This window comes from Sciurus carolinensis, chromosome 2, assembly GCF_902686445.1.
Source record: "Sciurus carolinensis chromosome 2, mSciCar1.2, whole genome shotgun sequence".
Taxonomy (NCBI): Eukaryota; Metazoa; Chordata; class Mammalia; order Rodentia; family Sciuridae; genus Sciurus; species Sciurus carolinensis.
In genome coordinates this window covers 123,401,091-123,471,894 of record NC_062214.1, presented here as the reverse complement: position 1 = coordinate 123,471,894, position 70,804 = coordinate 123,401,091, and the positions used below count along the sequence as shown (strand labels likewise).

Sequence of the window (70,804 nt, the reverse complement as noted above, 5' to 3'; positions counted from 1 at the left end):
CTTTCTAGTGAGTTTTTTATTTGGTTTATTGTTTCCTTCATTTCAAAGGTTTCTGTTTGTTTTTTCCAGAATCTCTATGCCTTTGTTGACATGATCTTTTGCTTCCTGCAGTTGCTCTTTTAACTGTTTATTGGAATGATAATTCATTTCCTGCATTTGCTCTCTTATCTCATCCTTTGCTTTGAGAATCATTTTAATTAAGTATGTTCTGAACTCCTTTTCTGACATTTCTTCTACCATGCTGTCGTTGGATTCCATTAATATAGAACCTTGATTTGTTTGGAACACTTTCTTCCCTTGTTTTTTAATGTTGTTCACATATCTTCCCCTCTAGCAGTACAGATCTGAGGTATCACAGTTTCCCCCCTGTAGGCTTATAGTGACCCTACAGGTTTCCAAAACCTCTTCTATAAGGGGGAGATCAATAATAGCAGAACCCAGTACATACAATATGCAGCCCTAAACCAAATAGCCCCTATGAAGATGTTAACAATATTGTCATAATAAATAGAGAGGATGAGTTCAATTATTATCTACAGTATAACAAATAGACTTGAAATGAGGTCTACTGTTTCTAATGGTGAACAAAGGACTTGGGGAGGGGTATAAGATGTAACTGTTAATGGGATAAGAAAAGCGTATATAGAAGTACAAGATCATAGGAAAAGTGAAAATGGAATCAAAAGAAGTTGGTCGTTAGCATGAGAAAAGGGAGAAAGATTCTGAGGGCACAGGTAAACAAAAGGAAAGTAGAGAGAGTGGGAGAAAAATAAAGAAATAAAAACCTTAAAATTTTCAAGAAGGAGGAAAAAACCTACACTATAACAGTCATATACTATTCAAACCACCCAGCCTTCAGTAGCCTGATGCATGAAAGGTACCTGACAATGAGCTTCCATTCTCCAGCAGGCATCTCAAGATGGGATTGGCTCCACATAAAGACGGCTGCTTCTACTTCCAGGATAATCCAAGATGGGTGCATTGTCTTCTAAACGTGTTGGCAAATGGGTAGCTGCAGTGCGGGCATGGGTGCCGAGTCCATGTGGGTTGCGGTTGGTCAGGCCAGGGGTCCTGTAGGTCCTGGCTTTTGTCCCAAAATGGTGGCAAGCTGGTATAACCAAACCTGCAGCTACTGTGACTGAGCTTCCAGGCAACAGCAGGCAGCTGGTGATCTGCTGGTGGTCTGCAAGTGGTCTGCAGGCTACCAACAGACAATCGACAGGTGGACCTCAGGCAGTAGGTGATGGGTAGGTGAAAGGCAGGCGATGGGCAGACAAACGGGCAAATGGCAGATGATAGGCGGCAGTCAGTGAGCTATCTGCACTCAAAAAGTAGTCAATAGTCTGGCAGACTGTGGGTGATTGTGGTGGGCAAATGGGGTAAACAACAAGGATCGATGAGTAGCAAAGACTGCCTCACAGAGAAACAAATTTTCCTCTGCTTGAAACTCTAGTTAAGGAGCAACAAGGAACACAGCCTCCCTCTAGTCTTCCATCTTGAATCTTGCCCATTGTTTTACTTTCTCTGGGATCTATTGTTTCCCAGAGTTTCAATATCTGCTGTGCCTCCACTTAGGAATAATTTGTGATGGGGGAAGGTCAAAGTTCAGGGCCCAGCATTCAGTATTTGCCTCTTTCTTTTAAGATGCCTTGGGGTTGGGAAGGGGTAAATGTTTGCTTTTGATGGAGATGCTGGGGATGAACCTGGGAAGGGATGAAAGTTTGCTTTTTCCTCTCAGGGCCCATTGTTATTGGGAAAGGGTGCACTGGGAGAGGTTTAATGTTTGGCCAATTTCCCCTCCCTCCTCCTGAGCCACACTGCCCCTCCATTTTTCCTGGGGAGCTGTCTTGTAGGAATATTATTTTTCATAATCCTTCAACTGGGAAAGGATTTATTTGGGAAGGATCAATGCTTTGGCTTTGTTTCTAGGGATTGTTCCATCACTGGGAAAGAATGCACTGGGAAAGGATCAGTGCTATCAATATATTGCTTTGCTTTCACTTCCTTCTCCCAGGTCTCACTATTTTTGGGTTTGTCATTTTCCATATCTACTAAACATAAACATAACATAATAATAATTAAAATAAACATAGTGTTTATTTTAATATTGATGAGCCTTAAAAACAATGAGTGAAAAAAAGCAAGAAAAGGAATGATTTCTACCTTATGATACTCTTTGTATAAATGTATTTGTGTGCTGGGATTAAACCCTGGGCCTCATACATCCTAGGCAAGTGCTGTACCGTTGAGCTACATTCCCAGTACAAAAATTTACTTTTAAAATGCACACTGAAGCACTTTATTTGGTTTATGAGACTGTTAAACATGAAGTAAAATCATAAAAACAGGACTGGATACATTCCAAATGTATGATTTCATGTACGAAGATTAAGAGGCAAGAAAATGGAGCGAAGAGTAGAATGGACTCAAATATTTTTATATCTTATTCATTTAAAAAATATGTAGCAAATGAAAATCTTAATATTTCTTTATTTGGAATGCTATCTAGGGCTTTGCATTTCTCAGCATTAATTTTTGAAAAAATAATCAATCACATTAAAAATAGAATGAACCCAGGCTGTAAGAAATTTAGTGAGACCCTGTCTCAAAATAAAATATAAAAAGGGCTGAGAATGTGGATCAGTGTTAAAGTGCCCCTGGGTTCAATCCCTAGTACAATAAACAAAAACAAGAAATTATAGTGTGAGCAATTGAGTTGTTTGATTCTGGAAAGTTCAATCTTTTACCAGGTTATTTTCTTCAAGAATCTCTAGAAAGTTCCAGGTAATGCTGATATAGGACATAAATCCATGTTGATTACTGCTCAGATCAATACATGCCATCTGATCCTTCCTTAAAATGATTCTTCTTTCCTATACTGGTTAACTTGGGCACAGATCCTTCCCTTCATTCCCTCATGGGCTTTATTTGGAGACTGGGACACTATAAAATGTGTATTCAAGACAGCTTAAAGTTGAATACTACTGAAATCTACTGTGTTAGGGGACATAAATCCCTCTGTAGGTTTCCCCTACTGGGTATCCAGCTTCTTTGGTGCCATGTTGCCCTGGCCTGATAATCTCTTCACAATGGGTGACCTTTTCCCAATTTGCATTGTCTTGGTTGCTACTCAAACACTGATTACTTTACAAAGTGTTGGAGGCCAGGTATGAACTATGGGTTTGTTTGAGCCATCACAAGGCAGGGGGGTTACTTTTCTGAGGACTCCTGGTGTGAATCCACCAGTTGCAGATTGCTCAGATTAAAGTTGACACCTTACCTTAGCTCACAACCCTAGGTTCAAACAGCCCCTGGAGGTGGGCATAACCTCCCTAGCTGGCAGCTTGTTCCCATATTTATCCTTTTATCCTCAAGAAGCCTGATACACTGAAACTTTTTGATGTATTTCCCCCTAAATAAAGAATTCGGGTGTTTTTCCTTATTCAGTTCCAGTTCCTATCAGGACTGGAAGACCCACCAGGCCCCTACTTCGAAAACTATTTTCTGCCTATTGTCTTTTGTTCCTTAATGATTGATTACCTTCAGAGTTTTTATTTTCCCAGCCAGTTCACACCTCCAAGCAGCAATCTGCTCTGCAGAGGTGCTGGTAACACCTACAACAAAGCATTTCTAACATACTTGGTTCACTATATAACTTGGAGGTTGATGAGGAACTGAAGGTCCATTTATGAATGTGACCTAGGACCTTAATTCTTAATCCTAGACAAATTTCTAACAGCAATACTTCAGTTTCCAAATTCAGATTCAATTCTCAAACCCAGTGTTTCTGTGGTATTTTGGTATTTAGGCAAGCCTAGGAAGATTTTTATATTTTGGTGCCTTTTTCCCTTGATCTGTGCTTTCTTTTTGCCCAGTTCAGAAGATAATAGGGGGCTTGATTCTTTGGTGGATTACTACCCTGCTACAATGCATACTTTATATTTAAAATATAGCCTGATTATATGTAAAAACAAATAAAAAAGATAAAATTTGCAGAAAAATCTATATGCAAATCAGCACCTCACTCTGAGAGATCAGCACCACCTCCAAATAAGCATAGACAATGACTTCAAGGGAAATCTGTGAAGCCATGAGCAGTTTGAGAGTTTCTTACTCTCAAGTCCCAAAGACACAGGGACAAGGGAAGAGGCCTCAAGGAGGCTTCAAAGGTGACCTGGGACATAAGACCAAAATTGTTCTTCTTTGAATCCTGGCAGGCAGTGATTTGAAAGGATATAAAAACACCTTCACACTCATCAGAATGAAGCAGGAAGTGGATTTATTGTTGTGAATACAGTTTTACAAAGTTTGGCAGAAGTCCCAAGGTTAAAAATCTGGAGGCCTGGATGCTTCTTTGCCCTCTTCCCTATTTGCCGTTTCTCAAAACAGACAGAACTCCAAAGCAGTAAAGAAACCTATTTTTTTGTTTTTTTGTTTCAACTCTGGTCTGGTATCCTAGATACTCAAATTCTTCCAATACCTTCCTTCTCTTCCATGGGAACAAGAAAATCAACAAAATAAAAGAAAAAGCAGAAGAGGAAAAGTGCTCCAAACCTTAGATGAGCTTATCCAAGTGTACAGGAACCAACCGATAGGGAGGGTCACTCTTCTGAGGAGGGTCACAGGCAACAATGAAGAATCTGTACTGGGCAGTATCACTGTAGCGGCAGTGAGGATACTTCCCGGTAGTGAGTCTGCAGTTGGTCATGTTGACAGGCTTTGCACTCTGGTGGCAGTTGTTCCGACCATTCTTGCAGATGATGTTTGGCAAATTGCAGGCAACAGCTACATCCCGAAAAGAGTCATGCAGGAAGGTGTTTTCAGGTTTACAGTGCTGAGTATAATTGTTGACACCACCCATTGCCCTGTTGCATTGGAGAAGACTTGGCTGTATGTGCTGGATTTCAAACCAGTGAGCCTTGGTGAGCCTCTTAGGTAAAGCACAAAGTGGGCACACTGTGCTCCATAGTCCCAGCAGCATTAGGAGGAGAGGAAAGCAGCTCAGATTTGGTACCATCTTTTCTGTGTAGGAAAAGCAGAGATCACGGTAACAGGAGAAGCAATAAGAGCATAGTTATTAGTAACTATTAATCATAATTATTTAGATTTTTGTTTTGTCTTTTAAGATTTCATAGCTTTTTTTTAAAAAAACTTCTCTCTCACATAGAATCTCACAATTCTATGAAGACTCTGAAAACCAGAGAGGTAAGCAAACCTTTCCTTAGATTGCTTTTCCCACTCTTTTTGACTTGTACTCATGTATTCAATGACTAGCATATCAGACATGTTTTTTTACATCTTTCCTTCTGAGATGTTTACCCTTCATCTATAACCACTACCTCCCAGCCATGTTTACTGCCATATTCACCCCAACCCTGAGGTTCCTCCTCTTACCAGGTGTTTGTGCTGCAGTTCCTGATGAAAACAGAGGCAGTGGTTAATCCCAGGTTCAGAGGGTTGTGTCTGCTTCTCTTCTTTCAGGACTGCCAGAGTTGCATTTGTGGGACAGAGGAAGAAATGCTCTGTCTGGTGAAAAGAGAAACCTAAGACTTCTGTGCAATGAAGATGAGACTAGAGACTTTCACATCTGCCTTTAAAATAGTGTCATTATCACTGTTTATAGAGGAAGAGCAAACCCGTTTTAAGAAACAAGATGATTCAAACTAGGTTTGAGGAACTGATCACTTCCTGATGCAGGTTTAGTGCTTCCTTCTTGATTGGAGGCTTCAGTTTTTTGGAGCTCTTTGATTTCAGTCTCTTAAGAGAAAATATACCATCTAAATCTGATATAATTGCTGCCACATACTTGGTAACATTGTGAATTCCAACAACAGATGTGAATAAATTAGTTCTTAATGCATATGTTTACTGAGTCAGATGCCAGACCTCTCAGATTCAGGGATTCATGATCTAATAAAAGAGACAGGTATATAGTCAAGTACAGTACAAGTCGATACTTGCAAGCATTTTCAGTGTGATGAAGGACATTACAGGGGGTGTGGGGAGATTAGTGGAGGACAAGGCATCTGAATTGAATTTTGAGGAATAATTAGAAGTTAGGCAAAGAGGGTAGCAAGGGAGAAGACCGATACAAACAAACCCATAAGCTTGAAGGAGAAGGACAAATTGAGGTTATTTATCTTTAAATCTGTCCTTTTCTTTCCACCGGTGCTATATAATGCCTGTAAGTGCAAAAGGATGGGATACAGACCTCAAAAGATTCAGAGAAGCCTTTATTCATTCGTGAACTCAGGCACCATAGGTCTCATTTTCTGGATGAGAAAATAGCTGTTAGTAACAGAGGGGATTTTGGTTTTACAGGGTAGGACTGATTTGCCATGGGGGAATGTTAAGGTTTAGGGTCCAGCATTTAGTATTGGCCCCTTTTCCCCAGGACCCATTGTTATCAGGAAAGGATCTGCTGGGAGGTTAATCCTTGGCTAGTTTCCCCTCCCTCCTCCTGAGCCACGCTTTTCTCCATTTTTCTTCGGGGCTATCTTTCAGGCGTATTATTTTCAATAACCTTTCAATGCCTTTATTCTGAAGCTCATTGTCTCATGAAAGGCTTGAATAAACTTCCCACATGGACTGATTGTATTGTCGTATGCCTGTAATACCAGCAACTCAGGAGCTAAGGCAGGATTGCAAATTCAAGACCAGCCTGGGCAATTTAGAGAGACTGCCTCAAAATAAAAAAATTTCAAAGCAGGACTGGGGAAGTAAGTCAGTGGTAAAGTGCCTGTTATGGTTTAAATTAGGTGTCCCCCAAAAACTCATGTGTAAAACACTGCAAGAATGTTTAGAGGTGAAATGATTGATGTTGGAGACCAATCTCCTGAAGTCACTGAGAGCGCACCCTGAAGAGTCTGCATGCGGAGTTCCTGTTTATTAGCCAAAGCCAAGGCGACTAGAATGGTGAATGTGGCAGGACAGCAATAACTCCTCATGCTAGGCTAATTCTTGTGGGCACGATGACCCAGATGAAGGAGAAAAATAAGGCACCAACTGAACTATTGCTACGTAATTTAGGTGTATGTTTCCTGGCATTTTATGAGCATATATCCTGTTTTGTCACCAGGAAAAATGTTTTCTTAGTACTAGCCAACAAGTTAGTTGTTTTCCATATGTGATGCCATAGTTAAGATTTAACCTCACACTGCCCTATAAAAGTTGGGCTGTGCAAGAACAAAGCTGTCTGCAGTTTTGATGGCTCTCCAGCTTCCCCCAATAAACAAATTGTCAGTTTTAGGACTCAGCGTCTTCATGCATAATTGTGGGACCACTTGCCCAACAGTAGTTTGTTCGCAGCAGATTGGGTTATGAGAATCTTAACCTAATCAGTGTATTAATCCTCTGATAGGGATTAACTGAGTGGTGATTGTAGGCAGGCAGGGTGTGACTGGAGGAGGTGGGTCATAGGGGCATACCTTTGGTGGCATATATTTAGTGAACTGAGCTTAGTGTCTCTTTGTTTCCCAGTGCCATGTTTCCAGCTGCTTTCCTCAATCACACACTTCTGCCATGATGTTCTTTTGCCTCATCTCATGCCTGGAGGTATGAAGTCAGCCATTATAAACTGAGACTTCTGAACCATGTGTACCAAAATAAACTTTTCCTCTCTAATAGTCCTTGTCAGTTTTTTTTTTTTTTTTAAGTCATAGCAGTGAAAAAACTGGCTAAAATAGTGCCCCTGGGTTCAATCCCCAGTACCAAATCAAACAAAAAATCTTTCTACATGAATTCCCAGCTTCTAGACTTGTTTCCTTCTAATACACTGTACACATTGCTTCTAGATTAGTCTTCCTTGAGTGTAGTTACACAACACTCTTGTTCAATGTTTTTAATTGTAGATATTTACATACAGGAAATTAAGACTGTTCATGGTTTACCTACAGTGAGGATAATTGCAGGACACAAGGTTAATATATAAAAATTGTTTTATTATGCACTGGCAATGAACAATTTAAAATTAAAAGCATACAATTTAGATTGCAAAAAGAAAAGTGATATACTTAGTTATACTTAGGTTTAACTGTAACAAAATAAAAAGATTGATATGAGAAAAAATATAAAAATCTGATGAAAGAAATCAAAGAAGTAAATAAACATGTAGACATCCTATTTTCATGGCTAGGAAGAGTCAATATTCTTATGATGTCAGTTTCTCTCAACTTGATCCAAAGATAAACATTAATTAGGATAAACATATTCCTAATTAATATCTCAGAAAGTTATCTTATGGATATTACCAAACTGTTTCTGGAGTTTATATGAAAAGGCCAAGATCCAGAATGGTCAACACAATGCTGAAAAAGATTAACAGCACCAAACTTCAAAATACTACACAGCTAGAGTAATTAGGACAGTGTTGGTCAGCTATCTGTTACTGTAAAAGCAAAACAAAACAAGACAAAACTCTGAAATAGTCAACTTAGAAAGAGGCAAGCTTTATTAGGGCTCACAGTTTCAGAGCTTCTAGTTCTTAGTCAATTGGCCCTCTTGCTTTGACCCTGTGGCATATTGTGGTGGAGAGTATGTTTGACCCTGTGGTATATTATGGTGGAGAGTATGTTAGAATGAAACACTTCCCTGGTGGTTATGAAACAAAAGAGAGAAAGAGGAGAGTCCCAATATTTCCTTCAAGGGTATGCTCCTAATGACATAACTTCCTTCTACCGGTTCTTACCTCTTAAAGGTTCTACCACCTTCCAACAGTGTCACAAGTTAGGGATCAGGTCTTAAACACATGGGTCTTTGTGTGGCATCCAAGATCCAGACTATAGCAGACAGTGAGGTATTAGTGAAAGAATCAACAAATAGGTTTATAGAATACAACAGAGTGCCCAGAAATGGATCATACAAATCGTGAAAAGATCTTTGATAGTTCAACTAATGATAGTAGAACAACTAGACCCCACATGCAAAAATAAAAGAAAGAAAAAAAATCTTCTTATAATATTCTTATAGTTCTAATTCTTATACATTTTATAGATCTACATTTAAAATCTTTCACAAAAATGAACACAAAATAGTCCATAAACCTAAATCTATTACCTAGAAGATAAAATATGAGAAAAATCTAGGGTTCAGAGAAAATGGACAAGCTGGACTTCACTAAAATAAAAAAATTTCTGTTCTACAACAAACACCGTTAAGAGAATGGAAATACAAGTCAGAAAAAAGTAGAGAATATTTGCATTAAATATATCTGGTAACTGACTGTTACACAATGTGTATAAAGAAATATTAAGCCCCAATAACAGGATTTTTTTTTTTTTTTTTTTGGTGATGGGGATTGAACCCAGGGCCTTGTGCATTTGAGGCAAGTATTCTACCAATGAGCTATATCCCCAGCCCTCCAATAACACGAAATTTAATAAGTTTTAAAAATGGACAAAATTTATAATAGATGCTTCACCAAAGAAGACATACAGGTGATAAATAAGCATGTAAAAAGATGCTTATCATTATGTTGAGAGGAAAACATATCATTTTAAATTTCACTGGTGGGGAGGAGATGGCTTGTGAATAAGCTGAAAACAAACAAACAAACAAACAAACAAACAAAACAGAACAAAATGAAAAGGACAGACTTCAGGGTCTTTGGGTGCCAATGGGAATCTGATTTCCTCTAGTTGGAAGTTTTCCTTAATGGGGGTTTATGGAAGATATACTCTTCTGAATGCAAAGGGTCAGTCTTCTTTAAAACAGGAAAATTCCTGCATTATAGCACATGCCTGTATTCCCAGCAACTCGGGGGACTGAGGCAGGAGGAATGTAAGATTGAAATCAGCCTCAGCAATTTAGCAAGAGTTGGTCTCAAAATAAAAAGTAGAAAGGGCTGGGAAAGTGGCTCAGTGATAGAGTGCCCCTGAGTTCAATCTCTGGTACCTAAATAAATAAATAAATAAAATAGGAAAATGCCTTGAAAAATTCCTGGAAGAGTTAATGGCAGCTAAATTTTCAGGAAACTTTGCTAAATTTGTGCAGTGTTTCTTTGCATATCTGCTGTCCAGGTGTTTTCCATTTAAAATAATTTTGATTCCATTTACTGGATGCTAATTTCTTCAATATGTCTCAATATGTCTTTAGAGAACTGCAAATTGAAACAGTAGTGAGAAGAGACTACACACCTATTAGAATGGCTAAAATTCAAAAAACTGAATATCAAAAGTTGATGAGGATGAAGAGAAGCAAGAATGCTCATTCATTGTGGGTAAGAATCTAGTTTCAGGGTCATATTTTGGGTTGTATATTCAGGTTTTCTACAAGAGGGAATTCAGTTAGTCTGCTTGAATCTCATGACCTTTACTTTGGTTCAGTAGAGGAAACTGGAAATCTTGATGGATATTTCCAACAATATTACACACAAAAAGAGGAAGAATAGTTCCCTAAGGGAAATAAATATGCAGTTATCCAAAACAGGGTGGATGCTGGGAAATCCAAAGTAACAGTACCAAGCTATTATACTAATTATTCTTTGAATTCATTTTCTTTCTACTGTTTTGAATCACCATCTGCTAACCCTTTAATCAAAACATTTATAGAGGGATTGGAGTTGTAACTCAGTAGTAGAGTACTCATCTAGCATGCATGAAGTCCTGTGTTTAATCCCCACTACCACAAAAACAAAAATGTTCATAGAATTTCTTCCTTCCTTCCTCCCCACCCTCTGTGGTACTAGGGATTGAACCCAGGGCCTCCTGCATGCTAGACAAACCACTCTGCCAGTGAGCTATATCGTCAGTCATTATTTTTTATTTTTAGAAAGGGTATCCCTAAGTTGTTTAGGGTCTCCCTGAATTGCCCAGGAACTTGCCATTCTCCTGCCTCAACCTTCCAAACTGCTGGGATCACAGGCATGTGCCACCACACCCAGCTGAATTCATTTCTTTCTGAGAAACAACAAATACAGGAGGATCTCTCAAAGTATAAATAAGTTACCTTTTGTAAGGTAAATTTACACTTAGAAAGAAAATCTCCACTTCTACTGATGTCTTCCTTTCTGACCAGAGAAAAGGATGTCTGTGAAGGACAACAAGCTCTTCTTGATGGAGAAGGCTTTCAATGAAACCCACATAACCAGTTCTTTCCCTTTTTACCATCATTTTCTTGCACATCATGCCTCTTCACACCCTTCTCTCTTTGTTTTAGGTGAAGAGGAAATAATAGATGTTAGGAAGCCAGTCAGCTATGAGCTGGTGAGCAGGGAAAGGGCAGTGAAGGGCAACTGAAACCCAACAGGGAGCTTTCTCACCTTAGGAAGTCCTGACTTGGTGAGGGCCCTTATCACTCTTCTCTCTGAGAACCCATTCTCACCCTCAAGGATGTCCCTGTCCCTTTCCCTTCTTACATCTTCCTTCTCTTCTGATAATCATTGCAATTCTTTTACTAAATCTCATGTCTTTCTTGAAATTCTGACAAGCAAGAATACAAGAATCTGGGTTGGGGGTCTCTGTGGTTGCTGCCTGGGGTTCTGCAGGTGCTGGCTGATCTCTACTGCAACAGTGGAGGCTAAGGGGATTCCCCTCTGCCCTCTGCGTTTCCACAATTGAATCTGCTGAAATAAACTGACAATAGATACATGATCAGGGAGAAGTTTATTTGTATGAAGTGCATGGGAGCCACACAAAATAGTGATAACAGGAAAGTCCTTACTGCTCACAGTATTCAACTAAAGCTCAGAAAGCAGATTTGCACGGAAAATAGGTTTTATTCAAAGTCAGTTTTGAGGAAGATGGAGGAGAAGTTTTTTTTTTTTCCTCAAATCTCCATTTTCAGGGACTGAGGGATGCAGAAAATTTTTATAAGAAGAGGATTCATCTTAGGGATGCAAGGAGGTTTCAATGTATATGCAGCTGAAAGCTCAGTCCTTGTCCCCAATGCTAATTAGTGTCAACTTAATAATGAGGATATGATTTTGAGAAAAAGGAAAAGGTTGTATTATTGCTTTGCTAGCAAAGGAGAAACACAGGGGACTCTTGCCCAGAGGCTGTGATTTTGCCTGTCAAGGAAAACAGAGGGCTTTTAAAGGAAGTCTTCAAAGGCCACATTCCAGGTGTACTCTGGTAGAGGGCCCCAGGGTCCCCTGATGATGTGTTAGGGTTCTGCTAGATCCTCTGGCAGACACCTAGCACAGATAACTCGAGGTAATCTTGTTCCCTGCTCCCAGGTAAGGGTTGGGGAGAGGGAAAAGAGGAAAAGGAAAACATGTCCCTTTTAAAAGTAAACCTCAGAGCTATATTCAAAAGATGAAATGGATCACTGTTAAATTTGGAGATTAATAAATGTAATTCATCACATAAATAGACAAGAACCACATGATTATCTCAACAGATGCAGAAAAAGTATTTAACAAAATACAGAGCATTCATTTGTGTTTATAATGCTAGAAAAAAATAAGGATAGAAGGAACCTTGTAAAAGCTATATATGACAAACACAAGGCCAACATCATTCCAGACAGAAAAAATTGAAAGCATTCCTTCTTAAAACAGGAACAAGGTATGGATGCCCACTTTCACCTTTTCCCCTTCTATTCCACATAGTCCTTGAAACTTTAGCCAGAACAATTAGGAAAAAGAAAGAAATTAAAGGAATATGAACAGGAAAAGAAGAGTTCAAACAATCGGTTTGCTGACATGATCCTATATTTAGAAGACCCCCCCCAAAAAAAAAAAACAAAAAAAAACAAAAAAAAAAAACCTCCAGCATAAAACTTCAAGAAATGATAAATGAATTCAGCAAAATAGCAAGATACAAAATTAACACCCATAGATCAATTGTGTTCCTATACTCCAACAATGAATCCAACTGAAAGAGAAATTACAACAATTATCCCATTCACAAGAACCTCAAAAAAAAAAAAAAAAAAAATAGAAAAGAAAAAAGAAAAGAAAAAGAATCTCCCCACACACAAAAACCTTGGAAATTAATCTAACAAAAGAGGTGATTGACCTCTACAATGAAAACTATAGAACACTAAAGAAATAAATTGAAAAACTTAGAAGATGAAAAGACCTCCCAGGTTCATGGATAGGCAGAATTGATATCACCAAAATAGCAACACTACCAAAGCACTACACAGATTCAATGCAATTCCCACTAAAATTCCAATGACATTCTTCATAAAAATAGAAAAAGAAATCATGAAATTAGTTAGGACAAATAAGAGACCCAGACTACCACAGTAATCCTTAGTGAGAAGAGTGCAGCAGGAGGCACCACAATACCAGACCATATGAGAGCTATAGTAACAAAACCAGCATAGTATTGGCACCAAAACAGATGTGAAGACCAATGGAGTAGAATAGAAGACACAGAGACGAACTCACATAAATACAATTATCTCATACTAGACAAAGATCCCAAAAAAATACATTGGAGAAAAGATGGTCTCTTCAACAAATAGTGCTGGGAAAACTGGAAATCCTTTGCAGTAGAATGAAATTAGACCCCTATCTCTCATCCTTCACAAAACTCAACTCAAAGTGGATTGAAGACCTAGGTATTAGACAAGAAATGCTGTACCTACTAGAAGAAAATGTAGGCCTAATACTCCATCACGTTGGCTTAGAAACCAACTTCTTCAACAAGACTCTGAAAACACAAGAAGTAGAATAAAAAAATCAATAAATGAGATGACATCACACTAAAAAACTGCTTCACAACAAAGGAAACAATGAAGAGCATGAAGAGAGAGCCTACAGAATGGGAGAAAATCTTTGCCACCTGCACCTCAGATAGGGCATTAATTTCTAGGCTATACAAAGAACTTAAAAAACGTAACACCAAAAACAAATAAGCAAAGAAACAAACAACCCAATCAATAAATAGGCAGAGGAACTAAACAGACACTTTTCAAAATAAGAAATACCAATGGTCAACGAATATATGAAAAAAATGTTCAACATCTCTAGCAATTAGAGAAATGCAAATTAAAACTACACTAAGATTTAATCTCACTCCAGTCAGAATAGCAATTATCAAGAACATAAATAACAATAAATGTTGGTGAGGATGTGGGGAAAAGGGTACACTCATACATTGCTCATGGGACTGCAAATTGGTGTGACCACTCTGAGAAGCAGTATAAAGATTTCTCAGAAAACTAGGAATGGAACCACTGTTTGACTCAGCTATCCCACTCCTTGGTGTATATCTAAAAAGTTAAAATCAGCATACTACAGTGATGCAGCCACATAAATGTTTATAGCAGTATATTTCACAATAACTAAGCTATAGAGCCAAACTAGGGGTCCTTCAACAGACGAATGGATAAAGAAAATGTGGTATATATACACAATGAAGTATTACTCAGTCATAATGAAGAATGACTTTATGACATTTATCAGTAAAGGGATGGATCTGCAGACTATCATGCTAAGTGAAATAAGCCAATCCCAAAAAAACCAAAGATTGAATGTTTTGTCTGATATATGGAAGCTAACCTACAATAAGGGGGAGGAGGAGTAGAAGAATAGAAGTTCAGTGGATTAGATAAAGGGGAATGAAGGGAAGGGAGGAGAGGTAAGAAAAGGAAGGACAGTGGAATGAATCTGACATAACTTCCTGTGTACATATATGAATATACAACAGTAAGCTTCACCATTGTATATATCCACAAGAATGGGTTCCTAATTAGAAAAAGATATATTCCATGCTCATATAATTATATCAAAATGGAATCTACTGTCATATATAACTAAAAAGAATGAAAAGAAGAAGAAGAAAGGAGGCACAATAGGACTAAAGTTTGGAAATGTACATATGTAGATTTAGCTAGATTGAGAAACAGGTCACATTCTGTTTCCCAGGTACCCACCAAGGTCAGTGGGCTGCCTCTCAGCCTCCATTCTCAGTATGAGGACCTTCGGGGGCTAAAACAATTTGGAGATTTTAACTTAAGAGGGGTTTTGTTTCAATAGAAGACTCAAAGAAGGTCCAGATGGTTGAAGTGTAAAAAGCATTTCTGGCTACTGGAGGGAAGAGGGGCTTGGGATTCTGGGAGTAGGGAGGGTGGAGGGTGTGGTGATAGTTTATGGGAGATAAAGGGAATTAAAGGAAATAAATGCATGCCAAACAGGAGACTTTGCTCTGTGCATGAAGTCTCTCAGATAACAGACTTCAGAAGAATAGATGATTGCTTGCCACGAAGTCTTTCTAGATGAGGTTTCAGACCTTTAGTCCTATTTTCCAAGAATAAATATCTTTTGTTTAATGAGATTGTAGAGAAGGGGTTCGTGATAATTGCATTCAGGAGGAACTTCCCTAATCAGATAAGGGAACTTCAGAAAGAGCACCACTCTGCTTCAAGAAGGAAAGAAGAGCAAGAGACAGCGGGGTGGGAGAAAGTCACAGAGATTGGTTCCTACTTAATCAAGGCATTTAGCATGCCAAAGTTCCGTGCTTTAAGATGTTCTTTTCTGAGCCCCAACAGCATTTATGTACAGTATTTAGCTGTGACCAGATGCAACGGGTTTGCCTCTTGGTGAATGCAAAGCCAATGAGGGCACAACCAGAACATAAAAGGGTGGAGAGAAGTTTATTACTTGCAGCAAGAACACTGGAGTTAATTTGCAAAAGCGGTCTTCTCCCCAAAGAAAGCGAGGGGTTTTTTTGGGGAAAATTATACCATTCATGTAGGAAAGATTCATCATCAGATGTAGAGGCAGGCACAGTCCTGAGCATGGTTAGTTTGAGGTAATAATTATATTCTCGAATTAAAAAATAAGAAAACACTCATGTCTCTTAGGCAGAGAACTTAGCATTATGAGCAATGTTTATTCCAGGTCACCTAAAGAGAATGATTCAGATTCAGGTGATTTTGACTGGTTCTCTATAAGTTTCTCCAAAGAGCCTTAACTGAAATAAAAAGAAAAACAATTTTGAAGATGAATTAATAGTATTTTAAAAGGTCAGTAACTCTGCACCTTCCATCCCAAAGTACAGGAACTTGCTCCTAAAACTGCCTGCCTCACCTAGTTGCTAATTAGCCCCCTCTGAGTTATTCGTCCCTAATGTCCCCCATGTATATAGAAGATATACGTTAATAAACTTCCATTTGTTTTTCTGTTGTTAATATGATTTCTGTTGCATGAACCTCAGGCAAGAATCTAGAAGGAAAATGTTTTTCCCCTTCTAAGCTACATTATGAAGAGTATTTACCACATGGAAGAAAAAAAAACCAACAACTAGTATTCCCCATATGTAAATTGATCTTGATGAAGAACTTTGGTTTCAAACTAATCTCTTGTGATTTTGGTTAATATAGGTTATCATTCCCCAGGTGTCGGTTCATCCCTTGATTCACTGAAAAATTGCAAAGCTCAGGGATTTCCCTAGGAACATGATGACCCATCTACATATACTGGTCACTGACTGACACCAGAGTTATAGGAAGGTGTGCGGTCACCTAATTAGAAAGGTTGATACCTTGGTCTTTTCTCTGATTGTTTCAGGATCAGAGTCATGTAATATTGCAGGAGACTAAAGACCTTAAGGTACTTGAATGCTTAGTATTTATCCTGCCCATACCATCCTAGGCAAAACCATATGAAGAGAACATTCTTCTTACCCTGTTTCTCTCTTCCCTAGTTTACCAATAGAATTCTTATATGCTCTACCTGCTTGCATCCCCAACATTTTCTTCTCCCACTTACTTCCTTATAACAATATTTAAGTCTAAAATCTCATTCTTGAGGAACATGACATTTTGAAGTCTTCCAACCCCTACTTTATTTCCCTGCCAAATGTAAATGTTTATTATCAGGCAAATTCACTTGTGATATTATCTTCTACTTAATGTGGAATCTTATCAGGAAATGAAATGACTTAACCCATCTAAAAAGAATTGACCTTCTTAGAAATGTTCCTAATGAATGAGTCCAGTAGTAGTGTCTCAGTCTGGTTGATGTAGGAGGGGTTCTTTTTGATCCGAGGTGTTCATAGCTTCTGAAGGTGTTCATAGCCTACTACGGTTTGTATATTCGAAACCCCTCTTCTATACCAGAGAAAGCAGATGATTGAAGGGCACTTATCATATCTGTTTTAGCCAAAGAATGAGGAAAGAAAATCATTTTTCCCTGAAGTACTACTGTGAGCCAGGAGCCATGTGACTGTCATTCAACTCTGCCTGTGCCACTTATTTGGGTGGAACTAAGGATCTATCACAACAAATCTTAGGCCATGGCTTGCTTTCAGTTTAGCACACACAAACACATTTATACACCCATCAGATATATAAACATATCAGATACACTTAAGCACACACAGACCTATATACAATACAATCACATCTACTCATACTCTATAGTAAGTGCATCCACAGTGCTCATACTAGTGATATAATACAAACTGCACACATAAATATGCACATCCCACACGCTGGAATAACATACTTTATTTACAGAAGGGAAGATTATTATACCCTGGGAAGGTAAAAAGATGTCAATGTCAGGAAAGTCCTGGATAGTCAAGAAGAGATGTCACAGGAGCTGAATCTTGAAGTAATACATAGGAGTAACTTAGGTAAATGAGGACAGAATATTATTACAGGCAGAGAACAACATAAACAAAATTGTAGAATCAGGGAACTATGTGATACATAATTCTTAACTGGAAAACATTGACACATGAATACAAACTGAGGAGTGGCAGTGGCTGTTGATGTATGCAGGGACATCACCTGAAAACCATGAAATGCTCTCCCCAAACACGGGGTCCCAGGAGACGGTCTAGTTGAAGATAGGCTGTATGATCTGTGCGTCTTCTATACTGTCAACATACCCATCCATGCTACAATGGAATTGAACATGGTTGTAGCTCCTGCTCTCTATGTAGTTATTTTTTAATTTATTCCAGTGACATGCGAGTATTTTGATGGGATTCTGGGCCCATACATATGCATTTCTATAACGGTCATTCCATTTGCCACTAAGGCACATATGCTCGATTTTGTACCATGAGATATAAATGAACTGATGAGAGAGCTTGTGTCTCAGAGTTTCTTTTTTCATGAGGTTATTACATTTGTAGGAAGAAAAATCTTGACCTGGATTTAGGTGGTGTGCTTCCATAAATTGTCTTCTGGAAATGTTCTCACTGTGCACAAGTAAACTGCATTGGAGGCACAGTAAGGCCAAGAGAGTGCCACAGACCTTTAGAGAGGATGCCATCTCAGTGACCAGGGCCACCTGTGTGTGCACAGAGAAGAGAAAGGAAAGTATTAAGGCATGCCTTGAGGGTCGAGCTCCACTTCAAAATTCCTGTTCCTGCCAATGAGGGCACTTGGGCCCAATTTCACTACTTGGTTCCTATACTAGAAGATGATAACCCTTTTATTTGGCGGGGGGTGGGGGGGCAGTTCTGGGAATTCAACCCCAGGATGCTTTACCACCACACTACATTTTCAACCCTTCTTATTTTTTATTTTAAGACAAAGTCTCACTAAGTTGCTTAGGGTCTTATTAAGTTGTCCTGGCTGGCCTTGAACTTGGTGATCTTCCTGCTTCAGCCTCCCAAGTTGCTGGCATTATAGACATATACCACTGTGCCCAGCTTAGATGACAACTCTCTTTAGATAATATTTATGGGAAATAAAAATGTGTTGCAGACTGAGTGTGCCAAGGACAAAATTTAGAAAAAGTAGATGAAGTTTATTTTAAGAATTCTAAACAGTTTCTATTTGCCCTCCCCTCTATATGACCCAAGGAACCCAAAGAAGTACAACTAACTTTGTAGTTAGCTCCTCCCCCCCCCCATTGACTCTCAGGAAATCATGTGTCCAAAAGAATATGGTATTTTTTTGTTTTGTTTTGTTTTGTTTTTGGGTGCTGGGGATCAAACCCAGGGCCTTATGCTTACAAGGCAAGCACTCTACACACTGAGCTATCTCCCCAGCAAGAATATGGTATTTTAAACTTTATGTCTGCAAAGTAGAAAGGGCTGTCACCTTTTACGAGCATGTAGAAGATGAGTAACTACTTGGGAGATATTTTCTAGGCAGGAAGGCTTTGTTTCTCTGAAATCATAGTCCAGGCTGCAATTATGTTGACTGGGTGAGGTTGGCTTTAGACCCAAAAAGCCTGGTTCTAAAGTAACTACCACATCCCTTCTCAGGGGCTGTTTCGCCAACCATCATGACAAATGATCTCAACCTGACAGAGCTGCTTGTTGAGAATGTTGTGATAAAGAATCTCCGGTTTCGAAATATTGCTCTAATCAAGGAAGCACTAAGACTAAAACTGCCCTCACAGGAGTAATTCTGACCTAGAAGAGAGAGTTGAGTTATTTGAAAAGTCTCCCCCTTAAACTAGGTCTCTGCCCTCATTTGCATGAGGAATGTACTTGATCCTACTGAATCTCTAACCTGATTTGCAACTCTGAACATCAGTGTCCTCCAATGGGCTTAATATTTCCCTCAAGATGGACCTGTGGGAGTCTATTAGGATGTGTATATGCTTTGGAAGATCAGAGTTTGGAGGGAGGAGCAGGTAGAGGAAAGGCTGTATTAGTGGGATTATGACTGAATTACATTTAAGCCTCCCTTTTCTGTGATTTCAATCTTTACTATCTAAGAGGCCAATCAGGCTCCTTCCAGTGTTTCTGGGCCTTTCACCCAAGCTTCCTATGCATAGTTTTCTACCTCACCTTATTCAGATTTGTAGATCCTGTCACTGGTTGCACTTGGTATCAGTAGATGGATTGGAAGAGCAGAGTCTGTGTCTTTCTTCTCTTAGTGCCCGAAGAAGAGTATTCAGCAGTGGACAAAGGAATGACAGTGGGAGGCACAGCACTCCTGATGATTTGTAGTGGTGGTGGAGGGAGGGCAGGGTCAAGGATATCTTTTTGTGTGAACCTGATCCTACACCTTCTCATGTAGAACACTTGGGTTCACTCTGAGAACAGCCTCGAGCAAAGGCTGTAAACATCAAAGAATGACTCCTGGGTACAAAGGAATTGCAGGCACCGAAGAGTGACCCCAGAGAGGGTTATCTATAGTTTTCAGAAGACAACTAGAGATCTGGCTCCTAAACTCACTGCCTGACTAACTTCTGGGTAAAGTCTGGCTATGTTCTATGGGAACTTCAGGGAGAAAAACCACCTCTGGAGGTATGAACTGTGGGTACTTTCCTGAAAGGAGAAAGAGCATTTAGTCAAAGGAGCAGTTTATGGATAGATTGAGATACTGAAATGTGCCTTCTAGCAATGCCTTCAAGGGTGGCTTATAGATAAGTCACCATCATGGAATTTCTCACTGGGTCACATTATTTTTAGAATATCAGAATGTTCAGCTTACATCCAGAATTTACCTTCAGACTTCAACTCATATTAAGCATTCCTGGAATAATAAAGAATCATGTGCCAGTAAACTGGCTGGGGGTTGGTTCAGAGCACGTTCTTTACATCCTCCTATACCCTAGTTCTTTAGTGACAAGGGAGGTATTCTGGGCATCTGAGTTTGGATACCTTAGAGATGATTCCAAGGACAAATAAGGTCACAATCACATGCATGCACATATATCCAGACTCCTCTTTCCTGGAGTTTGAACCCAGGGATGCTCCACCAACTGAACTATATCCCCAGCCCTTTTTATGTTTTATTTTGAGATGGGATCTCATTATGTTTCCCAGGCTGGCCTTGAACTTGTGATCCTCTTGCCTCAGCCATCTGAGTGAATGCGATTACAGGTGTACACCACCATGCCTGGCCTGTCTAGAGCTCTTTCTAACAAGTTTGTGTTATCTACTGAAGATTAAAATTCAAGTAGTGACTCAATGAATGTAGAGAAGATGGGAGACCAGTATTTGAAGAAACAAAGTTAAGAAAAAATCCATGGTCTTTCAAAGCATCATATCTTGCAGTATATTAAAGAATACGAGCAAGCAATTGGGAGAATTGTAAGAAGAATGAATGTGCAAGTAGTTCCTGAATAACAAATTGTTAAGCTGGTATCTATTGTTGATAATATTATTACATGTAGGATTATTCTACCCTAGATATTTCTAGTGTCAAGTAGTTAATCCAGTATATGTCAAATAAGTGATATTCTGTTTTAGATAAAAAAAAAATTATTATGAACTCCAGGCACACATCAGGAACCCTACAATGCTCTAAGCCCAAAGTGCTAAGGCCTTTTGGATGTAAAGCAAATTATATAGGAAGAAAGCAGAATTAAACAGTGGAGAGAAGTACCCTTTATATCTGCAACTACCAAAGCAGTCTAAGAAGGTAAGCCAACCAGATTTCTGGAAATGCTTTAAAGGGTCTGCTTCCTGGAACTCCATCCATCACCTTTTGTAGCAGAAGCTTCTTAGTTGGTGGTTTCTGATTTGAGTTAGTAGAGTGATATCCTTTGAATGTAAATTCTCAGTTATTTCTTAATCATTTTCTTTCTTTAAACATTTTCTTGAGTTGAACTCCTTTTTTCTAATTGTTCTTTGATATTTCCTTTCTTGATCACTACTCAATTCTTAAATTTTTTTGTTACACCTGTTTCTCAGAACCATAATAGTGACAAGTTTCCTGATACAGATGACAAAAATGTCTCAGGGAGTCTTCATGTGGGCTGCATGGGTTGCCAAGGATTGCCAGCTCAGTGGGTTCCTGTGCAGTCTATCAGAGAATCAGATAAAGGCCCAAGGGTGATGGGAAGAAGACTGTTGGGACTCTTGTTCCAGCACAGGGAGACACAGCAGTGACAGAGAGTCAAACTGGCTCTCAGGACAAAGGAGCTAGATTTATTCAGGTGTAAGGGAGAGGGGGTGGGCTAGAGTTAAGGACTGTTAATTGACTTTAGATACATTTTAAAAAACTATTTTGTTTTAGTTGTAGGTGGACACAATATCTTTATTTTATTTTATTTTTTTAATAGTGCTGAGAATCAAACCCAGGGCCTCACACATGTTAGGCAAGTGCTCTACCACTGGGTCACAACCCCAGTCCTTTAGATGCATTTTAAAAGGTGTTTCCTTTGCTGAGAAAAAGTTTTTTAGTTTGAATCCATCCCATGGATGGATTACTGCACATGAATTCCCAGTTTTGCCAGCCTCTTCAACAAATGGTGCTGGAAAAACTGGAAATCCATATGCAGCAAAATGAAATTAAACCCCTATCTCTCACCCTGCACAAAACTCAACTCAAGATGGTTCAAGGACCTAGGAGTTAGACCTGAGACCCTGCACCAAGTAGAAGACAAAGTAGTCCCAAATTTCATCATGTTGACTTAGGACCAGACTTCCTTTAACAAGATTCCCAGAGCACAAGAAATAAAAGCAAGAATCCATAAATGAGATGGATTCAAAATAAAAAGCTTCTTCTCAGCAAACTAATCAATCAGTAATGTGAAAAGAGAGCCTACAGAGTGGGAGAAAATATTTTCCACATGCACTTCAGATAGAGCACTAATCTCCAAAATTTATAAAGAACTTAAAAAACTTTATACCAAAAATACATAGAACCCAGTAAATAAAATGGGCTAAGGAACTGGGCAAACACTTCACAAAAGAAGATATACAAGTGATCAATAAGTGTATGAAAAAGTGTTCAACACCTCTAGTAATTAGAGAAATGCAAATCAGAACCACCCTAAGATTCCATCTCACCCCAATTAGAATGGCTATTATCAAGAATACAAGCAATAATAGGTATTGATGAGAATGTGGAAGAAAAGGCACACTCATACATTGCTGGCAGAGTTGCAAATTGGTGTAGCCACTCTGGAAAGCAGCATGGAGATTCCTCAGAAAACTTGAAATGGAACCACCATTTGACCTAGTTATCCCACTCCTCGGTTTATACCCAAAAGACTTAAAATCATCATACTACAGTAAAGCAGCCACATCAATGTTTTTATAGTGGTTCAGTGCATGATAGCTAGATTGTGGAACCAACCTAGATGCCCTTCAATAGATGAATGGTATATATACATAATGGAATATTATTCAGCCATAAAGAAGAATAAAATTATGGTATTTGCAGGAAAATGGATGGAGTTGGAGAATATCATGCTAAGTGAAATAGGCCAATCTCAAAAAACCAAAGGCTGAATGTTTTCTCTGGTAAATGGATGCTGATACATAACAGCGGGGGGTGGGGGGCAGTGATAAGGGAAGAATGGAGGAATGTTGGAGTGTGTAGAGGGAAAAGGGGGGGCTGAGGGAAGGAAAGATGGTGGAATGAGACAGACATCCTTACACCATGTACATTTGTGATTACAGGAATGGTGTGAATCTACAACATGTACAACCACAGAAATGAAAAGTTGTAACCCATTTATGTACAATGAATCAAAATGCATTCTGTAAAAATAAAATAAAAATTTTTTTAAAAGGTGTTTTTCTTTGTCTGGGCAAACATTTCAACTTTGAGGGAGGGGTAGTCAACTGGTCATCCTTGTGCCAGATGTTAGTTTTTTATTATCTTTGTTGCATCTTATATAAACTGCTCTGCCCAGGTGGGAAATGGGAGAGAACACAAATCATGGCAGAAAAAAGTTCTGTGTTGGTGACTCCTCAACAGTGTTATCCTTTCCGTTTGTCCTTGGGGAGGTATCCTGGCTTTAATGGCGTACCTGGTTTCTGAGGCTAGTGACAGTCAGTGAGAGGGTGTAGCAAAGGCACAAACCTTGCTCTTTTAGCTAAAAAGCTAAAGGAGAGCAGGGGAAAGCACATATCATGCTTTCAATAGCTAACAAGTTGGCAGTCAAGGTCTCCGGAGTGTATTTGCCCTTTGTAATAGAGGCCTGACTGTCTCACAAGGACTCCAAAGATGGAATTCCTAGGGTCCATGAATTGATGTGTTGGAAAAAAAATGTTTTCATTAAGCCACAACAGAAATTTAACAATTCCTTCATTTATGAATGTAGGAAAAATATAGAAATTGTAGATTTTTATATCAGTTTATGTTCCTACAAGTATCTCAAAATATCATTTACATTGATTAGAAGCTCAAAATTATAGTCATAATTATATCCACATTTATATCTTACTACTTAAAACATTATTAAATACATGTATTACTGTGTCACAAACTTTAAAGATTTGATAATTAATTTCCCTCATAATCCAAAAGATTATACTGAATGATATTTCCCGAGGATAATTATTTTTTGTTCACTTGTTTTCAATTGTTATGTTTGCTCTTAATTGCTCTTTGGCTTTACCACAATGCCAAAGGCCTGCATGCCACATACACACACACACACACACACACACACACATACACAACAAAATAAAACAAAAATAAAACAACTTAACACCCCTCCCCAAGGGATGGTAGAGTAACCCAATAAAGGGGATCTTAATTCTTGAATAACTTTCATCACTTACCTAAGAATTCTCAAGTGATAAGGAAATAAAATTCTTTACGCTTAAACTACTGTGTTGTTTTCAACACCAACTTTTACCCTAGCTTACCCCTTTTTGATTGCTTTAACAGTTATGATAAATGTGGTGTTGTTTTTATGATTAATAATGTTATGATGCAGACTGAGGATATAGTTCAGTGGTAGAATACTTGCTTTAAAATGTGTGAGGCCCTGGATTATACCCCCAGTACTGAAAGAAAAAAAAAAAAAAAAAAGAAGAAGAAGAAGTAATGATACAACTATATCTTATTAACTTTATTTTATTTTATTTATTTATTTTTTTATTGTGGTGTTAGGGGTATCAAACCTAGGGCCTTGCTCATGCTAAGCCAGTACTCTAGCATGGAGCTACATCACCAGCCCTGCCTTAACTATATTAAATAAGGAGAACTAGGATATAAATATCACAAAAATAAGTAAATAAATAAAAAGTTTTTAAAAGGTAATGTAGAGGTTATTTTTATTAGGTTTTGGGTAAATACATGCAGTTCTAGGGCAACCTCATCTAGCAGAAATACATTGTGCTCTCATACTTGTTTAGCCCCAAAGTTTAGCTCTTTTTTTCTCCACCCTTCTTGTGAGGTTGACTGGGAGGAAGTTCAGGAAAGGACATTACCAGAGACTTCCTCCATAAGTTAGATATTGAGAGAGTGCCAAGAATGTTCATGCATAATAAAAATATTACCTGCTAGTCGATCATAATAAGGAAGAACCGAGTGTGAAAGCATCATTTACGCTACCTGCATTATGGTAAGAATGCTAGAAGACATTCTAAAGTAAAATTTTGACTAATACATATTACCAAGTAAAGTCCTTCCAATTCTATGGGACAGCAAGATAGAATTGATTCAATAATCTGTTTTAGATCCTAAGTTACTTTGATCCTTTACTTCACAGTTATTGGGACATAGAGTTGACGAGGCATAAAAGAGATCATTAAATCCTCCACAGATAAAAAATATTTAGTAGGGTCAACACTCCAGCTTATAGGCACAGGCAATGACTTTCTCAGTAAGACCCCTAAAATTCAAGAAATAATGCCAAGAGTTAATAAATGGAATAGCATCAAATTAAAAAAAGATTCTGCAGAGCAAAGGAAACAACTAGGAATGTGAAGAGAGAACCTATAGAATGGGATAAAATGTTTGCTAGCTACTCTTCTGACAGAATTAATAATCTAGAACATATAAATAGCTCAAAAAACTTTACACAAAAAAATCAAATAACCTGGAGTGGGGATGTGGCTCAGTGGGAGAATGCTTGCCTAGCATGTGTGAGGCACTGGGTTCGATCCTCAGCAGCACATAAAAATAAACAAAATAAAGGTGTTATGTCCATCTACAGCAAAACATTTTTAAGAAATCAAATAACCCAATTAATAAATGGGCAAATGAATTAAACAGACATTTCTCAAAAGACAAAATACAAACAACTAACAAATACATGAAAAAAATTGTTTTTTAGCAACTAGGGAATTGAAAATCAAAACTACACTGAGATTTCATCTCAGCAGTCAGAATGGCAGTCATCAAGAATACAATAATAATAAATATTGGAGAGGATGTGGAGAAAAGGGAACACTTTTACACTGTTCTTGGGACTGTAAATTGGTACAATCACTACGGAAATCAGCATGGAGGCTCATCAAAAGACTAGGCATGGAATCACCGTATGACCCAGCTATACTACTCTTCCATATTTATCCTGAAGAATTAAAGTCATCATACTACAGTGATACATGCATAACCATGTTTATAGCAGCATAATTCACAATAGTCAAACTCTGAAACCAGCCTAGGTCTATCAATAGATGACTGGATAAAGAAAATGAGGTATGTGATCCTGTAATCCCAGCAGCTTGGGAGGCTGAGGCAGCAGAATTGAGATTTCAAAGTCAAACTCAGCATAAGTGAGGCTAAGCAACTCGGTGAGAAACTGTCTCAAAATAAAATACAAAAGAGGGCTGGGATGTGGCTCAGTGGTTAAGTACCCCTGAGTTCAATCCCTGGTACCTAAAAAAAGAAAATGAGATATGTATACATAATGAAGTTTTATTCAGTCAAAAAGAAAAATGAAATTATGGCATTTGCAGGAAAATGAATGGAACTAGAGACCATCATGTTAAGTGAAATAAGTCAAACTCAGAAGGTTAAGGGTCATATGTTTTCTTTCATATGCAGAAATCTAGAGAGGAAAAAGGAAAGGAAAATTGGGAGCAAATCTCATGAAAATCAAAAGGAAATCAGGAGAAGAAAATGATCAAGGGGTGGGAGGTGGGGAGTGATATTGGCCAAATTCTATTGTTATATTGTAGGCATGTACATATTAGTAACAAATCCCATCTGTAGGTACAACTATAATGCACCAATAAAAAATGTGGAAAGAATCTTTAATTTTTATATCAGGGAGCATGATACACAGTTCCTTGAGGGACTTGTGCATTGTTGAAGATCAAAAGAGAAGTATTGAGAATTTTGATAATAGACCAAACAGTCAATAAAATTTCCACTTTTGGCAAGAGATTAGGAAATGCAGGTAAGGGTATTCTCCCTCCAGGAAAAGGAAGAGAGTAAAGACTAGCTATGGAGTCGGGGAAAGGGGATTGGATTGTAGCTCAGTGATAGGGTGCTTACCTAGCATGCATAAGGTCCTAGGTTTGATCTCCAGCACCAAATAAATAAATAAACAACAGCAGTGGGATAAAAGGATTTATACAGTTCTGATCTGGTGTGGTCATTCTGGGAGAGCTGTCCACATTAAATGACATCTACTTCATTTTCTAGAAATTATTAACGTTAAGTCCTGGACAGAAGTGGAAGTGCAACAAGAGGTTGTTGTCTTCTGTAAGTGAGATATGTGTACCAGAAATCTCCCCCTTTTCTCTTTTAAAAAGAAAAGGAAAGCTCGGGACCGTGCCTGTCTTAGGCGGAGTGGTCAACCACCGTCCTTACCCGTCATCGGATAACTGTAGAGCATGCTACAGCTCCTGTCTTAGGTCGGTACAGTGGTCACCTCCTTCCTTACCCGTCTGGCTAGCGATCCAGCCTCGTGAGCCATACTTGTGGGGAACTGCCGGCCTCTAGGGCAGCTATGGCCTGATGGAAGATGATACGATCTCTAACTTGATCTCGGCGCATGCGCATGATAAGGCGTGTGAGGAAGATAACAGTAATAACCATGAACATACAAAAGGCTCCCATACCTGCCCATTGCTTACAAAGCTGAAAGAGGAGGATAGCCAACTTAGCACTTCGGACATAGGGGCTACATTAACTCTAGTAGCATTGAGACTAACAATTTGAGATCTAAGAATAGCAGTAAGATTATCAAATTCGTAAGACCAGTTTGTTTGTAGCTGAGCAGACAAGATTCTAGACAAGTTTGCTGCATAGCTGAAGTTATGGTAAGCTACAGGTGTAACGCACAGTCCCGCCAGATGATAAATACATCCCACGTTTAACAGTTCCTGTAAAATGTCCATTTGTTCTCGAAGTAAGTCCATTCGCTGGTTCATAAGGAGTATGCCTGCTGTTAGATGTTGGTTTAGGGTCTCTTTAGTCTGTAAGGCTGCAGCTATATTTTCGGCCAAGTGATTGACTGCTGTTGCTGTAGGTATGGCAGTTGCTAGTGCTGCTGTTGCAGAAACCACTATTGCAGTGACCATAGCCGCTGTGATGTCAAATTCTCTCCTGTTTCTTGATAGTAACACTGGCAATTTTGCATCTGTAACAGAGACTGGGACTGGTAGGAAGGTAGGAACACACATTAAGTCTGCCAGCAGGAACCTAGAAGCATTTTAGCACAAATCTAAAGTACAATTGAAAGAAGCAGTTGTTTTGTTACATAGTTGAACTGTTCCTCCTAAGAGACTAAAAAGAGGTAGTAAGTTAGTTTATTCCGTGGAAACACACAAACTGAGCCACAGCTCCAGTAAAGCACCGGGTTACCCTTATTTCCCAGAGTTAAAAAAAACCCCAAACAAAGAGACAAAGAGAAAGTTTATCTTTAGGGGACCTGAAGGTCTCCTCTATTCCCCCTTTTTGTTTATAAAGAGCATTTTTGAGGGTGAGATGTGTATGTTCAACAATACCTTGTTTTTGTGGGTTATAAGGTACATTTGTGGTTAGAGTTATTTTAATTTTAGTGAGGAATTGGTTCTTACCAATTTTAGTTTTTAAAGAAAAATTTAGACTTTATAACGTAGTACAATCTTTAACAGTTGTTTAACCATAATTGTATAAACCCCTATTTTTAATAAAACTTAAGAGACACAAAGTTAAGAATGAATTGGTGTTTCTAAGAAATCCTTGTCATTTTACCATGTCATTTTACCATATAGATTAAACTTTGGCTTATATCAGAACATTAGTATTTCACCTTAGGAAAAACCTTAAATAGCTTTAGCTGTTTTACATACACACAACCAACTTAGTTACACACAGACTTGTTGAAACTTGCCCTTTGTTACACACAGACTTTTTATCCAGAAACATTTTCTTTTCCTTTTTATTAAATACATTTTTAAACCCAGAACCTTTTATTTTCTCTTCCCTATTTGTTGACCCCTTTTTGTTCACATTCTGAAACAACTCTTATGAAATTTCTGAATTTAGATAAATCACCCTATTTTAATAAGATTAAATATTTTGTTGTTTATAGTACTCTTAATTGAAACACAGTTGAAACTTTTGGGACCCTTTATATATAGAATTCCACTTGTTAGGATATAACTCTTAGTAACCTTGTTTTTAGTTTAGTGATGACACAAAGCAAGTTTAAACCCTTTTATTTACCAACCTATGAAAACACCAATAATGTTTAAGTATGATACCCCATGGAATTTGAGGAGTTAAGAGTACTTGATGTTATTTAACAATTAGCATTTTAACTTTGTAAATTAACCAGACGTCTCTACAAACACATTTGAGTAATCTCATACATGTTAACTCCAATTTATTTATTTTATAAAAACCAAGATATCAGACAAGTGTCCTGAACAGGATCCGTTGCCTCTTTCCTGCTGAAGAAAAGTCCTAGAAGCAATTGATATTAGACATTGTTTAACATTAACATTTCATTAGTTTGACCACCTGGAGACTTGTAAGTTATTTTTAAAAATATTTTACTTTTATTAGTTTACCCAATTTAAATTGAACCCTTTTAAATCACGTGAATAAAAGTATTTGGATCCATTTTTAAATTTTAATTTTAAGAGCGCTCAGTTTTGACAAAACATGACATTAGACAGCACGACATACAGATAACATAAAATCAAAGGCCTTGTAACTTTATAGGTAAATGTTCATTGCAATGAAACAGCTGTTCAAAAACTTCAGTTGAATAAAAAATAGAACTGATCAAAAAGAAAAAAAAAATCATTAACCTAGGTATGCAGGATCAAAATTATGAGCTCAAAAATACAGCATTAAAGAAAAAACAAAACAAAACAAGAATCCTGAAGAATAAGTTAGTTTTTTGTAGCGGCCCAGGAATTTAAAACGGACACTTTTTTTCTTCTTTTCTTCTTATCTTTAGGTTACCCCTTTTTTCTCCTTGAGACGCTGTAGTTACATTCCAATGTGGCAGGGGGAGGGAGGATCACCCAGGACTTTTTAACCCCTTTTTTACCTGGTTGAGAAATCAGGTTAGGTTTGAATGCAGAAAATCACAAAACATTATTTTTTACTACTTTTAAGGAATGGAGCTGCTGAGCTCTCTGCCTAGGGGGACCCTCCCCTAAACTGATTTCCCTCTTTCTAACAAGTTGTTCCTTACACCCACTTTCATTTTTATTTTTGTTTGTCCCTGATCTTATTGACGCCCTTTTTGATGTTTTAGACCTTTTCTCTTATATTTTCTCCAAAACCTGACTGCCCTCAGTCAGAGGCTCCACAAAAGAGTGTTTTTTAACTATTGCCCACAGGTCTCGAGTCTTCACCGGTGTCAATGTCATCATTAATAGGGCGCTTAGACTGCATTGTTAGCTTCCCAAATGTCCTTTCTAGCTCCTCCCCTGAAAGTTCCTCTTTTGAATCTTCCCCTTCTGAGTTATTATTTCTTTCTGAGTTCTGAGAACAGAACCGTTTCTCTTTAATCTCTTCTAAAACCTGACTTCCCTCTTCCAGGGGTCCCTTTAGATTTTGTTTATCTTTATGTTGTAAGCAAGATTTAATCAGGGACCAAATGGCTAAAGTTCCAACAGGTAACAGCTTTTGCTTTTTTGTTATGCGTAGATCCTCTCCCAGGTGCTTCCACTGAGGAATATATTTAACAACCCTTTATCTAAAAACCACGGAGAGACCTTTTTTATGGTATCAAGGAATGCTCAAGCTGTTCTGCCTTCAGCGGCATTCCGTGATTCCCCAACAACTCCCTAAGAGGCTGCTTCATTCCAGTCCCAGACAGTTCTGTTCCTATGATTAAATCTTACAGCACTAAGAGCTCCAAGCACACAAACAAGCCACACAACAAACACAAAAATAACACACACCACACAAACAATCTGGTACCACTGCATCTATCTATGAAGTTTTAATTTTTTTTTTTCTGGGTTCTTTACCCTTCACTGCCGGCTACCAATGACGGACTCAAGGTCATAAATGAACTACCAATGACGGACTCAAGGTCATAAATGAAATACCAATGACGGACTCAAGGTCATAAATGAACTACCAATGACGGACTCAAGGTCATAAATGAAAATAAATAATTACCTTTTACTTTATCTGTAGATTCCCGGGTCTCGGCGCCACCTATCGCACTCCCTGCCCGCAGAGAGATAAGACACAGGCCTGGTTCTTTTGAGCTCTTTATTTTGCGCGCTTCTTCCTCATAGTTCTTTCTTTGTTCTCTCTCTTTGTGGAACTTACACTCCAATATATACAGTACTTGTAACCAATCAGCATTTTCGCACGAGGGGAGAGCATTAACAGATACAGGCAGCGAAGGCAGGCATATAGTGGACCTGTACTGTCCATCAGGGAGCTTAGCCAATCCCTGGAACTTCCTCAAAATAATGTCAGTTGTTTGTGCAAAAGTTAACTGCTCTGGCTCACTGCCAGGCGCCATCTTAGCCTTGCCACACCTAGGGCCAGGGGTCCGGCCGAAACCCCGACAGAAATCAGCTCCTTGGATCGTGGCAGCACAAATGTTGGTTAACAGGGACTGCTATTGACCTGTTCAGCAGGAAATGGCCCGTCCTGGAAATGTCTTCCAATACACAAAGGCTCTGGTTTGTAGGTGAAGGGGTTTCAAGTCCTTCTTTACCAGAGTATAATTTATACACTGTACCAAAATATAATGTATAAGCATAGTTTTGATCATACCTTTATATAATTTTTTATCCATGGTGTTAATTATATCTTTATAACATGGAAGTATATCACCTTTTGTTAAGTAATGGTCAAAATAACAGCGAGAGTCAAATGCCTGGGGCAGCCCATGAATATTTCAAAGGTTGAGAGTTATGCAAACCAAAAGGGGTAGGGTAACTTGTAAATTCAAAATTATTATACATAGGGTTTCTGCCCAGGAAAATCACAAAGTTTCCATAAAATTTTGTGGAATATTTTTTATTTTATTTTGTGGTACTAGGGATTGAACCCCGGGGTGCTCTACCACTGAGTTTTATCCCCAGCCCTTTTCATTTCATGATAGGGTCTCACTCTGTTGCCAAAACTGGTCTTGAGTTTGTGATCCTCTTACCTCATACTTCATAGTCACTGGGATTACAAGTGCGCACCACTGTATATGCCAGATCTCGAATGGCCCATTTGAAAAATTCCATTGGCAAGTGCTATACACACTGGGCATTCCAGGATTGAATTTATGGCAGCTGGGGCATGCCAGGAAAGCACTCTCAGAAACTCCATTAATATTTCCCCACCAATATTGTTTCATAAAGCTGTTATTTTCTTTCTGTAATCTAATTACTTAAATTGGACATACAGTAGTTAATAATGGAAATATCACAGAATCTGTCAGGACAGACTTTTCATTAGGCCCAAACCGGAATTCCTTTTGATCATTAAACCATCAGTCACCATCTCTTCTTTTACGGCTTCTTTTGGCTTCTGGTGCCCAAACTGTGAGTCTTCAGTAAATATTCTAAGGTCATGATTTGGAAATTTTCCCAGCTGGGATATGACAGAAATTTGACCAATGTGATATAGGTACAGTAATCCCCTGGTTTTCATAAGGCCTAATTGGGAATGACCTGGAATCTTAATATTTTCCTATACACCAGGTCACTGTATTGAAACTAATGAATCTTTTCATATGGCCCTTTCTTATATTTTGTCTCCACTGGAAGTGAGGGAACCTCTCAGCTTCCATAGCATTTCTAAGTTACGAGCACTCCTACTGTATACCTACTGTTTACAGAAGAGTTAGCAGCTTTTCTTTTAGCAAGAAAGCATGCTTAAATAAGGGCAAACATTTCCACCTACTGAGCAGAAATAACTGAAAGTAAAGAGGTTGCTTCTTTAATTTTAAAGGAAGTAATATTTATGATTTGCACAATATTTACCAGTATTGCCTTTTAAGTATGGAACATCCGTGAACCAGGATATCTCAGCATTGTTCAAGGAAGTGTCCTATAAATCCTTTGAAGAATCAAAAGGTGAATCATTAAATTCAAGTGGAGTGGTTAGTAGAAGTTCATGTAAGTTGAGAAAACTAATGTAAGATGTTAAGTAGAAAGACACTTTCAAAGAGATTCCACAGCACAGAGACAAAAAAGGTCAACAGAACTCCAGAGATGATATCTTTGGTGGATTTGATCAATAGTGCTCTAGCAGGAACAGCCCACAGAAGGGGAGAAACTATGGGCAAGTGGGCTCAGTTTCTGACTCTTGTGCCCCATGGGTCAGTAGTGATTGACATGCCTAGCATGTGTAAAGTCTTAGTTATATTCCTGCCACTCAGGGGGAAAATTGCAGGACATTTCTTTCCTTTTCACACACAGAAGAGAAGAAGGAGAGTGATAGTTAGCCAAGTCATGTCTTCATGGTCTCTCCAAACAAAGAAATCAGGTTTAGTGGTTTTAAGTAAAGCATATAAGGGTTGTGCCATAAATCTGGGATGCAGTTGCAGCTGTATTTGGGGTTAAGAAATTGTAATATGTCTTGTATCAGTTCTGAATCTAAGTGTAGTCTACTTTCTGAAATTAGGTGGCCTAAATATTTTACTTGAATTTTTACCAGTTGCAATATTTCTTATGAATCCTATTATCTGTAGCATCTTAGAGTTTTAACAAACGTAGATTATCTTTCTTGCACACTGATTGTGAGGGAAGTGCAGAAGAAGAGTCATATACAGGTGACTGCAAGGTGGATCACTGAGGGAAAATAACATCCTCTAGGTCAGCCTTTAGAATTTGAGAAGAGGGACTTTCACTGAAACCCCCAGGGCTTTACTGCCCCAATATATTGCTGGCTGGCCCAAGAGAAGGCTAAATGGCATTAGATAGCTTTATATACTGGTTTGCTACTGGTCAGGCTCAAGATCAGCAAGGTATATGGATTTGGGGTAACTGTGTGGTGGGGTATAACAATATTATTTAAGGTACATAGGTCTTGAACTAGTCTTTTCCCATAGCCATTAGGAGTTTTTTCATTGGCAGTACTGGGATATTACAAGAACTGGTACATAGGATAATGAGACTTTGTCTTTTATTCTTTAATAACAGTTTAATGTCCAAAAAAGCCTCTTTGTTTAAAGAGTGCTGGTTAATTCTAGGTCAAGTTTTCAATGGGTTGATCTGAATCTTAATAGTGGGTACTCTAAGGAGCCTATTTAAACCTATTGGCAATATTGTTCATAAATATTTGTTCTAACAAAAAAGAGTGGGTTAGTTTTTGCTTACCATAGAAACAAAGAATGACTTAGCAAATAAGAGAAGTAGGAAAATCAGAAGACCTGGAGTTGGTCTTATTTTCTCTGGTTTGCCAAATTCTAAAATTATCTGCCCTTTTGAGATGAAAAAAATTCCTGCATGTTTTTTCCAAAATACCTGTCAAGAAAGGGAACTGGAACACAGCTATCAAGGAAAAGGGAGTGTTTATGAAAGACCAAGATGTAAAAGGATAAAGACATGAAAACATTTGAGGCTTGTTAAAGACTGCCCAATTTAGACTGACTTATTGCTCCAGTGTTGGGGAATTTAAGACCAGTGGGGTTAGGTGCTCAGAGGATAAGGATAATCAGAACCTCATTCCCAGTATGAAGAGACTTCCCCCTTACCCCAAGGTATTAAGGGCAAAGACTGGGAAAAGCCCCTGTCCATTTCTCAGAACCCTGTCACTGGATGGTTCTGAAGGAAGGACTCTTTTTGGAATTTTTTTTTTTTTTTTTTTTTGCCTTGTAGCAGTCTCTTTTCCAGGATTTTTGTAATAATAGCATAAGCCAGGAGGATTTTGGTTTGAATCTTGCTTAAAATTTTGTTTGGGGACTTGTATCTGAGGGAGCTGAGATAGAGACTTTTAAGCAATTTCCTTTTTATTGGACTCCTCTAGAATAGAAGACAACTGATTAGCCAAATTTCCTAGATCTGGAGTGGGCCCAGTTTCCCATTCCATGTGGGTTCCTTTACCAAGGTTAGTGAGTTAGTCAATAGTCATCAGAAGGCCAGAATTTCCCTTAAAAATGAATTGAAATCAGTTGTAATAATTGTAAACGGATTATTTAGACTCTCCAGTACAAACCTGAATTTTATTCCAGTCTAAAACCTTAGGAAATGCTTCAAGGATAGCTTTGAGGAGATTTTGATCAGCCTTCACATCTGATCCCAATGTTGGGATGTTTCTCTAACTCAGAAGGAGTCCAGCTAACTTTAGCCATCCATTGTTGGAGCTGGCCTACCTGATATCATGTGAACCAACTGATATATATCAGAAAAACTTGACTGATAGGCCTGAATTACTGTGTTAAATTTTGAGCAAATTGGTGAGGTCTTCAATGACATTTGGAAGTTCCTTGGGAAAGATTTGGAGATAAGCCTTAGTCCAAGAAACTTGGAAACTTGGAGTTTAGCTGGGTCATCAGTGGGTTTTATTTTAAAGAGGCAGGTTTTAATGGGATAAATTTGGGGAATGGTGGGGGCTGAGGAGTCTGAAAAGAAAGGGAGTTCTGCAGGAGAAGGCTAGAGATGGGGAGGAAGAGGGGCTTTCAGAGGAGGGGAAGGCTCAGGAGCACAAGGTTTCTTGGTCTCTTTCTCTAAAGCACTCTTATCCTCTTAATATTTTCTTTGCATCAGTTTTGAGACAGTTTTCTGCAGTGAAACAAATTATATGGGTTTTTTGTTTTGTTTTATTTTCTACTTTTATGGTTTTGTTTTTATTAACACATGGTAATTATATATATATTCATGGGTTGCTGTGTGATATTTTGACACATATGTACACTGTGCAGTGTTCAAATAGGGATAATTAGCATATTGATCACCTCAAACATTTATCATTTCTTTGTGTATACTAGAACTAATTCTCCTTAAGTAGCTGAATTTTTGTATTCCTTTATTAACACTCCTCTAATCCCTACCCTTTTCCAGTCTCTCAAAACTACTATTCTGCATTCAACTTCTAGGAAATTAACTTTTAAAGCTTCCATTTATGAGTGAAATCATGTGGTCTTTGTCTCTCTGTGCCTAGCTTATTTCACTTAGCAAAATGTCCTCCAGTTTTGTCCATATTGCTGCAAAAGACAGGATTTTATTTTTTTTGTGGTATGAATAATATTCCATTATGCCTATGTATATATAAACAACATTTTCTGTATCAAATCATTCATCAATGGATAACTCAGTCAAATCATTCATTGATGGATACTTAGATTGATTCTATATCTTGGCTATTATAAATATTGTTATAGTGCTGCAATAAACATGGGTATGCAGATATCTTCTGGATATACAAACTTCTTTCCATGGGGTAGATAACCAGTAGTAGGATTGCTGGATCATATGATAGTTCTATTTTTAGTTTTTTAAGGAACCTCATATCATTTTCCATAATGGCTGTATAAATTTACATTCCCACCAACAGTATGTAAGGAAGGGTTTCCCTTTCTCCACATTCTCGCCAGAATTTTTTTTTCCTTTTTCTTTCTTTAAAAAAAAAAAAAAAAAATTGGTACATGGAATTGACTCCACAGGTGCTTTGCCACTGAGCCACATTCCTAGGTCTTTTTATTTTTTGTTTTGAGACAGGGCCTCACTAAGTTGTTGAGGCTGGCCTCAAGCTTGCAATCCTTCTGTCTCAGCCTCCTGAGACATGAGATTATAGGAGAGCATCAGTGTGCCTGGCTTCAATGATAGCATTCTCACTAAGAGTGAGATGTAAAAAAAATTGTGATGTAAAAAAATATTTTTTGTGCTATTGGAGATTGAACCCAGGACCTTGAGCATGTTAGGTAAGTGCTCTACCACTAAGCTACATCCTTAGTCCTTTATTTTTATTGTTTATTTATTTATTGATTGATTGACTGATTTTATTCAGTCTCCTTAGGGACCATCAAAAATTATCAGTGCCAACTATATAGCAAGTTGTCATGGTGGGGTATTGGGAAAAGTTTTCAATTAGCGATGGTTTGTGCCTCGGATAAACCTCATTTGTATGGTGCTGCCACTGCACAAAATTCCAGTTCTTTATTTTTAAGGTTTTATTTTGAGACAGTCTTTCTAAGTTGCCCAGTTTGGCCTTGCATTTGCAATCCTCTTGCCTCAGCCTCCTAAAGAGCTGGAATTACAGGTGTGGTGATTAATAATAGCTAGTTTGATTTACATATTTTATATATACATATATATTTAATTCAGAATGAATCTATCATCTATCATCTCTCTCTCTCTCTCTCTCTCTCTCTCTCTCTCTCCAGGGTAAATAGTTTGCAAATATTTCCTCCCATTTTGAATTCTGTTTCCTCCTTTGCTGTTGTTTGTTTTTTCTGCAGAAGCTTTTTAGTTGAGTATGGTCTGTTCTGTTTATTTCTGCTTCTGTTTTCTGTGTTTTGGGGATCTTATCAAAAAAAACATTTTCCCATACCAATGTCACAAAACATTTCTTCTACTAACTTTATAATTTTGGGTCTTAATAATTAAGACCTGATAAACCCTGATAGTTGCCTAGCAATGTGTTTATATTTGATTCTTTTTGATTCGATTTTTGTACAAGGTAAGTGATAGAGGTTTCCTTTCAGTTTTCTGCACATGGTGATCTAGTTTCTTTTTTTAAAAAAAATTGGTTCCTTTTGGTTATACATAACAGTAGAATCCATTATGATATAAACATACAAGCCTGGAATATATCTGATTCTAATTAGGACCCCATTCCTGTGGGGGTGATCCAGTTTTCTGAGCACCTTTTGTTGAAGAGATTGTCCTCTCTTTAATGTATGTTCTTGTTACCTTTATCAAAACCCAGTTGACTGTTAATACATGGACTTCTTTCTAGGTTTAGTTCCATTTATCTTTGTGTTGTTTTTATACCAGTACTTTCGCTGTTTGGGTTACAATAGCTTTCCCACTTATTGTGAAGTCAGGGATATTGATGCCTTCAGCTTTGTTCTTTTTTTCAGGATTGCTTTGGTTATTCAGGACTGCTTGGGATTCCAGATGGATTCTATTATTATTATTTTATTTCAGTGAGGAATTCCACTGAAATTTTGATAGGAACAGTTTGTATCAGTTTATGGCAATCATATATTCCCAAGATGTTTTATTCTTTCTATACCTGTTAAGTGCAAACAGGTAGATTAGTCTGGTATATGTATCTGGGCAAGTACAAGATACTTTACTAACAAGATCATACTGTGGCCTGTATATTGCTTTGTGGAATTGATTTGTCATTATTGGTGTCTATTAAACATTTGTCATACTCTCCATAGGTTAGCAAAAAGTAACCTCTTCCTGGGCTGGGCAACAGAAGTTACACATTAAGCCGGTCAGATTGATTGTTGGGTCTGCTCAGAACTCACTGTGACTGCAGCACAAGCATTTCCCTGAGTAGTCCAACTTATAGATGAGACAGAATGGACTTGACAAAAATGGAACTTGTGGAGTCATACATCCCCATTGCTGCAAAATACAAAACCCTCAAATGATTGGTGGTTCTAGGAGACTAAATGATTGGTGGTTTCGAGTGGTGTGATGCGCTGATTGACGCACTGATTGGATAGGTATTCAATAAAAGAAGAAGAAGCTTCCTCAATAAATGAGTCAGCAGCTCTCACCAGCTCTCGGTGTCTGGGTGGTTATTGACACTGCGCCCTTCATCCCCCCATTACACAAGCCCCCGTGGGATACAACAGGAACTGAAGAAAAGACACCCTCATGCCTCAATCCAAGTGTCTAAACAAATTAGTGCTAGGGATGTCCTGTTGATTGGTCCATTCTTTAGATGGTTAATTTCCCTTTCTTTAACATGTTGCCATACTTTCCATGCTCGCTGATAGGTTCTTGCTCTTTGTACTGCTGTTATGGAATATGAATGCAATGTGCCTCTGGAGCCCTTTGTGGAAGATAGGGGAAGGCATAAGAATGTAAGGGTCATTAAGAGTCTTTGAAGCACTGAAGGGGTGAAGTATTGGGGTTTAATGCAGGTCAGTGCCTAGGAAGTCTTGTCCCTGGTGGTGAGTTAAGAAGGACTTCAAAAAATGTGTTATAGATCACTTCCGACCTCCCTCTAGCTGCCATCTTGCGTCCCCGCGTATGTGCGCCTAATCTCAGCTGGTCTGCCAGAAACCCCCTGAGTGCCAGCCCTAGTCCCCCGCCCGGCCCCATTTCCGCTCCCACAAGATGAAAGAAACTATCATGAACCAGGAATAACTCGCCAAATTGCAGGCACAAGTGAGCATTGGTGGGAAAGGAAGTGCTCGCAGAAAGAAGAAGGTGGTTCATAGAACAGCTACAACAAATGATAAAAACTTCAGTTCTCCTTAAAGAAGTTAGGGGTAAACAATATCTCTGGTATTGAAGAGGTGAATATGTTTACAAACCAAGGAACAGTGATTTGCTTTAACAACCCTAAAGTTCAGGCATCTCTGGCAGCAAACACTTTCACCATTACAGGCCATGCTGAGACAAAGCAACTGACAGAAATGCTATCCAGCATCTTAAACCAGCGTGGAGCAGACAGTCTGACTAGTTTAAGGAGACTGGCTGAAGCTCTGCCCAAACAATTTGTGACTGGAAAAGCACCACTTGCTACTGGAGAGGATGATGATGATGAAGTTCCCGATCTTGTGGAGAATTTTGATGAGGCTTCTAAGAATGAGGCAAACTGAACTGATCAACTTCTGAAGAAGATAAATTTGAAGAAGTTACTGGGAGCTGCTATTTTATATTATGACTGCTTTTTAAAATTGTTTTTTTTTATGGATCTGATAAAATCTAGATCTCTAATATTTTTTAAGCCCAAGCCCCTTGGACACTGCAGCTCTTTTCAGTTTTTGCTTATACACAATTTATTCTTTGCAGCTAATTAAGCTGAAGAAGCCTGGGAATAAAGTTTGAAACAAAGGTTAATAAAGTTCTTTGCCTAGTTTAAAAAAAAATGTGTTATATAAGGTAAGGGGGGGAAATCTGGTCACTTCCTTCACTTCCAATCTTTGGGGATTAAAGCAGAATGACCTTGGTTATGAAGTAAAGGAATCCATCTATATAGTATGCACACAAACTATCCCGAACATATTCCCCTTGCTTGAAGGCATGGTGTGGCTATATTGTCCTGACCTGCCACCACTGAGGAATCCTCAAGTAATAAAATGTCCAAATCCACTCTGTTGAGTCCAAATTCTTTCTTTGGGACCAGTAAACAAAACACTGGAGTCTTTGCAGTCCTGTGGTTGAAGAGGTTCCTCGGTGGGTACTACACTTGATTCCATGGGTCACCTCTTCTTCCAAGGCGATTTTCCTTTGGATTCCACTTCTCAGACAACAGATTTTGCCAACTTAAAAAGAAAAAGGAAGGAAGGAAAGAAGAAAGAAGATACACAGGACCTCTGAAATAAAATAGTTTATTTGCTATTAGTAGATGGTGCCAACTTGGGATGTACAGACTAAGAAAATTCTGGGCACACACAAGGAATTGTAACAAAGGGGGAGTTATTAAAGATGAAGAAATCAGGTAAACAGCTTTACAACTAAGATAAGTCATCTCTCGATTCATTGCTAAAGTTGGCATTATTGTTTTGGCAGAGATAGCCATTGCTAAGGCAACTGTCTTGGCTTATCTGAAATACTGTGGCCAAAGGAAATTCCTGAGATAAGTTCATTACAGGGTATCAAAGTAATTTAAAAATGCACTCAAGTGAGCTTTATGGTCATTCCCAACTCCTTTGGGTTAGAACTTTGACATAAATTACTCCATTTTGTATTGTTAACCTCCACTAGCCAGGTGAAAGAGATGAATAGAGCAAGGCATGGTCATGCAGAGGTTTTAGTGCCTTCTTAGGGTGTGCCTCCCTCCCAGTACCTTCATAGATCCAGCAACCTGGGAGTCATCAAATCGCATTGTTTGTGAGTTTTTATGAAGCTTGTTCTCCATGCCTCCCTCCCCTACCATTACTGGAAGTCAATAGTTGAAGCTGAAATTCCACTCCACAATCACTTGTTCTTTCTGGTCACCAGCCCCATCTTGAGGCTATCTAGGGACCTCAGTCTAAGTCACATCATTAGCATAAACTCAGGTATGATGAGAAGGGGCTCATTATTAATAACAAAAATATTTCTGGTTCAGAAGTTCCAAAATGTTTTTAAAATGAGGTTTGCTCTGAAGGACATTACAAAGGATACAGATTACAAGCTGCATAAGGTAAGGTATAGGGGAAGAGGCAGAGCTCCCACACGCTCTCCAGGCCTCCAGGAACCTCCACCTGTTCAACTCTCTGGGAGCTCCCAAACTCTTTCCTTTTGAGTTTTTATGGAGACATCATCACATATTTAAAGCTGAGAGACTGGATGGGGACACCCAGTAAGTCCTGTCTGCTCAGTTTGCTCCCAGTTTTCCTGCACAGCATTCCTTCCTCCTGAATATGTGACAGGACCCTTCCCAAATGAGGGTCTTATAATCTACTATAAGACAAAGTAGATTTCATGCGTTCTGTGACAGGAATCAGGACAAAGACAAAAAACATTTCATTTTGTACCACAGTTACCATCTCCCATGATAACACAGACGTGCCAAGGGCAGAATGCTCTTCCCATTCTTTGTCCTCACTGTCTATATATATATATTGTTCTGTACTGGGGATTAAACCCAGGGATGCTTTACCACCAAGCTACATCAGCAGCCCTTTTTAATTTTTATTCTGAGACAGGGTTTCACTAAGATGCTGAGGTTGGCCTCAAACTTGCAATTCTCCTGCCTCAGTCTTCTAAATTACTGGGATTATAGGTGTGTACCACAGTGCCTGGCTGTTCTCACTCTCAGTACACATATGTGGACATACTGTTGGAGGAAAACCTTTTCCTCCATCTACCAAGTTTCTATGGTCAGGGATCTATGAATTAACAGTATACAGATCAACAGGAGGAAAGGAAACTGGTTCTATTCATAACTTGTGGGAGGGCTAGGATGAAGGGCTAGGTTAGATTATTTCTTCTTCCTACTCCTCCCCCCCTCCTTCTTTTAAAATTTCCTACTGAAAACTTTTATTGTTTTGTTCTTGTTGAGGCTTAAGGAAAGTAGCTTTGCTCATAATTCCTGAGGACCTGACTTAATGTCACCAACTTGTATTTGAGCCAATTAGGAACAAGACCAAACTTCATTCCTAGGTCTATTTAGTTGATAAATGGCACTTTACCAGACTTTTTTCATATAATTTTTAACAAGATCTCCAGTCACATTGATTATGCCCCAAGAGATAAGGGACCCATGTTAATTCAGATGGGCACCTCTGGAAAGATTTATTGGTTTCTGTCCTATTTTACCCGAATTGTTTTGAGAACCTTGGGGAAAGATTGAAATTATTCACCAATCTGAGATTGTATGAGAATTTTTACAACATTAATTGGGGGAAAAACCCCAAGAATCCTAACATGGCACCCAATAGACCTTCAAAGATAAGGTCATTGACTAAAAGAGCACCGTGAGTCATTGTAGTAGACAGATGCTCCTTAAGGGAACCTCAAAGGCAAAAGAAAAGGACTTTGCTGAATCCATTATAGAAAAGAATGGGCACCAAACCTCGTTAATACTCTCCAATTCCATGGCATTTCAGTGTCCTGAAAGCCTGATAAGTGTTTGTGAATTTGTCATGAGGCTTGTGATCTTGAAGCAACATCTGAACTCTTTCCAATGGAGTGAAATGGTTTCTATTGTCCCTGCAAGTACTGCTGCCATACCACCAAGCCCCTCCACTGGTTTCAAACTCTGGGACCCTGGTGTGCTTTCAGAGAGGAATTGCTCTATGGGGAAGCAAATGGACTTTTAAGAGAATATAAATGAAAGAATCAGGTAAGCTTTATTTAAACAATTGTCTTGGAATATCTCCTGTCTGGAGATTTCCCTGGAGAGAGGTTAATGGTGGCTGTATATTCAGGAAGTTATGCTTTGGTCAGATAAGGGAAGTTCAGAAGATTTCTTTCTGTATCTGCTGTTATTTAGTCTCCTCTCCCCACATACTTCCCTCCTTACAGGTAGCATCTTCATATATCTCTGCTCTCCAATTTATTTCTGAATCTCCAAAGGGAGGAGGAACAGGTGTGAAATTTGTTTTTGAGAGGAATCACTTCCTCTGGAATAAGCAAGATAAAGGTTTCTGTGTTGTGATCATGGATCTGATGGGCATTCTGGCCAGAATGTATGAGGATGGTCAGGTGTATGTATAGAAGAGAAGAACTGAGAGTATAAGAGAAAAATAAACAATCTCATGGCACAGTCTTTCTAGATACCTGCAGATTAGGCCTTTTATTACAATTACAGGAAAACATGAACACTCTTTTAGTCAGGAAGAGTCTTTTTTGTTTATCAATTCTGTGAATTGAACCCAGGGGTGCTCTACCACTGAGTGACATCCCCAGTCATTCTTAGTTTTTATTTTGAGATGAGGTTTCACTAAGTTATCCAGGGTGATCTCCAACTTGCATCTTCCTGCCTCAGGCTCCCAAGTGGCTAGGATTACAGGTCTGTTCCACTCTGCCTGACTTCAAGAGTAAATTAATCTTATTGAGCTAGTATGTTTTTAATACCCTAACTTATTAGGGTAAATCAAAAGTTTGGGAAGAAAAAGAGAAAATTTGTAATACCATTCTTTGATCTAATCAGACACGGACATAAAAATGTCAAATAACACAGAGCTCTAATTTTACCAGTAAGTTATTTCCAAAACATTTAATGACTCCCCAAATGGCTGACTTTTGGGAATAACCAAAAGCAGACACTTTCAAAACACACCTTGTGATGAACAGAAAAAACCCTGAATGAGGAGTCAGTTCAACTGAACTTTTGTCTCAGATCTTCCATTGACTTGATGGTCTTCAGTAAATTTCATTAATAGCATTTTCAGCATAAAAGAGGTATGGGGGTATGAAAATGAGATAACTGAGAAGAAAGTACTTTAAAATGCTTGAAATGTGATATAAATACACGTAATGACTTGATCCAGAGTCTAGGATCTGAAAGAGCTAAGTTGACTTGTCTTTTATGAAGAAGTTTATTGCAGAAAAGCCTGGACTCAATACAGGTTTGTCTCTATTTCTCTTGGATACAATGTATTTAATAAAATAGGTTACATAGAGGGAAAGTGTAAATAACAAGCAGAGGAGACCAAGCCCAAGATATTTTAAATGCATTACTCATTGTTGTTTTGGAGTAAATCAGAGGCCAACCACTGGCTATTGCACCTGGAGGATGGCATTTATTTGTCAAAGTGCACAGGCACCTCCGGGTTACCCTCACAGGCAACTACCACTCGCCTGGTGCTTGCCATAGCCCGATATCTGCAGTTGGGGGCCCTGGAACTTCCTGTCTCCTTGCAGTCTGTGACCTTCACTACACCCTCATGACAGTTCATCTTGCCATTCTTGCACTGGATATTTTCGGTGCTGCAGATGCTACGAATGCTCCAGATGTCTTCATGGATGAAGGTGTTGAAGCTCTTACACCGATGTAAGGTCATCCTCCGTCTTTGCATCATCAAGTTGCAGTAATTATCATTGCCGCCTGTCTCCAGAGGGTCGACGTGTTGCCGCAGAAACCGTTGGTACATGCGATCCTGGCCATAGGAAGGCTGCACCAGCCCCAACCCTAGCAGGGTCAGCAGCAAAAGTAGAAGCAAAGAATGGGTCCTCTGCAGAGCCATCACTGCCTTGGTGGTGCAGGTGGTGCCTAGAGAGAAAGCAAGAGAGAGGAGATGGGACAGTTAGGATCCGGCACTGGAGAGAGGGGTTGAGAATGACAAGCTGATACTTCCTTGACGCCACAGTCTCATCTCTCCCCCTTATATGTACCATCTTCCCACTCTTTTCTGCTCCCAACTTTTCCCGCTCTAATTTTCTCAAAAGTGAACAATTGCCCAGTATGGCACTCCACTAAAAGCAAGAGCCTTTTTCTTTTCCAGAAAGAAGTTGGTGTAGCCAGTACAATGAACTAGGACAGGACTTGCTGGGTGGCTGTCCAAGTCTGTGTGGGCTGAGTACAAAAGAGGAAATGCAAATCTAAACTGGAATTTTCTGTTTTGTGATGTATTTATCTGGTATGGGGAATGTTTGGTTTACTGGAAGCTCCAGTTGCCAACAAGTTGGACAAACTCAGGTCAAAGAAAGTTTATACACTGATTTTTAATACCGTACATCTAGGAATTGAGGGAGGTAGAGAAAATAGAGTAAAATTTTAGTCTAGCCTTTTCTCTCATATGACTATTCTCCTAGTGGAGTAAAATCAGGTCCTTTGGGGAATCATATATGTGTATATACATACATGCATATATTCATATGATGTCATACATATATGTATGCATATGTGGTATGTGTGTGTGTTTTAATCCATGCTGTTTTAAAGTCATGCTCAGAATTGCTTCTCTCCCACAACAGTTTCAGGGGTGGAGGTGTAAATCACTTGACAACTCTGACTAGACAGATACTGCCATCTGGCAGTCGCTCCTGGAATTGACATGAACTGTGATTCCAGTCTTGTGAAGCAAAGCTGATTAGACTGGGGGAGCTGAAGTAGCAAAGACAGTTTTTTGAGAGTCGAACAGATGCATCTCTACCTAGTCCAAGGGTTGGTCCCAGCTGAACTCCTTGTTTGAGGTATATGGATACCTCTGTTTTTTTTTTTTTTTTTTTTTTTTTTTTTGTCAGCGCTGGGGATGGAATCCTGGGCCTTCCAGAAATGGACTAGACAAGTTATCTACCACTCAGCTACATCCCCAGTCCTACTACTGTTCTTTCTTTTCAGAGATCTGGCTTCTTGATGGCAGAGCCCACATATGAGTGACTGCAATGGCTTAGGAGGGACTGTACTTCATTCTACCTCTTGCCTATTCTTTGATTGGTGATAGTGACCAGTATGAAATGTAACTATTGTTCTTTTAAATGTCATCTCCTGTTTCACAGTCACCTTTTGCCTTTGTACAGAATGACATAAACCTCTGAGTCCTATTCCTTGGCTTATAGCTGAAGAAATAAGATACTTGTGTTGGGAAAAGAGGAAGTAAAGTGGTTCTGGAAGACGGGTGGCAGGAAGAGCTGATGCTTGAAATACTCCTCCTTCTAAGACCACTGGACACAGCTCTGAAGGATCACTTGGTACTTGGGTTCAAGCTTCAGCACAACAGAGCATGTTGGGTCATTTTTTGACTGGCACCTCTAATCTTTCACAATTGTATCTACCTTCTCTTATTCTGTTCTTTGTGACCAAGAATATGTCTTAGCAGGAAAACTGAATGTAGAGAAGTCCTACACTATTCATGTGAGAGCAAACTTACCACCTCAGCTACAGTAATCAAAAGAGTAAATAGGATGTGGAAAAACACCTGACAGCAGTCCTCAGGCTAGACATCAATGGGTACTTCTCAAGCTCTGGCTATCAGAGAAAATGAAGTGATCTCCAAGTTATCCCAACACATACTTTTGGTCAGCATTTGCCCCAATGACTTTCTCTAGTGCACCTGACTTTTAACAAAAACTTCTTTTGACATTGTAATTCCAAAATCTTAGGTCTGCCACGTTAACTGCTAGAGTCTAGATCTTGAATGTCCCCTATAGGTCCATGTGTTGAAAGCTTGGTCCCCAGGTGGCCCTACTGGCGGGTGGTGTGCCTTTAAGAGATGAGGCATAATGGGAGGAAGTTAGGTCAGTGGGCATGTGTCCTTGAAGAGGGTACTAGGACCTCAGCCCCTTCCTCTTTGCTTCCATGCCACCATGAGGTGAGCAGCTCCTCTGCTATGCTTTCCTGCCATGATGTACTGCCTAGCCACAGGTTCTAAAGCAATGGAAACAAATAGACATGGACCAAAACCCCTGAAATTGCAAGCCAAAATAAAACTTTACTGTTTTTAATTGATTATCTCAGATATTTTGTCATGTGATGGAAAGTCAAATGACCATAATAATACCTACTTCCTGAGATGTTGTGAAGAATAAATGATAAAATTAACGTACAATATTTATCACAATATCTAGCACATGATAAATGTTCAATAAATTTTGGCAGTTATTATTTTTACCATTTTCATTTTTCTTATTTTCCTTGACCTTCTTCAATCAGTACAAATGAATGACTACAATGAGTTGCACAAGATATCATTGATCTATCTTTATTTGTATAGAGTTAATTGTATTCCTAAGATATTAAAAGTCTGTTTTTAAACTGTGAAATATCTCAGCTATTGGAATTTGTGTTGTGTCCCTAGGGGAAAATATCCTCTCTAACTGCAAGGGATTTTCTTGCTTGCATGTTACTGCTCTTCAAAATTTTGGAAGTTTTCTTCCAATTTTTTCTTCCTTTTCATGCATAGTCAACAATCACAGCTGATGGACTTAAATTCCTCAAACGATTTACTTGAAATAAAATGACTTGCCTGTAATGTGGCATTTTACTCTAAACACATTCAGTTATGATAGGACAAAAGACACAAAGCAAAAAGCACTAGGGTCAGTTATTCAGCTGCTAGCTCCATCAACAGGAGGGAAAGTGCCTCTTCCCATGGCCACATGATTTCCTGGAAAAGAGTCATTTGATTTCCCCTCACACCACAACAGGGTATGTAATAATAATGCTCCAAGTGGATGTTCAGAGAAGACATGAATTTTCACAGCCAAGGCATGATCAAGGCAATAATGTTTCAGGCCTTTGACCTTCTCCACTTAGGCCTTAATGATCTAGAGACTCCGCCTCACCTCAAGGAGACAGTCCTGGTTGGAAAACTTGAGAAAAGCGTCCAAATAGTCTATGAAGAACAAAGGTCAGGTGTAGTGGCACATACCTGTATTCCCAGCACTCGGGAGCCTAAGGCAGGAGGATTACAATTTCAAAGCCAGCCTCAGCAACTTAGCGAGGCCCTAAGCAACTTAGCAAGACCCTGTTTCAAAATGAAAAATAATAAAAAGGACTGGGACATGACTCAGTGATTAATAGCCCCTGGGTTCAATCCCTGGTACAAAAAAAAAAAAAAAAAAAAAAGGCAATAACTAAATAACTAGGACTTAGAACTTTCTCAGTTCCTGAAAGTTTTTTTGAGATTTTATAGTTTTATAGTAAGGACATTTTCTAACAAGGAAAGTTTGGAAAACTCTTCCAGCTTTCTTAGGATACAAGTGTTTCCAGTTTTGAAATAGGCTAACTTGAGGCGGAGAGATTCCTATGCTGGGCATGTACTCGCAAACTGCTTCTCAATCCCATCCTAAATTTGAATATTGTCAGGGAGGCTGAACTCTCTTGGGTGGTTTGTGGACACTAGTCTACAATCTGCATATTGGGGAACCAGGGCTCTGGCCCATTTCAGGGCAAAGCAGGCAGCAAGAGAGGCTACCACAGGAAATACTGTGCCCACTATAACCAGATATTCACAAGACTGCAGAACTGGGGACTTGTAACTGTAATTTATTACCAACTCCCTTCTAAATAAGATACCCAGGTACCTGCTGATAGAAATGAGTGAATAGAAAGCCAAACACTGACTTATAGATTGATTAGTGCATTTTACAGGGAGCTTCTATTATATAAGATCATTTGTACTTGAAAACAATTCAAAGCATCAGGTGTGGTGGCGCATTCCTGTGATCCTAGTGACTTAGGAGGCTGAGGTAGGAGGAGCTCAAGTTTGAGGCCAGCCTGGGTAACTTAGTGAGTCCCTAAGCAACTTTGTTAGGCCCTGTCTCAAAATTAAAACAAAACAAACAAACAAACAAAAAACTGGGGATATAGCTCAGTGGTAGAGTGCCCCTGGGTTCAATCCCCAGTACCTAAATAAATAATAAAAACAAAAATGACAATAAACAAACAAAAAATCTAGTTGAAGAAGAACGAAGGATAAGCTTGAAATCTTTATATAACTTCCCTAAGACCTCATGATTGTCAGACATCAGTTTAACTATGATTAAGATTGTATCTTGGAAAAAAAAAATTGTATCTTGGGAATATCTCACTTAACATCAAATTTACCTACTGCTTAAAAGACCAGAGTTGGCCTCCCTAAATGATTTTTGGTATTCTCATGCCAGAATGTGTGTGCATGTGTGTATGTGTGTGTGTGTGTGTGTGTGTGTGTGTGTGTGAAAGAGAGAAAGAGAGAGAGAGAGAGAAAGGAAAGACAGATAGAAGGAATAATGAATAATTGGTATAGTGGTATTTGGTTCTAAACTTTTTTCCCAAGGTCTCATAATTGTAAAAGTAATATTGACTCATTACTTAAAAGAAAAAACCAATTTGCCTCTCTTGAAAATTCTTATAACTATGAGCCCTGGAGTTTTCCCAGCTCTCTCTGTAGATTACCTTATCATCTGTAAAGTATACCTCCCCACTGACTGATAGGGAACTGGTGACAAAGGAGAAGGTGTTTCTACTCCATCCCATCCTCTTAGGAAGAAGTTGAGTGGAAAAAACAGGGAAAGGTCAATATTGCAGTGAAAAGTAAGTAAGTAAGAATCAGTGAAAAGACTCTGATTCTTACTGGTTTCAGAGATGTTTTTATTTATTAAACATATCTTGTAAAACACAAAACAAAAGATCCAGATGGCTTATTTCTTGGGCCCTTGGCAGTGAATGCTGCTGTCACTGTTCTGAAGTATAGAGGGGACGCTCAAGGAGAGGAAAGCAAAACCAGCTCAGGGCCAGTGGCCAGCAGTGGCCTGCTGGTTATAGACGGAAAAAGGACTCATCAAAGTGGACAGGTAAGCCATTTTCACAGGCAATAACAATGTGTCTGAACCCTGCTGTAGCCCGGTACCGGCATGGAGGCCGAGGGGACCCTCCTGAATGCTTGCAAGTGGTGACTTGGAAAGGAGACTTGCTTATTCTTAAGTGTTCTCCGTAAGGGCTTCCATTCTTATTTCCACAGATGGCCTTGATGCTGCCCTTGTTGCCATGGATAAAGGTGTTGGTGTCTTTGCAAGGTGAGGTCAGTTCTTGGCTCTCCATCATGCTTTCACAGTATCTGTCATTCCGTCCCTTTGGTTTGGCATCATAGTGCTGGGTCAGGAAGTGTTTGTACCTGGAGTTATCCTGAGCCAGGGTCGGTGGGGTCACACATAGACCCAGTATGAAGACCAACAAGGGGCCTTGGCCCATCACCATCTCTTCCAACAGAGGTTCCTGCCAAGGGCAAAAGGAGGACTGGTAGGGGCACAGATCTGCATTCCAAATCAGGCTAAAAGGACAGAGACTTTTCTGACAGGGCATCATAAATCAGGTATCTTCAGTCACCTAATAATAGCTTTTCTTTGGTCTTCCTCGCTAACTTTACTAACTAGGGTTAATCCATTCCTTTGGCAAGTCTATTTAATAGTTTTCCCAACACAACTCCCAGCCCCAACCATTTTTCCTTACTTATTGGAATCACTGAGTATTTGCCTTTCTATCAGTCATAGTGTTACAAAATCCATTTATACTCAATTTATTAATTCATTTAATACCAAACGTAAGTCCCAACTGGGTCTGGGCACTGTGCTAGATCTTAGGACATTAAAGACCATTAAGATGCCCTGAGGCCAGGTGTGCACCTGGGTGCCTGTTTTCCCAGCTACCTAGGAGACTGAGGTGGGAAGATCACTTGAGCCCAGGAGTTCCAGGTCAGCCTGGGCAAGTAATAAGACCTTGCCTAAAGAATAGAAAGAAAAGAGAGGACACACCAAATGTCTACCTAAATAGGAATGTGATGTCCATGAGAAAGGGACGGCAGCTCCAATTTGCTAAGACAAGATCTCAATACTCATGCGAGAGCTATGAAGGATGACTTTTAAGGGATCCTGAGCCCAGAAAACAGTCAACTGGAGTATTGCTTTAGGTGGGATTCTGACACACATTTTAATCAAGCATCTCTTTGTGAGGAGAGCAGTGGAGAGCAGTGTCACCCTGAGGTAAAGGGAGGCAGGTCTACCTCAAGAAGTATGTGGTTCATGGCCAAAGGCAGAATTGTTATGTACTATACAGAAAGAACAGGGAGGAGCATGGAAGAAGTCATGCAATGCATGGGAGTAGCCTGAGGTCAATTCTTACAGAGCAAGAAAGGGAATTCAAGCTTATTCTCAGGGGCTTCTCACACTGAGAAATTTGGATTATTCTAGAGAATAGTTTCTAGTTCTCCCTGCATATATACATAAACTGTCCCACAATTGGAAAATGATGTTTCCATGTGGTAAAAAACAAAACTAAATTAAACAAACAAACAAAAAAAACTCCTAAGATCTTTTCATAAGGTCACAGGACTTGCAATTTGCTATAATGTTTTCTCAACATCTTTCTCAAAGAAGAAAGAGAAGAGAAGATCCCTGCCACTATCTGTCAAGTGCTATCAGTCTTAAACTGTAGAACTCACACACTGGGTGGGTATGTGTGTGTGTGTGTGTGTGTGTGTGTGTGAGACTCAAACACGCCTACAGTGTAAACATCCTCCTGGAGAATGACTTTAATTCAACGACAGATCATTGAAAGTAGAATTAAAGGTGGATTATAACAAAATAGAAAACATTCTTACAAACTTTTAAAATTTCATTTCTTGTGAAATTTGAAATCTTGAAAATTGAAAGGTATTTGGCATTTGCAGAAGGTTCTTTTCTGTTGTTGTTGTTATTTTGTTTTGCTTTTTGAGATAGGATCTTCCTATATTGCCCAGGTTGGTCTCAAATTTGTGAGTTTAACTGATCCTCCCACCTCAGCCTCCTAAGTAGTTGGGACTAGAGGCATGTGCCATCATGTGCAGCTTGTAGCAAGTAGTTTCTGACAGTAACCTTAGTTCTTGGAAGAAAAATTTAAAAACCTTTGAACCAAGTGTGGTGGTGCATGCCTGTAATCCCAGTGGCTCCTGAGGCTGAGGAAGGAGGATTACAACTTCAAAACCAGTCTCAGCAACTTAGTGAGGCCCTAAGCAACTTAGTGAGACCCAGTCTCAAAATAAAAGCTAAAAAAAGGACTGGGAATATGGTCTGGTGGTTAAGTGACCCTGGGTTCAATCCCTGGTACAAAAAAAAAAAAAAAAACAAACAACAACAACAAAAAAAAAAACAAAAAAACAAAGCAAAAGAAACCATCCAGAGACTTTAAAAAAACACTGTAGATCTATGTTATCCCATGTCAACTATCTATGAATGTCCCCCATATCCAATAATAAAAATGGCTTTTCACTGTAAAATTTTAACTGACTTTTAGAACTTTTATTTTTAAGAATTTGTCTACCACTAACTCATTTAATTTATGATTGAAAGCAAGCTCTCTTTCTAGTCAGCATTGATCCCCTTTGTTTCATGGTAACTGTAGACAAATTTGGTACAAATTGTTGAAGAATACCAAGTTAGATACCAAGGAATTTTTTAGTTATTTCACAATACTGAAATAAATTGCAGTTGAAAAAGTTTCCATTAAGCAATAGAAATAAATTGCAGTTGAAAAAGTTTCTATTAAGCAATAGACTACAATTTGTAAAAGAATCAAGTAAAAATGTGTTCTGGGGAATTTATCAAGAATGTGATAATGATTGCAGCAGTGACAGCTGCCCCTAAAAGAATAATAAGTATTCACATATGCTGGGATGCTCTGCAACCTGTGTGCCAAATTCTTCACATTTACACTCTGATTTTCAGTCTCCGGGTGTGTTTTCTCCTTCTGGTTTTTTTTTTATTTTTATTTAAAAAAAATTTTTTTTTTTTTTAAATCTTGTCAGTTTCACTGATTTGTAATCAATTAAATCTCTTGTTGTTATTGAATAAATATTGACTTATAATGTCACAGGCAACTGTAGAATCTCAAGTTCTCAAGATCGGAAAGGAGCTTAGAGGTCACATAGTCAAGGCCCCTCTGGTGCCAGAATACCAGTTCAAACATTAGGAAGTAGAACGAGAGCAGACAGAACTCAAAAGAGCCATTAGGTGGCAGTGGTGGCCAGGAATGTTACCAATGTCTTCCATGGGGTAGAGGGACAGACAGTTGGTCCTTATAGGAGGTGCCCTTGTACAGGTTGTGAGCATACTAAGGTTCACAGGAATGAGTCTGGGCTGGTAGCCATTCTGAGTTTCTGTACAAACTTTCTATGCTTTAGATATTAAGACCAAGAAGACCTTCAGCCATAGAGAAGAATGAAATTATGGCATTTGCCAGTAAATGGATGGAACTGGAGAATATTATGCTAAGTGAAATAAGCCAGATACCAAAAACCAAGGCCAAATGTCCTCTCTGATAGGTGGATGCTAACCCAAAGGGGAATGAAGGGAAGGGAGGGAAGAGGGGGAATAGGAAGGACTGTAGAATGAATCAGACATAACTTTTTTATTCTTGTATTTGAATACACAACCAGGATAAATCTGCATCATGAACAACCACAAGAATAGAATCCTAATTAGATTAAGTTATACTCCATGTATGTATAATATGCCAAAATAATTCACTGTCATATGTTATCTAAAAAAACAAATAAAATTTTTTAAAAAAGAAGACCTTCCTAGATGTGTCAAAGAAACAGTCACACATCTTTGGATCTGACCATAAGGGTATCACAAAATAGATTTGTCTGTTGTCAGGTTTTATGAGTGCTCTTTCCAAGCATGCTATTACTCATGTGATCTTGGGCAAACAACAGATTGTTTACTTGTCAGTGTTTCCTACTGGTGTATAATCTACAGAAGAGCAGGGCCTACATTATTCACCTTGAATCCTGTGCTTGCCTCATAATAGAGACTCAATATTGTTTAAATGATTGATTTAATTTTCCTCTTCAGGAATAAGTTTTTCATTTGTGAAATGAGAGAGTTGCTAATTCTAAAGTCAGAGAGTCAGAAAGTCCATGGTTCTAAGTATATCAGAGCCTCTATCAGAAGCAAAAGTCCAATGGCAATGAAATTATAGAGACAGATTTATGTAAGTTTAGTTGGTGGCATAAGACATCGGCTAGCAGAAACTGACAATAGGGTGATCTGTGACTGACTCTGTCTCACTGACATGCTTCATCTCTTAAGGCTAAATATGTAAGTCAAGTCCATATATTATCTTTAGTTAAGGCATCAGACTGACACTACAGAAGGATTTTACCTCCTAAACATAGTTTGCCCTTTGGAGTTTAAAAGTCCTCAAGTCTTAATATGGCACGGGGAAGGGGTAACGTTTCCAGTTTGCAGAATTTGTAAACTAGTTTTGTAACAACTCAACCAAACTTTGCTCAGTTTTATTGTAAACTTGACTCCCTAAACATCTAGAAACCAAATCCCAATCAGCACACACCATGACCAGCAGTTTCTACAATCTGTTTCCTCACTTTCATATTCAACCTCCTCATTTACATATTCAACCCCAAATTTCCCAAGGCCAGGCAAAATGGAATTGGGAGAAAATAAGTAAGAGCCAGATTATTTGTGAGAAAGAAGTGAATCCACCTAGGCCAAGGATACAGAGCTTTGCCCATACACACAACTCCTCTACACCCAAACATGGAACTGTCAGTTGACTTTTTATCAGTGGAATATGTCCCAATGTTCTTCAGACTCCTTTATCTTTTATCTCAAACTAATCCCTTAGTCTTCACAACAATTCATATTCCACTCCTTTCTACAAAGGCAATGTTTTGTATCCAGGGGATGCACCAACCGTTATGTACAAGTGACTTAACAGTTTATGAGGAGTAATTGTGGCTATCATTTTCATAAATATAGTCTGACCCTTTTATACATTCTAGAATAATATCACCCCAAGGGAAATGATAATACCCGATGCATATCCCTCCTGTTATCTCCCTTCTTTCTTCCCTTCAACTGGTCACTGTACCTTCTTTTGATCTTAATGTGTTCCACTTTGTTTTCAAAGAGCTTCCAAAACCTTTCTAAGTAAAGAAATTTGTTGGGGATGTTAGAAGGAAAGTATACTTTCTGTATCTTTCCTTGTTAAACCACAAATAATGCTTAATATGGGGGCAGGATCAGAACTACTTCAGATGCCTTTCAGCAAATGGCTTTCCAGACCTCTGAGGATTTTATTACAATTTAGGAGTGGCTCCTAAACCTCCACTTCCTCCCAATCCCACTAATTTCCTTTTATTCACATATAAGCTATCCCCAAAGAAAACTGTTTTTATTTTAAATTTGGAAGCCTTATTTATGTTCTTTTTAACTCATAAACTTGGTCCCAGAGATCTTAAAAAGGGATAAAGGGTTTCACTGAAATGGAATAATGACAAGAAATAGTATATAGATATAAATAAATATAAATAAATACAACAATAGATTACCCAGAAGGAAGAATCTTACAAAAATCTGCAGCTTCCCTCCAACTACAGCTGGGTCCTGCTGTTCTTCCTGGAGATGAGTTCCAGCTATGTGAAAGTAGAGGCCCTCCTGGTTCTGATTATATAGTGTTCATGTTAAGGGGTGGGAAGAACTGATCTAAGGTTCTGAATCCTGGCAGAGACAAGCAAACCAAGGACCCTGCTCTTAGACAAACGAGGAGAGTCATTCACCTTTTCCCTGGGCATGACTGGGTCAAATATTAACCCAACTGAATAGACTGGAAATTTGTTCTGGGGGAAAAGTTTGATAAACATGGCCTTTCATCCCAAAGCTGCCTCTTTTCTGATGTCCATGGTTCTTATTCTTGCCCACAACAGAACTGAGGTTTCATTTTTCACACACAATTGTCAGGATCCTTAAGACATTATCTTTGATCTTTTGAGCCAGCTCCAAGAACTGCCTTGGAAGAAGTCTGCAGAGTAAGATATGGTCTTCCAGTGGTTGCTTTTCTACTGTACTTTCTATGTATCTGTACAATTTGGTTTCATGAAAGGATGCTAAGAAGGTTATTCCAGAAATTTCATGGAACCAGGAAAACACGTTTAGTGGAGGTTATGTGACAACTATTAGTACCCCACCTCCCACCTCAACCTCCTTGTTGCTAACATTGTATTTCTTAGGCTTCTCCTTCCTTTTATCCTTACCTGTCCATAAGAGACTAAGTCTGAGCACTCAATCTTCTGGTCCTTGAAGAACAGTTGCAAAATTGATTATCTCCACCACTGATGCAACTTTGCTCTTGAAGACACTCACAAAGTAGTGTCATTGCTTATATAGAAACAATGGCCCTGAGTCACCAGGATCACTGCCTACATCCTAGAGTTTCAAATATTAAGCAATAGTGGGATGCCAAATATTTGCAAACCCCCAGCACTCACCTGCACTTGTGCTGAATCTAGAATAGTGTCATCCTGTTTTAAATCCTCAACACTGTTGTCATCCCCCCATGCCCCAGTGTTCAATCTGTATACATTTGAGAAAGTGACAACTCAAGACAGGCTGACTGCCAGTAAAACAACTGCACTTGAAATCATTGTAGTAATTATAATAATCAGTGTTACCTTTCATTTTATGAGGTTCTCACATGCATGACTACATTTAATGCTCTGGACTATGTGAGGTAGGTAGTACATAAGTCTGTTTTGCTTATTAGGAAACTCTGAGATCAAACAGCAAATGAATGGTGAAGTCGGGCTTCAAGCCCTTAAACTGCAGAGAGAAAATCTATTTGACTTTAAAGACTCAGCTCAGCAATGCCTCCTCTGAGTCCCAGCTAATCCTCCTCAATACCCATCTATCCCCCAAGGAGATGCCCACTTCTTTCTTTGTGGAGTTACGGCATCCAGTACATACCTGCAACCTGGCAAGCATTTAGCAGAGATCCCAAGTTGACAGCATTGACTCATCCTCAGATATGTGCATGTGTGTCTGAAAAGCAGGTGAGTCAGCCTGAAGAAAATCTATTTGTGTAAGGGCCTGGGATGCCCCAAGAAAGGATTCATCCTAATAGAAGAACATGATGAGAGGTAGAAGAAAGATACACAGGCCATGGAGCAGAGTGGGGGAGTAATACAGTGTGCGCCATTCACATTCCCTTCTGACCCAGTTTCCTGAGTCCTAGGGAAAAGACCCTGCAATAAAAATTTGAATAACAGAGTGGGGAGTGTTGTTTGGTGGTAAAGTGTTTACCTAGCATATGCGTGGTCCTGGGTTCAATCTCCAGTACCACACACAAATAGCTTAAATGACAATAAAGCTTATTTCATAAAATCTCCATCTCTTTCTCTCTCTCTCTCTTTGGTACTGGAAATTGAACCACACTATTACATGAAATCTCTCTAAAACTCAGAAAGTCAATAGCAAAGCAGCATAAAGAAGTTCACTGTGAAACTAGTTACCGAGGCCTATGCCTACAATCCTAGTGATTTGGGAACCTCAGGTAGGAAGATTGCAAGTTTGAGGCCAGCCTCAGTCATTTAGCAAGCCCCTGTCGCAAAATATAAAAAACATAAAAAGGGCTGAGGATGTAGTTCAGTGGCAAAGCACCTGCAGTTCAATCCCCAGTACTGGGAAAAAAAAAAAAAAAAGAAGAAGAAGAAAAGAAATTCACTGATTGTTATGTTTATCTTGTATATGGGGGAAACAATATTCATTTCAATTGCTTGTCAACTTATACATTTTGTTCCATCCTTCTATGTAGATAATTATATGTAGATAATTAAAGCTGTACTTCTCTTTTGCAGAGGGGTGGAGTAGGGGGCAGGAACAGGGGCAAACTACCTTCCCCCACATGGGAATCGGGTTGGGGCAATTTTGAGGCAAGTCTGGACCCAAGAATTAGAGCATCGGTTCATACTATTTGCTCCACCAGAAAGGAAGAGGACACCGCCTATTGGCATCTTCAGACATTCTCAGAGGCACAGGTCCCTTTGTATGGGAGGAACAGACCTCTCACAGGGAGCTGGAGCAGGACAGGAGTAAAAAGGCAGACTCACTGTGTAGGTTAAAGGCTAATTTACAGGCTGGGAACATCGGGGGAAAACTGTGCACTGAAGAGGAGTACTTATAACCGGGTGGGATCAATGTGGTTTTACTTCAGGATGGTGTGACCAGGGAAATAGTCTGTTAACCATCTCTCCTTTCTCTGAAATGCTTACAAATGAGTGGCATGGAAGCAGTCACTAAATAAGGCAGTTCTGGTTTCCAGGCAGAGCAGGAAGGATTCCAAGGGTCTCAGGAAGGCTCTGCTTCTAGCTTCTTGCTCATTCCTGAAATCCCACTAAGTTCCCTTCATTTTTGAGTTATTGGTCCTGACTTCAATGAAAAAGTCCCTAGGAGAGTAAAGTCTTTACACAGCTGTCAGTAATTTACACCAGAGTTAAGAATGTGCTTCAGATCCCATGTTAAGAACAGTTTCTGGAAACTGGAAGGGCCTGATGATTTAAGGTAAAAGAAGAGTGGGTGGCATGGGGAACCTGGAAAAGGACCAGTTTTTCAGTTTTCTTGGAGCACAGCCCTCCCTGAGTTTCATGTTATCCTTGTCCCTGCATCCCCAGTCAAACCGAGAGCTAAACGGAACAGAGTTTGGGGGTAGTGCAAAGAGGACTAAGGCAAACAGCCACACACTGCTTTCCCTCAGGACCTGATGCCTCAAAGGTCCTGGAGTCCTGGAGTCCAGGAAAAGGGAGGGTCTGGCATGCCTCTGACCAAGACTGTCAAACACCAAAGCCAAAGTTTGTTCTGCCAAGTGCCAAAGTTCAAGGTGTTTCAGGAGCAAAGAGAAATAACAGGATATGGGGGCCTACTGGATGGGACCTCCAGGGGCATCCAACAGAATGCTCAAACGTTCAGTTCCTTTTTTGGGCAAACATACCATTTGCAAATGGTACTTATTTTAAATTAATCACACATCACCATTTAAAAGGACACCGAAGAGCTGTGTTCTAAAAAGTTATGAACTACTTGTTTGTTAGGGATGAGAGATGCCAGACTCATTGCAACACCCTAATTGCCTCAACAGTCACCAATAGAAAAAGCAGCCAACTCCCACAGCTAGAGGTGACTTGATCAACGTGTCCCTTCTCTGATAAATAGCCCGAGAACAAAGATAAGCTCCACCTAACCCACAACTTGCACACACACCCATAGATACACACACACACATCCATACAGTCCTATGGCCTTAAAACACCAATTCAAGCACCAACTCACCAGAACAGAGCTGCCTCTACTTTCAGTCATACAGTAGCAGGAGGGAGTAGCCTATGGCTTCTGAATACAGTCAGGAACCTTCTCTGCCTCTGACCCTTCACCTGACAATCTTGGAGAAGTCACAACCTGCTCACATAGTTGATAATGCAAAAAGCCATTTTTTCCCTTTTCTTTTCAATGTGGCAGAAGAGGTTATGTTGAAAGAGAAAATAGAGTTGTTTGTTTTTTTAAAAAGTTTTATTATTTCAGCCAGGCATGGTGGTAACCTTAGTGGCTGTGGAGCCTGAGGCAGGAGGATGGTAAGTTCAAAGCCAACTTCAGAAACTTAGTAAGGCCCTAAGCAACTCAGCAAAACCCTGTGTCCAAATAAAAAAAATAAAAAGGGCTGAGGATGTGGCTCAGTGGTTAAGTGCCCCTGGGTTCAATCCCTGGTACCAAAAGAAAAAAGTTTTACTATTTCATTAAAATGCATCTAGTACTTACTAATGTGTGTTTCAAAATACAGGAAATTATAGTGTATGATTAACAAACATATCTTTGTCAGTAATTATAATACGTGTAAAACAATTGTCGATTTAAAAAATACTCATTAAAAAAAAAAAGTTCTGTGGGGTGTGGTGGTACATGCCTGTAATCCCAGCAACTCAGGAGGCTGATGCAGGAGGATCCCAAGTCTGGCCTGAGCAATTTAGTGAGACCCTCAGCAATTTAGTAAGACCCTGTATCAAAATAAAAAACAGGAAGGGTTGGAGATGTAGCTCAGTAGTAAAGTGTCCCTGGGTTCACATCCTAGGCCACCAAATAAACATATAAAGTAAGTAAATTAAAAATGAAATTTGGGGTCTGGGGATATAGCTCAGTTGGGGGCTGGGGATACAGCTCAGTTGATAGAGTGCTTACTTGCTTTGCATGCACAAGGCCCTGGGTTCAATCCCCAGCACACGAGAAAAAAAAAAAAAAAAGTTCTGACAACATGAACTTCAAAGTCATTCCCTCATCTTGGAATTTTTTTCTCTGTCTCTCTTCCAAGCCAGTTGTGTCTCACACATAGACATAAGAAGCATGAAATTCTCCTTTCGAAGATTCTAGTATTGATGTACTTTCCTCCTTTACACAGAGTATATATGCGTGATTCTGTCCTTAGGAGTAATTATAAAATTAGTCAATGGAAGGAATGGATTACATGTGCTCTAAATTCTCTTATAACAGTAACATTTATAGACCTAAACACAACAGGTATTTAGTAACAGAAATAACAGTTATAGGATGAAACATAAGAAGGGTCATGATCCAGGAAGCAGGGTCACTTTTGACTGAAGGTGAATGGCAACAAAGTCCTGAGGACATATCTATGTCTCCAAACAAAGACAAAAATTGAACATTCACTTTTCAACAGACTTTGGGCCTTGCACCTATTCCCTCTTTCCCAGGCAGTCTTCTGAGAATAACTGTTTACAGAGGTTTCTCTTGGTTCAAATACAGATTAAATTAAAAATTCTAAAAGAGGTTTCACCAATGTGCTTTGGTCCACTTTTTTATCCATCTACTTTGAGTCACAGGTGAATGCTTCCAATGACAACTCAAGAAACCTCTTATTCTTACCTTCTTATAATCTGCCATCTGCTCTCTGACTATAGCCAAGGACTTCCCTCTTTTCTTTGAATGATTTTTCCCTTAATTCTCCCATTTTACTAGAGTACCTTCTTCTAAGAGTTATGTTACTAACACACCACCACTCTATGCAGTAGGGGAATAAGAGAAACAAAAGATTTTGTTTCTCATCAGCTTCTTCCTCCCTAGTAAGATGCATTTTACTGAAGAAGAAATAGGATCAGATGGAGATATTAGTTACCCAAGAACTTATGATGCTCCTGGGACTTGACAACTTTTGGATGCCATTTGAGTAAGTTCTGAAAAATCAAAATCAAAGATTTTTTTGTTTTGTTTTTGTTTTAGTACCAGGGATTGCACCCATGAGGGGCTTAGCCACTGAACCACATCCCCAGGTCATATTTTTTTAAAGTTGTTGAGGTTGACTTTGAACTTGCAATCCTCCTGCTCATTCTCTCTGAGTCACTGGGATTACTGGTTTGCCCACCAGGCCTAGCTAATCAAAGCTAATTTTAAAGGTGATACTCAAAGTCTTTTAAAGGAAGCCTACACTGAATATTTCCATACATTCCAAAAATATTTATTCCTCCTTTTATCTGTATAATCGTTGCTGAAACTAAAGTTTCTGTAACAAAATTATCCTTCTGCATTAACTACTTAGCTGGGTGGTTAAGCAGATCTTTGAGTATTTGAGACTGCTTCTGAAGTTGACTGCTTGGCTCCTTTGAGATTTTCCAGCTCTGGAAGTGTTAGGGAAAAGGTTTTTACTGGCTTTTCTAAAGAAAGATGTTCTGAGTTACCCATGTGATGTTACCATTTGATGTGTTGTCTCAGAGAAGAACTAGAATCCAGTAAGAAATCTTAGAGAAGAGGCTGTTGGCAAATGTCTCCAAGAATTTCACAACCCTGGCCAAGGGTGTGGTAAGGGTGGGGAGGCCGAGGAAACAGAAAACGGAAAACAGCAGTCTCCAAAATTGAGTTTTGTGGGCAAAAATTGGACAAGGCCTGCTTCACAAATCTGATGATCAACCTGGGTACCTGACAGTTTCCCTAGTTTTGAGCAACCGCAGGCCTCCCCTCAGTTTGTAAATTCTGTGGTTCCCCTCTGAGCCTGGGTTCAAGACAATGGGGCATTCGCGCTGGCATCTCTGCCTAAGTACAAATCGGGGAGGGATCGCATTATCGCTTACTCCTGCAAAAACAAAACAAACCAACAGAGAACCCTTTAATTTCCTTCCTCGCGCCTCAATTTCCTTAATTCTTCAGTCGGGTCCTCCAACGCCTCCCCATGACCCCCGCACAGCCTGTCAGGAAGGGATTCCCATGACCAGAACGCTCCTGGCAAAGCTGCCGAGAAGCAGGAGAAGGAGCAGGAGTGCGAACCCAACCTCGGCCTCGGAACAAGGCGGGAGAAACGTCAGGACAGCGGAAAGAAGATTTTGTTTCTCACCCGCTTCTGCCTCCCTAGTAAGATGATGGGGAGCTGGTAGAAAACGCACCAATGCGCTTTTAAATCTTGCGGTGGATCTGCGTGCGGTCCGGGCGCGCGCGCCTGCGGGGCACACGGGTCGGAGCGCGGGGCAGAGCAGGGGCTCCGTCCCAGCCTCGGCGTGGAGTGGGACACTGCGGGGTTTCTCGGGGGAGGCCCTCCCGCCTGGACACGCCTTCGGACGCCACAACCTCCGCCCCTGGCAGCTAGCCAATCCCCACCAGACAGAAAGCCAGCGGGGGTGTCCCGGCCCCTACCCCTGGCGGAATCTGAAGGGCAGCGGCCCCGAGGACCCCGGCTCAGGGAAGACCAGACCAGAGCAGACCCCGCTCCCAAGAACCGGGTCTGCACGGAGGCATCCCAAGGAAGTTCAGGAACCCAGGGAATTTTGTTCACACACCAGTCACCAGCCGCGTTTGCCACGTTCTTTCATTCAAGCACGAGAAAGTTTGTACACAATTTAGCTTTTTCTAGTGGTTGGGGGGGGGGGGGGCAGGGGGAGAAGGAAAAAAAAAAAAAAAGAAAGCCACGTAGGGCTCGTCCGGGATTTGAACCCGGGACCTCTCGCACCCAAAGCGAGAATCATACCCCTAGACCAACGAGCCACGGCGCTCAGCTCCTTTTCAGGGACGTTCTGAACTACACCTTTGTGGCAGCAATTGGCCGCCAGGCAGTTCTCGTGTTTTGAACTTTGTTTTTTTGTTTTCCCTCTGATGCCATTTCCTTCCCACCTGGTTTAGTTCTTCTCCCATCTTTACCAAGTTCTGTGTCTGACACTGGGCCTGTCCCTACTTATTCTCCTTTCCTCTCACGTCCTGTACACCTCCAGACACGGGCGATCAGGGAGGCAGCTTTTCAGACTGAAGGCCACACTCCTGAGTTCCACTGAGCCAGGTCCAGGGTCTAACTTCATGCTCGACCCTGGAGTGAACCAGGTTGGAGCTCCAGGACCCGAGCGGAGCTCGGACTCAGGGCCGTAGAGGCCGGAACCCAGGACAAGCGCACCGGAAGTGTTGGACCCCCCTGTTTCTACCTCGCGTTAACGTAAAATTCTAGAAACAGGACTGAGGAGCATCAAAATCCCAGGAGCTAGAGGGTGCTGCGGGTGAACAAGTAGTTCGGAGGCGAAGCACTTTGTTGCGTGTTCTAACACTGTAGTGCCCTGGCAGTCTCCCTGAGTAGGCAGCACGTCCTTCGCCTCCTCACCTTTGCTTAAATAGTTTCATCTGTCTGGAATTCCCGCCCCCACTTTCATCCCAGCTCACGTCAGACTCTATTTCTCCTTCCCGTCCTGCCTCAGGTAAAAATCTTCTGGTGGAGCTATATAAATAAATAATACTTAAGTATCTTAAAATTGCCTTTTCCTCGAAGGACGTGTGTATGTGTAGAGTAGGGGCTATCACACGGGCTGAAAAAATCACAATTATGGAGGTTTCTTCTGCGAATCGCAATTCTGCAGGACGCGCAGCACATAGGCAAATACGCGTGGACACCAACGACGTTATTCTGTCCCATTCAGGAGTCTTTCCTCTGACTTTTGTATTTCAGACAAACAAGGATGAATTAGAAGTCAAAAGTAAGCCTCTAGGGAGGTAATCCCTGGCCTTTCCAATACAGAGAAAGGATTCACACAATTCAGCTTTTTAAGCGTGATAAACCGAGATACACTTCTCCAAAGTCAATTAAGGTTTTTTTAGAGGTTGGAAGATTTCAGATCAGAATATGGTACAGAGACTTATTATTCACTAGAGTGAATCCAAAACAGCAGTTCTTCCTTCGAGCCGGAATCGAACCAGCGACCTAAGGATAGCTATAACCAGATTGCACTACAGTCCTCCGCTCTACCAGCTGAGCTATCGAAGGAAGCATGAACGGAAGCCTCAAGAACTCCCTGATCAGGGCATAGACACCACAAGCAGACCGAAGATGATTTAGATTTTGGGACAGGGCCACAGTGAAGGCACAAAGCCAATTTGCAAGAAAGTCCTGCGTCCGTAGTTGTAGGGACAGTCCTTCTGCTTCACTAAGGGGCTTGGTGTCCTCCAGGACATGTGTGCCTTTGTGTGTGGAGGGTGGAAGCGGAACTCGGGCAACAGACACCCGGGAACCTAGACATTCCCACCCAGCACCAGCTGGGCGGAGGGGCACCCGAATGCTACCACACTTCTTCTCAATGCGTCACTTCCGGCGCTTGCAGGGTGTGGCGAGCCGGTTTGGGTGGGAGGCCTCTCGCTTCCATCGCCACGTCCGCATGCTTGGGGGAGGGAGAGCGTGCGGAAAATTATAGGGAGGCGTAAATCTAGAGTTTCTGTGATGATTCGCGTCTGAGGAAAACAGTGTTAGGTCTTTCAAAAAGGAAGCCACAATTTCTTTTTGTCAATATCAAGTTTAATGACTCAAATTTCGCCCCCAAATTTGGGGGCACTTAATTCTCCCCGCTGAGATAGCGGAGTGATCATGAACCCTGGCCAATGGCGCGCGCCTTCTGGACGCCTGACCTAAATGGCTGTCGCCGACTTTCTCCCTTGGGGAAAGGGTCTTGTTCTGGACTCAAACCTGCCCAGTGCTTGAGGGTTCGGTCTGTTCTTTCCCTGGGCCGCCCTACTTCCCCGCTCCAGCGCTGCAGGTGTAGGGCACGAGTGGGCGGGTCAGCATAGCCAGGATGCGGTGGAGGCTGACCGCGCTGCTCACAGCTTGTCATGGACTCCGCCACGTTCCAGCAGCGCACTTGCGCACTCATACAGGAAACTAAAAGGAGGAGGGTTCCGCTTAGTTGGTGTTTTCTGGACCACCGGCAAATTGGAATTAGTCTCATTTTTTTCCCCCCCTAAATCAAAAGGTGTACCAACTCGCCAGGCCCCAGCGAGATTTGAACTCGCGACCCCTGGTTTACAAGACCAGTGCTCTAACCCCTGAGCTATAGGGCCTCGCGAGGACCGTTCCTCTTTGTTTCTTAGAAAAGGAAGACGTTCCTGGGCTTCTACTTGGACCACGTGAGGATAGGATGCAAAACCTGATTTCATTCCTTCTGCTTCCCAGTTAACAGTACTGGAATTCAACCCGCGGGCTCTGGTGTTACTGGAAATGGTGCAGTGTAGAGGCCAGTGACAGACCACCACTATCCTAAGATTGGAGCTATGTGCCCAACCCGACACAGACTAACACAATGAAAGACACGCACACACACACACTCCTTCACATTGTAAAAATTAAGAAGGAAAACCCTGCAAAGAGAAAGAAATCTGCCACGGGTCTCGCCTGAAACTGCGACTTCCACACTTGTTTTTCTCTTGGACTCAGGACTTCCACGAAACTGCAACCGTCTCTCTTCCAAGTTCCTTAGAAGTATGGACCTTTCTCACAACTCCAAGTCAGCGCCAGAGCAAGCAGTCACTAATTCGCTACTTAATTCATCCTTTCAATACTGTGCTAGGTTCTGCACTAGGAACTAGAGATGCAGATATGACCTTTATCCTGAAGTAACTGTCATTGTTCGTTTGTTTTTCAAATTTGAATCCTATAGAGATGTGTACTGTGAAAAAGTCATACTTGGGAAGAAAAAGAGAAGCCACAGACTGAGAGAGATATTTGGAAAGTACATATCTTTAAAAGACTTGTATCTGAAATGGAGTAAGAAATTTAATAATAAGAAAACAAGCACTCCATTTAAAAGTGGGTGAAGATCTGGAGAGACATCTCACCAGAGAAGAAATGCAGATGGCAAAGCACCATAGGAAACAGTGTGAGCACCAGTTGTCCTGAGGACAAGAAAACTAAGACACTGAGATGGCACTCAATGCTTATCAAGAAATAAAATCTTCATGGTGCAATATCAACTGTGTGAAAAATAGGGATTCACATGCATTGCTGCTGCAGGGCACGGTAGTTCACCCACTTAAGAAAGGCTTGGCAGTTTTCCAGAGTTAAATGTGGTCTCACCACAGGACTCAACGTTTCAGTCCTTGATCTGAAAGAATGCTGCTATGGTTTGTTTGCCCTTCACATTTCATGTCTCCAAAATCCTGGAGCCCAGAAAACCACCCCTTAGATCTCTTCCAGACCCCTCTCAGCCATCCAGTTTGGAATAGCCAAACTGTTCCTGTTAATCTCTGCAGGGAGGGTCCTTCAGGAAGGCACAGAATAGGATGTTCCACCTGGTCAAGTCATCTCACCTGTGTCCACTGGGTCCAGGCTGGCCCATTAAGGCAGTGAGGGTAGAACAGGCTGGGGCCACACCACTTTTCTCAGGGAGGCCTGGGACAAAGCCAGGAGAGTGGAGGGGAGAGGGGCTGTCTGTCAAGATGCTGACAGTGGAGGCCCCTCCCCATGGGGGCTGGGTACAGGGGCTAAGGGGCCTCCTGCCTCCATCCACACACGTGTCTCTGACCATTAAACAAGTGCCCTTTCCCAGGAAGTCCAGTCCCAGCCAAGGGTCAGCTCCAGACTTCAGTTCAATTTCCCCAAAATGCAAATGATGCCTCTGGACAATCAGGGTCCCAGAACTTTCAGGACTGAGCCTACTGCCTTCCAGCACAGGAAGGAAAATGCCCTGGGGGTTCTCACCCAGTCCCTGTCTCTGTCTGACCAACTTCTCACAGGCATCTCCCTGCTGGAACTCTGGCCCCGCTGTCTGCAGGAAAGGCCACAGACTGAGGCCAGGATGGGCCCAGGGCCCTGCATGCTTCCTGGGAGGACTGATAGCTGGCATCCCCTGTAGTACCCCAGGCATGGCAGTCACTTCCTCTGCCTTGAGTCTGGGGGAACCTGTCTAGTGGGGGACACAGGAACCCAGACCTGCGGTGGCAGGTGGGCAGATGGCTGTTCCCCCAACTCCACACCCCCTGCTGAGCTCAGGGCTTCTGGGAGGCCAGGACCAGTGCCCTCTTCCTCTTCCAGACTTGAGGATTGCCCGGAGCATGACAGGCCATCGGTAAGCAGTGTGATGGCCTCCCTAATGCTGGACTCTGAGGCTCCTTGTAGGGTGTTGACACAGTCCTGGGGCAGTTGTGGGCTGGCTCTAAGGACTCCTGTCCAGGCCATTCTGGAGGCTAGAATTCCAGAATCAGGGTACCGGCAGGGTCATTCTTCCTCTGAAAGATGTTGGGAGGGTCCTTCCTTGCCTCTTCAGTTTCTGATGTTTGCTGACAATTTTCTGTCAGGGACTAGGTGACTCATCTCTGGACTTGTTAGTGGAGGGTTCTTGCTGGATGATGCCAATAGTCAGGCATTTAATGAGGAGGAATTTCTTCCTATGCTCCATCCTCGCACCCAGCCACTCCAAGCACAGTTGAAGCCTGAGGAGCAGGCAGGAAGAGGAATGAACACGCCAGTCCCAGTCAGTCCTCTGTGGCCACATGCACCTGGCCACACACTCCACACAGCATACCTGACCTGGGCTGCAGATTGGACACTACCATCGTCTTGTGGAACAACAAAAAAATACCCCTATAGTTTTCAAGAAACACAGCAATGAAAAGTAGCTGTGTCAGGTGTATAGAGATGGTGGCTATTCCAAGGTCCACAAGTTTGCAAGGTGAACCATCCATCCTGAGTGATGTTTAAGACCAGACTGCACTATGAATAGATATTGAGATTTACACAAGTTAGGGGTCCAGCAATCCATGACAGAAGAAAATTATGAGCAAAGTCAGAGACAAAGACTAAGGTATTTAAGGGTCTATGGTAGACCACTATCTGGAACAGATGCGCACCCTCCTTGAAGTGAGAGTAGGTGAGAAGACAGGTTAATAAAATGAAGTTCGACCTATTTCAAGAATAGAAAATGGAAACTCACCACGCATGGATTGCAGAATACATTGAAGAGAGGAGAAACCAAAGTCAGCAACACCAGATGATCAAACAAAGCTACCAAAGGGTAATGGTTATGGGACTGGAAAGGAAGGAATGAATGAGAGAAATAGGGAAGAAGGATTCTGCTAAACTTAAATACGAAGTACAACAAAGAGGAAAGAGAGAGTACTATCAATGGTACCTTGGAGAAGCAATATGAGCATTGCTGGGGGAAAAGAAAGCCTACTCCTCAAGGGTATGTGAAGAGGACAGAAGGAATGAGGAAGTGCTAGGATTTAGATAGGCTGAATTTGAGGTGAGATGGAGCAGTTTGTGGGAATTGTACAACAGAATACTCTTGAGTCTAGAATTTCATTTTCAAGGTTAGATCAAATCATATAAGTCATCCATTGAGTTAGAGCCTCTGAGAGCTATGAGTTCTTGAAGGCTAAGAATAAAAGGAGAAAACAGCAGCTATCTGACAGTCCTGTTGTAGGTATTTGTCATATTAGTATTGTCCAACATCTTTTAAACATTTTCTTTACATTTGGTAATTTCACATATTATAAGTAAGCTTTGGGAGAAAAACTTGCTTTCCCAGTTTGCAACTGGAAGTAAGCATGTTATGTGGGTTCAATCAGTCAGATGAAGCCAGGGAAGATTTCAGTTTAGAAGTAGAAAACAGAAGTAAATAAACCCACAGGGAAAACCCACGAAACAACTGGAATTTATTTTCTCATGATTCTGGAGGTCAGGAATCCAAGATCAAGATGTTGGTGTATTTTATTTCTTCTGAGGCCTCTTTTCTTGGCTTATGATGACTGCCTTCTCTCCATCTTTTTACATGATCATCCCTTTATGCATGTACAACCCTACTGTCACTCTGCATCCAAATTTGCTCTTCTTATAAGGGCACAGATTGAATTGAGGCTCACCCTCATGGCCTCATTTTAACTTCATTATCTTTTTGAAGGTAATTTAAAGCCTATTAGAGGACCTAACACTTTTTAAAGTCCTTTATGTCCAAATATAGTCACATTATGAGGTACTGGTAATTAGGACTCCAACATATGACTTTGGGGTATGGAAACATATTTCAGCACATTTCAACCATTGTCTTTTTCACATATTGCATTTGTTCTATATTTTTCTCTTTTCTTGAAACTGTAATTAAATATATATTAGAGCTTTGCTCCTGTCCTCCATTTCTTTCAAACTCTTTTTGTCTCTTTATACTGCATTCTGGATAACACATTCGTGCCTGTGATACTGTTCTTTAACTCTCTTTATGGTTATGTTTAATCAGCTGTTAAATATGCCTACTATACCAGGCTCAGTGATGCATGCCTATAATCCCAGTGGGCTTGCAGACTGAGGTGGGAAGATTACAAATTCAAAGCCAGCCTCAGCAACATAGCTAGGCCCTAAGTAACTCAGTGAGACCCTGTCTCTAAATAAAATACAAAAAAAGGACTGGGGATGTGGCTCAGTGGTTAAGTCCCTCTGAGTTCAATCCCTGGTACAAAGAGAAAAGAAAAGAAAAGAAAAAAAAGCCTTCTATATTACTTATTTTGACTTAAATTGTAATTTCCAATTCTAGAAGTTCTTGTTGATTCTTCTTCAAAAGTGCTGGGTCCAATTTTGCGTTTCCTGTTCCTTATGGATATTTTTCAACTTAAAAAAAAAAAAACACTAATAGTTATAGTCATTTTAATATCTATAACTGATCATCCTAATTGAATTTTATGCTATTGCTTTTGTTGATTCTCACTCATGTTGCTTTTTTTCCGTGTGTGATTGGTCATCTTTGAATGTGTACTGCTCAGTGTCTTCGAAAAATCGCTTGCAGTGATTTTATTTTTTCCCTCCCCTGAGGCGCCAGGGACTCGAACCATGGCCCCTGTGCATGCTAGGCGAGCACTCTCCAATAGGAGCTATTTCTTCAACTCTGTAGTGATTTTTTTCTTTGTTTGTTTGTTTTTGTACTGGGAATTGAATCCAGAATGTCTTGCTAAATTGCAGAGGATAGCTTTGAACTTGCAATCTTCCTGCCTCAGGCTCCCAAACTGCTGGAAATATAGGCCTACACCATGGGGTCCAGCTATTTTCATTTAAAATGAAACAAAACAAACATTACTTTTGTTTCTCACAGGTACCTGAAAAGCTATCAACCCAAGACAACCCTAAACAAATTTCATGGCTAGGCATTCCCTGGACCTCCATGATATGTAAATACAAGTTGCACATCAAAGAGAATGCTGATCTTTGTTAGAGCTTCTTAGGAAAAGTCTTTATTCTTTCTGTTTTCCCTTGCTAAACTCAACTGATTTCTGCTGAGCTCCAAAACATTTAAGGGAAATGGGAAAATAAACATAGGTTTACTTCTTGTTCATCCTTACCTTGCGTCTCTACTTAATATTAGGAGTACCTCTTATAAGAGGTCACATCTTTGGTTCATGCTGGGTCTTGACATCTCATCCTCTTGTTTCTCCCACCCAAATAGGCTACCAAAATGAAGTCCAACTTTGCAGGAATTAGCAAAACTCCATGTCCAAATATTACCCTTAACTCTCTAGATTCTGCCTTTCCCATAAATCCTGGCCTATTGGTTGCTTAACTACTATATTAACACTTTGATGCTTTTCCAGAGATTTGGTAAATCTTATCCAGCATTTTTATATCATTTTTTATTCAAGGGAAAAATTCAAATTATTTATCCTATCATTACTAGAAATGAGATTGGAAATGTAGGAGCTGTAAGATCAAGCATATGCTACTATATGACTGAGAAGCAGACAAAGCCTATCTATAATATATAAGGGAGAGAGGCCAAAGTACAAAAAGGAGGACTTGTGAAAGCTAGAAGGAAGCCTGGATACCCTCCAAGTCCCTAGTTCTGATTCAGGGACCTGGCTGT

At 40.0% G+C, this 70,804-nt stretch overlaps 4 protein-coding genes, 4 non-coding genes and 2 pseudogenes across 16 annotated transcripts; 1 reads left to right on the top strand and 9 right to left on the bottom strand.

Moving 5' to 3' along the window:
- Positions 1-4,272: 4,272 nt before the first annotated feature.
- Positions 4,273-5,599, bottom strand: Rnase6 (ribonuclease A family member k6). Its single transcript, XM_047541178.1, has 2 exons — positions 5,395-5,599; positions 4,273-5,022 (listed from the first exon to the last, which is right to left on the bottom strand). Exon 2 carries the CDS (start codon positions 5,015-5,017, stop codon positions 4,556-4,558), a length of 462 nt encoding a protein of 153 aa, XP_047397134.1. The 5' UTR covers positions 5,018-5,022; positions 5,395-5,599; the 3' UTR covers positions 4,273-4,555.
- An 11,781-nt stretch (positions 5,600-17,380) lies between these two features.
- On the bottom strand, positions 17,381-19,797 carry Eddm3b (epididymal protein 3B). Its single transcript, XM_047541920.1, has 2 exons — positions 19,650-19,797; positions 17,381-18,193 (listed from the first exon to the last, which is right to left on the bottom strand). Exon 2 carries the CDS (start codon positions 18,173-18,175, stop codon positions 17,735-17,737), a length of 441 nt encoding a protein of 146 aa, XP_047397876.1. The 5' UTR covers positions 18,176-18,193; positions 19,650-19,797; the 3' UTR covers positions 17,381-17,734.
- A 17,064-nt stretch (positions 19,798-36,861) lies between these two features.
- LOC124978571 (U4 spliceosomal RNA) lies at positions 36,862-37,002 on the bottom strand. The gene has a single exon (XR_007107540.1). It is a non-coding gene; the product is annotated as a U4 spliceosomal RNA (small nuclear RNA).
- Positions 37,003-39,155: 2,153 nt separating this feature from the next.
- LOC124977912 (transcription factor BTF3-like) lies at positions 39,156-39,643 on the top strand (annotated as a pseudogene).
- Positions 39,644-40,387: 744 nt separating this feature from the next.
- On the bottom strand, positions 40,388-43,103 carry LOC124977126 (mitochondrial nicotinamide adenine dinucleotide transporter SLC25A51-like; annotated as a pseudogene).
- Positions 43,104-43,239: 136 nt separating this feature from the next.
- On the bottom strand, positions 43,240-62,246 carry LOC124977123 (ribonuclease 4). 5 transcript variants are annotated; one of them, XM_047540432.1, is made up of 2 exons: positions 62,108-62,246; positions 43,240-44,688 (listed from the first exon to the last, which is right to left on the bottom strand). In XM_047540432.1, the coding sequence occupies exon 2, from the start codon at positions 44,660-44,662 to the stop codon at positions 44,219-44,221; it is 444 nt and encodes a 147-aa protein (XP_047396388.1). In that variant the 5' UTR covers positions 44,663-44,688; positions 62,108-62,246; the 3' UTR covers positions 43,240-44,218. The 5 variants fall into 5 exon arrangements, with proteins under 5 accessions (XP_047396388.1, XP_047396390.1, XP_047396387.1 ...); XM_047540434.1 differs by having other exon boundaries at positions 62,059-62,227; XM_047540431.1 differs by lacking the exon at positions 62,108-62,246 and adding an exon at positions 55,248-55,385.
- On the bottom strand, positions 49,471-62,212 carry Ang (angiogenin). Of its 5 annotated transcripts, none has more exons than XM_047540439.1 (2): positions 62,108-62,212; positions 49,471-50,115 (listed from the first exon to the last, which is right to left on the bottom strand). In XM_047540439.1, exon 2 carries the CDS (start codon positions 50,095-50,097, stop codon positions 49,660-49,662), a length of 438 nt encoding a protein of 145 aa, XP_047396395.1. In that variant the 5' UTR covers positions 50,098-50,115; positions 62,108-62,212; the 3' UTR covers positions 49,471-49,659. The 5 variants fall into 5 exon arrangements, with proteins under 5 accessions (XP_047396395.1, XP_047396394.1, XP_047396396.1 ...); XM_047540438.1 differs by having other exon boundaries at positions 62,059-62,191; XM_047540440.1 differs by lacking the exon at positions 62,108-62,212 and adding an exon at positions 55,931-55,952.
- Positions 62,247-62,630: 384 nt separating the features above from the next.
- On the bottom strand, positions 62,631-62,702 carry Trnap-ugg (transfer RNA proline (anticodon UGG)). The gene has a single exon. It is a non-coding gene; the product is annotated as a tRNA-Pro (tRNA).
- A 1,167-nt stretch (positions 62,703-63,869) lies between these two features.
- On the bottom strand, positions 63,870-63,960 carry Trnay-gua (transfer RNA tyrosine (anticodon GUA)). The gene is given in 2 exon segments: positions 63,870-63,905; positions 63,924-63,960. It is a non-coding gene; the product is annotated as a tRNA-Tyr (tRNA).
- A 991-nt stretch (positions 63,961-64,951) lies between these two features.
- Positions 64,952-65,024, bottom strand: Trnat-ugu (transfer RNA threonine (anticodon UGU)). Its single transcript has one exon. It is a non-coding gene; the product is annotated as a tRNA-Thr (tRNA).
- Between the last annotated feature and the right edge of the window lie 5,780 nt (positions 65,025-70,804).

What these genes read in the sequence shown, in the direction of transcription:
- Rnase6 (XM_047541178.1), bottom strand. Translation starts at nt 5,017, where the DNA reads ATGGTACCAAATCTGAGCTGCTTTCCTCTCCTCCTAATGCTGCTGGGA.
- Eddm3b (XM_047541920.1), bottom strand. Translation starts at nt 18,175, where the DNA reads ATGGCATCCTCTCTAAAGGTCTGTGGCACTCTCTTGGCCTTACTGTGC.
- LOC124977123 (XM_047540432.1), bottom strand. Translation starts at nt 44,662, where the DNA reads ATGGCTCTGCAGAGGACCCATTCTTTGCTTCTACTTTTGCTGCTGACC.
- Ang (XM_047540439.1), bottom strand. Translation starts at nt 50,097, where the DNA reads ATGGTGATGGGCCAAGGCCCCTTGTTGGTCTTCATACTGGGTCTATGT.